The sequence below is a fragment of the Melanotaenia boesemani genome, chromosome 16 (genome assembly GCF_017639745.1).
Source record: "Melanotaenia boesemani isolate fMelBoe1 chromosome 16, fMelBoe1.pri, whole genome shotgun sequence".
NCBI lineage: Eukaryota > Metazoa > Chordata > Actinopteri > Atheriniformes > Melanotaeniidae > Melanotaenia > Melanotaenia boesemani.
In genome coordinates this window covers 30,915,751-30,987,839 of record NC_055697.1, presented here as the reverse complement: position 1 = coordinate 30,987,839, position 72,089 = coordinate 30,915,751, and the positions used below count along the sequence as shown (strand labels likewise).

Genomic DNA, 72,089 nt, shown 5'->3' with positions numbered 1-72,089 from the left:
AGCAAAAGTAACAAGGATTAAAACACTGTGTTGCAGATATGGTTACTGTGTGCATTGAAACACTCACTTCTCTTTCTAGTTTCTGGATTTCCAGGTCCAGTTTTCTGAGTGTCCGGCGTTTAATCTCTAGATCCAGCTCTATTTCTTGGAACTTTCTCTTTTTGAGTCTGATTTTAACATCTGCCAGCTCTATCTCTCTCTCCAGGTGCCCTGAATAAAGCGTTCTGACAGTTTGTGAAGTCTGTAAAGGAAATGTCAGTTAGCACAGCAGGATTTGTGCATATGTAGATTTACTTTAGCCAATACTCACAATGTTACCAGGCCGATTAGGAGACTGTGCAGCATCCGGGTCCTGCTACACATTTTCTATTAGCACCACATCACTGACTTCATATCCTTCATGGAATAAATAAGCAGGCCAATCCCATAAAACTGACATGCCTCAACCCTTCTGGACTCCACTGACACAGTCTCCTCATCTGCAGACGTGCATTCTGCAGCTGCAGATGTGCCTTCCCCCTGCCGTATACATGCAGCGAGAGGACTCGGATTAAGATTTCACAGAACATACCAAGCCTGTGATTTCGAGACACTGTACTAACCGGATCATCTTCCGGTGGCTCCAAAAGCGCAATTGTGTTCCCAGACACTGCAAGGTTATCCAAAGTCAGACACTATATTATATTTGATTGTGTTCCATGTGCAGTAGAATTGCAGCACTTTGTGTACCTTGTATGAAGCAGACAGTTTCTGTGGCTGGGACAGAGTCAGTTATTGTCCCTCCCTGGATCCCCTCCATCACTGGCCTCCCTTTATTTAAATGGAGGCCAGTTCCTCTGTTGGAGTCACATCCTGGCTTGGTGGGCCGCCCCCTGTGCCAGTTTATATGCCTTTTTTTAACTGCTACAATCATACAGACATTGAACATGTCAGCAGACACCTCATCTATTCACCTCATTTGTTCACGGTTATCTACTTTGGAGTCACTTACCAGCCTGCAAAATGTTCTTATATTTAATTTTTTCTTGCTGCCAGGTCCTTTTATGGCCAGACAGGTTTGTCCTTTATGAAGGACAGAAAGATAAAATAGATAAAAACGTTACATGAGGAAAATAGATTAAATGACACATTGTGGATAATTGTTGCACCTAATCATACTCTACATTTCCTGAGTAACATGCACCTGCTTGTCACTCTTAAAGTATACAACAGTTAGTGGATTTGAAAAGTAACTCCTTTAATTGTAGCCTAATTATGACAGTTCCAGTGGAGCACTGTTTATTAATTGTACAGTTTTTGACCACTTACGCATTGAGCCGGTCGGCTATTGTCTGCCAGGCTCTCTCGCGTTCTTTACTTATGGCATTGGTATTGCCTTTTTTCCTTATAATATCCTTAACGTCGTTAGAGAACTCTGTCAGGAGCTGTTGTTCAGCGGCCGTGACGTAGGACGCGCGACTTTTATCCATTTCCCCATCGGTGATTCTGTGAGCGATCGCGAGGTCTGCTTCAGTATGCCGTGCACACGCACTTATCCCAACTATCTTCACCTGGCTTAACCTAGCCGCACCTTCTCATCCTGGCTCAGCAAACGTGCAACCAATTAAGCCAGGATAGGCCGCGCAAGCTAGGTCAAGCTGGGCTTGCTTAATCATCCTGGATTTCTTTATTCTGGTTTCGTGCAATACCCCTCTGGTCTCTCTGTTTATGTATTCATTTACATTATTTTACTTTTTGTGGTTCTATGCAAAAGATTTAGACTCACATGATGTTCAAGTTTAAGATATCAAACAAATATCTTCTGTAGAAAGATAAATGTAAATTTCATAAGAAGGAAGGATGCTGCAGGCGATGCTGATTCTATCAGAAGATGTTATCATGGCCACACGCATGAAGCCTGACTGCTGCTATTTACTTCATTAGAAACAGTCACAGACTCAGTTTCAGACAACTTTTCACAATAACATAAGAAGCCATGTTCACATGTTCTTTCTATAGTTTCTTAGTAGCTGATGGGAAAGATTCCAGCCCCCCAACAACTCAGACATAATCAATGGATGGAAGATTCATTCGTATCAGGTAGTCATGACAACAGGGAAATTATGGGTTTAAGCAAAACTTAGTCTGGAGGTTAAAAAGAATTACAAGCCTGAAAAAACAATGACTGGATTGTCTTTTTTCTCAGATTCACTTGTTAATTACCTGCAATCCTGCAGCAGGTGGTGAAGTTAAAATACATTAAACATATAGATATATTCTAATATTACAACATGTGGCACCTTTTTACTGGTGCATGTACAACAAAACACTTCCTGGTTGGCTTTAGGCCGTCACATCATGGGTTAGAGGTAGAAATCAAAAGTAATTGGTTTGGGTGAGAAAAGGATCGTGATGAGGGTAAAATAATTATTCTTTTTTTAGAGTTGGAACTGATCCAATATCGGTATCGGGCTCCGATATTGTGGATCAGTTATCGGGCTGAATTCCCCGATCCACCTCACCGATCCACAGAGGGAGTTTTCATGGTCCCGTGTTTAGAAAGTTTAAGTATCTTGCAGGTTTAAACCAAACAAAATGTTGTGGTGATCCTACAGTGATGTTCCTTCTGATGTTTACATGTTCGAAAGTTCTGCTGAGTGTGTGTGTGTGTGTGGTTAAGACAGATATCTGGTTAGATCAGAAAGTAAATGGGGCGGGGTATAGTAGAGCAGGAAGGAAGGGTTTTGTGGTGCGTCTGTGTGTGTGTGTGTGTGTGTGTGTCTAAGAGAGAGAGAGAGCGAGGAAGAAGCGGGGTCTGGGGATGTAAGTCAAGAGGGAAGTAAACTTCCCTCTTGATGGTGAGCTGCTAGCAGCCCTAGACACCCCCGTTCCCCGTGAGGCCCCCCAGCACAAGACAGGCCAGGAGCAGCCGTCCCCCATGACCGGGCCACACAGCGACTGTGGCCAACGAGCCGCCAGCGACCCCAGAAGGCACCCACCCACCACACACCCAGGGGGGAAGGAGAACAGTGGGAGAGCTCAGATCCACGGCGCGCCACCCCCAGGCCCCCCCAGGTCCCCCACACAAGTACATGTGATCCCTCCCCACCCCACATACACACCTATGATACCTATTGTATTGGTTGGAATCAGTTCTCAACAATAAAATATATGTGTTATGTTTCCTGTTCTAAGCCGACAGGAGGGATGTCCCTGTAATGAAATGACAACCTGCCCAATTCAATCCAGCTTTATTTATAAAGCATTTTAAAAACAAGCACACCGGACAAAAGGGCTGTAAACTTAAAATAAAAGCTGCAAATAACAGTTATAAGAGCAGACACATAAAATAAGTACAAAGATAGAACACATTAAAAAAACATTATATCACAAAATAAAACATCAAATCAAGAAAAATATCAGATCAACATCTTAATGGTGTTAAGGTGTTATGGGAAGGTGTGAGAGTCCAACCAATACCACAGAAGCTGCAACACAACCAGAACTGCTCTGGAGGCGACTAGAAAGCTCATTCATGCCAAATTATTACAATGAACGCAGCAAACTTTTCAGACTTGTTAAACTACATTCAGAGCATTGCATTTTAAACTTCTTAGCGATACTCTGACTTCTGCTGTTTGTTGAAATGCACTAAAGGAGTAAAACTAGACAGTTTGGATCAGAGTTCCTGAAGCAAAACCAACAAATCTAAATACTTAAAAAAAGAGTCCTGCTGGCTGGATAAGCTGGTCAGGCGGGTTGGTTCTGTGGTTAGTGTGAAGCTGGACTCTGGACATAAATCATTCATGGCCATCATGGATGCCAGTCAGCCTTTTACACGAGGTCATCGGTGCACAGAGAAGCCTGTTCAGTAACAGATTGTTACTCCCCAGGACCAGAACAAGAAGACTAAGAAACTCTTTCTCTCCTCATGCCATCACCCTGTAGAACTCCACACAGAGGAACAGTCGACTATAAGGAGGAACAGTTAACATTATTACAGACTAAGTAGTTAATAGTAGTGGAAAACTGGACTGGCTGCACTTATCCATGACTACTTGAGTACAAGAGTTTCTCCTGGGTGAATTTTAAAGTTTATTCTTTGGGTAGATTTTTGCTGTATCATGTTTTTCTTTAACTCTTATGGTGCTGCACTGCTGCTGGATCCTAAGAAATCCTGCCCAAAGGGATCAATACATTTTAATCAAATCTGATCTAAAAACAATGAAATAGTCAATAAAACATAATTTAAACAAAAGAAAATGTGCTGAGGAAATACATTTCATCTGATCTAAAAACACACACCCGACTTGTCAGTCACCCCACTGCATATGTCAGACCACTTCCTGGTTAAATTCTCTGTCTTCCTTCGTCATGTCACTCAAGCGACTCCACAAATAGCGTCCTACTGCAGAAACTTGAGATCCCTCAGACCTACACAGTAGTCTGTCGAGGTTTACTCTACCTTCCCTTCCCACTCAGATGTCTCCTTACTTTCTGCTAATGAGGCTACAAAAACACTCTGTTCCACTTTTGCCTTCTCTCTGGACAAACTCTGTCCTCTAGTCTCAAAACCAGCTAGACAAAATCCTTCCAGTCCATGGCTCATAGAGGTTCTTAGAAATAACAAACCTGGACTCAGGGTTGCAGAAAGAAAGTGGCCCAAATCAAAAGAGCACACTGACTGGACTCTGAGTACCAGCAAAAACTTGAAATTTTCACATCCAACCTAAAGGCTGCCAAGACAGCTTTTTATCAGAACAAGATCCGCAATGCTCCCAACACACAATAACTGTTCATGGTGTTTAACTCTCTTCTATCTATTCTATCACCACCCGCTCAACCACCCAGAGTGTTGACTGCAGAAATGTTTGCTTCCTACTTTACAGAAAAGGTCGCTACCATCAGTAACCAATTCACTGAGCCTGACCAACTCAGCCTAACTAAACCAGCTACTGGCTCCTCACTCTGCACATCCTGTAGAGCATTCTGCCTACAATAAAATCTGCAGTAACCCATATCAACTCCTCTCTTAAATCTTTTTTTTTTTTTTTTTTTTTTTTTTTCACCTGTCTTGTCCAGCATCGTTGCAAACAGAATGATTGTCTGGCTGCCGTCTGGTGCCGGGCAATTTTACTCTATCAAGCAGGGATTTATACTACATGTATAAAGTCCCTCTTGATGATATGAAAAACTTTATTAAATCAAACTCTTAATGCTGGACTCGACCGGAGGGGAGAGAGAGAGAGAGAGAGAAAAGAAGGGAGAGAGAAGAGGGAGGGGAGAGAGAGGGACAGAAAGGGTGTGGGGAGTGCAGGTGGGGACTTCAGACATCATACAAAAGACATGTAATCCATACTACTTACAACATATATAGCTAGAGATCATCCTAGCCAGTAGGTCATTACACAACTAGTTGATAATAGTAACAATAATAATAATCACAACAATAATAATAATAATAATAATAGTAATAATAATAATAATAAGAGTAATAATAATAATAATAATAACAGAAGTAATAATAAAATTTTAAGAATAATTATAAGAATAGAGAGAAAAGGTATATTGAAGAAAAAAAAAACAAAACAAAAATATGATAATAGATATAAGTGAAACTGCTGTATTCAAGAACACGCGCAGAAAAACCTGTGTGGATGTGCTGGAGGACTCGGCTACACGGCGACGCAGAGACTGTGTCAACATACCGAATATACGGAGTGGAGACGTTCAGGAAGGAGTGACCATGCAGAGTGATCATGCAGATGCCACCTCACCTGAACAGAGGCCAGAGTCAGGCCAGCGGTCCCGAGACCCAGGCCACCAGCCCCCCCGTAGGCAACAGACCCCGACCGGACCACAGAGACGACCACTCGCCCGCCCAGGAAGACAGCAGCAGGAGACCCCAGCAGGAGCCCCCCCGCGGACACAGGGCACTCTCCTTCCACTCCTCCATTCATCCTCCCACGCATACACCATCCATCCCTCACATACTCTTTCCTCCCACACACACACACCATCCTTCCACCATCCATCCTCCCACACACACACACCATCCTTCCACCATACATTCTCCCACACATACATCATCCTTCCACCATTCATCCTCCCTCACATACACCATCCTCCCTCTCATTCACCATACATCCACCTTCACATACCCCATCCTCCCACACACACACACACTATCCTTCCACTACCCATCCTCCCACACATACACCATTCTCCTACACATACACCATCCTCCCTCTCATACACCATCCATCCTCCCACACACACACCATCCTTCCACCATCCATCCTCCCACACATACCCCATCCTCCCACACATACATCATCCTTCCACCATTCATCCTCCCACACATACCCCATCCTCCCACACACACACACACTATCCTTCCACTACCCATCCTCCCACACATACACCATTCTCTTACACATACACCATCCTCCCTCTCATACACCATACATCCACCTTCACATACCCCATCCTCCCACACACACACACACTATCCTTCCACTACCCATCCTCCCACACATACACCATTCTCCTACACATACACCATCCTCCCTCTCATACACCATCCATCCTCCCACACACACACCATCCTTCCACCATCCATCCTCCCACACATACCCCATCCTCCCACACATACATCATCCTTCCACCATTCATCCTCCCACACATACCCCATCCTCCCACACACACACACACTATCCTTCCACTACCCATCCTCCCACACATACACCATTCTCTTACACATACACCATCCTCCCTCTCATACACCATACATCCACCTTCACATACCCCATCCTCCCACACACACACACACTATCCTTCCACTACCCATCCTCCCACACATACACCATTCTCCTACACATACACCATCCTCCCTCTCATACACCATCCATCCTCCCACACACACACCATCCTTCCACCATCCATCCTCCCACACATACCCCATCCTCCCACACATACATCATCCTTCCACCATTCATCCTCCCACACATACCCCATCCTCCCACACACACACACACTATCCTTCCACTACCCATCCTCACACCATTCTCCTACCCATACACCATCCTCCCTCACATACACCTTCCTCCCACACAAACACCATCCTTTCACCATCATCCTCCCGCCACCTTATGTCCCGGGGGGACAGCCTCAGCCAGGAGGCGAGGAGACATGAGCCAGGCCCCCACCCCGCCCCAGCCCCCCACTCCCCACCCCCAAAACAGCACCTTCCCCCCAGGGCCAGCAGCCAGAATCCCCCGGGACAACCCGCCCACGCCCCGGGCCAATGCGACAGGCCACCCGGCCCGCCCCGCACCCGGGCCATCCATGGAGACAGGGGCGCTTAAAGACCCCATCCCCCTTCCCTCCCCCACTAGTGAGGGAATATATTATGTGCTGTTTGCAATTAAAAAAAAAAGAGTTAAAATTGGGGGGCAGTAACTGCATTGAGGAGGGGGTGGAGCCACCTGAGCAGTCCCACCCACCTGACCTCGCATGTTCCGCCCCCCAAAACGTGTTTGTATGTTGCAAATGTTATTTGTGCTCAGTGACTAAGTGGAATTAAAAGCTGGGAGGCATGCTGCCGCTTGGCGAAGCAATGGGGCCACTATGATGACCCCCCCTGCCCAGCCCAGCGCAACAAGCACACCTCCCACAGCCCTACCTGTGTATGTAGTGAAGAGTGGGGGAGGGGAGGGGTCAGGAGATGTAGGTCCAGAGGGGAGTAAACCTCCCCCCTGGAAGACGACCCGCCAGCGGCTTAGGGCGCCCCCGTCCTCCGCCGGCCCCGAAGGGCGTCACAGGCCCGGAGCAGCCACCCAACCCAGGCACGCCACGAACCCCCCCAGGGGCCAGCCACCAGCCCAAGGGGCCACTTTCCTCTTTCTGAGTGGGAAGGGGGCGAGGCGAAGGAAGGGAACCCCAGGCCCACGCCCCCGACACCCGGCCAGGGCGCCCCCCAGAGGACACGTCCTAACCCCTGCAAACACACACACCCTTTTTTTTTTTTTTCCCTCCAGCCACTCACACACCCTCTCACACACCTCTATACACAAACACCTCAATACGTGCACATACCTCCACACACACACCTCAGGCACATACCTATAAACACACACACCGGTGCCTCCATACACACACATGAAAACTTTCATACACCTCATCTTAAATCTGGTGTCTTTCCCTCTGCCTTCAAGCAAGCTCGGTTACCCCTCTGCTGCAGAAACCCACACACGACCCAGCCCAGGTTTGAAACTACCGGCCCATCTCACTGCTTCTGTTCATGTCTAAACTACTAGAGCATGCCATCTTCGGTCAGGTCTCACAGTTCCTCCAATACAACAGCCTGTTAGATCCATATCAGTCTGGCTATAGGCAAGGCCACTCTACTGAACCTGCTCTCCTGTGAGTTACTGACTCCCTACGGGTTGCCAGATCCGCTGGTCAATCCTCATCTTTATACTGCTGGACCTGTCTGCTGCCTTTGACACGGTCAATCATCAGATCCTCCTCTCCACACTCTCAGAGCTTGGCAGCTCAGGATTTGTCCTCTTGTGGTTTATGTCCTACCTCACAGGAAGATCCTTCAGAGTATCTTGGGGAGTGAGGGGGAGTGTCTAGATCACATGGGCTGACAACAGGGGTGCCTCAGGGCTCGGTGCTTGGCCCTCTTCTCTTTTCACTATACACCTCCTCACTCGGTGCAGTCATTAGCTCTCATGGCTTCTCCTACCACTGCTATGCAGATGACACCTTTTCCTTTCCTTCCCATCCAATGACACAGGCTAGGAGGCTGAGCACACTGGATCTCTGGCAGCTGCGCAGACTGGATTTCAGGAGGCTGCACAGATGGATTCTCTGGAGGGCTCAATATGCACATTATGATGAGCCCCAGAACCAGAGGCAGAAGATGAGCGATCTCCTCGGGGGGGTAGACCACAGGTGGCAGAGGAGGAGCAATGTCCTCGGCACTGGGTGAGGAACATCTCAACCTGAGACCCCCTGGGAGCCAGGCCAGGGACCAGAAGCAGGTGAGGAGTGTCTCAACCATAGCTGGTGGCCTCAGAGCCGTGAGTCGTGGAACCAGTGGCTACAGTGTGCAGTGAGATCGTCTACAGCCTCTCCTCCTTCTAGCTCATCCCATAGTCCGTGCAGACCCCTGTGGTGTTGGTCTGCCTGGAGGTGTCCAGATCGCCAATCTGGACCTCCAGAATGGGGATGTCTCAGGTGAAACCTCTGTCTGAGAAGTATGCCACTCAAGCCAGCTCACCATTTCTGCCTCATCTGAATGAGACCAGTCCATGTCAGAGAAGTCTTCCATCCAGGGATCACTCCCCTATCTCTCCAATACCGAAGAGGGAATGTAGGGAGGACCCACTGGGTCCATGCTGGACTGGTTTTGTCTGCCTGCTGGGTTCATTTATGGTCAGATCCTTCTGTCACAAGTAGTGTCAAGGCAGGAGGCAGAACAGTGCAGGTGACAAGGTTTATTTCCTTAAACTCGGGACAGGGAACTACACACGACAGGGAGTTAACCAAAAGGATCCGACAACAACAACTGAAATTGCACATCTTTTTTTTATGTTTTTATAATTTTTTTTTGTTTTGTTTTCATTAATCAGTTTGTCATCTGCTTAATTTTTTTCTTCCTCTGTTTCTCTTCTGTTTGGACACGGCCTGTAAGTCACGACCTTTTTTGGGCAATTTGGGCTTTAACTTAACTGTCCATTTGAAAGAGGTTGGTATTCACCAGTGTAAGAGTACAGATACGAACAAGTCTGCGGTCTACAAACATGTTCATGAATTAGATGGAGAGTTTTCGTAAAACAATTCTCAAATACAACTTAAGCACAAATTTAATAAGAATCAGACGATATTGGTGAATGAGGCCTAATGAAACATTTTCATTCAACATTTTATGTACTGAAGGTACAAGAATGTCCAATATGGGCCCATCAACTGAAATGCCAAAATATTCATATCCAGTAAAGATAATAAATGAATTAATTAATCTTAAATGAATGAATAAATTAATCCGTACACACTAATGTACACACAAACACTCATTGTAGCATGTGTGTGTGAACTTTTATTTGGTACTAGCTACTAACATATATCCATAGTATAGTCATGGTGAGATGAGACTATCCCCAAGACTTGAACAACTATTTTTCCATGCATGGTGCCCTCAGTTGCACTGATGGAGGAACAATTATCTAAAGTTGCTGCAACTAAAGAATTTATTTAATCATAAAGTTGATTTGTAAACTTAACATTTTGAGTAAGCTCAGCTTTTTTTTTCACAGATATTTGCTCGAGTAACTTAAAAAGAAATTTTAAAATGACAAATTTGTAGTTTGGGTTTTTACCGTGTACCAAGTCCAGATTTAGGGCCTGACTGGGATTAAAGGTCAGGTCGGGAGTCACAGGCTCAATCCCAAACTGCCCCCAACATACTACCCTTCACTACCGAGTGTCACTCAATGAAGCCACACTTGCAGCTGTGGAGGGCACTTTAATATAGGAGGTATGAATAAGACAGGCAAGATTGGAATGCCCTCTTCCTTCCACCAGAAAAAGAAAGAACTCGTTGCCATGGCAACACAAAGACACCCCTAATTTATTCTTTTTAGTTAAACCAGCTGCCTCTTTTTTCCACTGTCTCTGAAACATCATAAATTCAGCAGCATTACAATGACAGGAGCCACATTATACTTCAAATACCATTAAGTGATTCAACTAGTCTTTCAACCCCATTACCATTTGACATGTCCAATAAAACAAATGAATGAATGCTGCGAATGGTTCTTACATCAAATCACATGTCAGCATAGAGTAGAGGTTCTCAATTTTTTTCTACCATGCCCCTCCATTTTGGTGGAATCCCCAGCATAAATATATCCAGTTATTAAGATTTGTTTATGAACTTTAGACAAAACTGGTTCAAGATTACATTTCAATAGACATAAAGCTGGATTACAATCAAGAAAACAGCCAACAATTTTACCAAAAGGCTGTATCATATTTCCCCAAAGAGTTTTAATTTTACTGCATGTCCAAACCATATTATAAAAGGTTCCCTGTTCATGCTGGCAGTACCAACAAATTCTCATTTTTCTTGGGCTGAATTCAAAGATCCAAGAGTTTTTCTATGGACAAAAAAAGTCTATTTCTCTCAAATGTTCACATATCTGTCTAAAGGCCCATTGATGTTCCCTTACAAACATAAATAGCAACATATGTTTCAAACATTTTCATATGTTGTCATCCTCATATCTCCATGCGTGTTTTATGTTTCCATGGTTGTTTGGTCATTTCCTCCACTAGTGGGCAGTGCTGAGTTCAGAGTTCACTCCCATGCATCGCTATAAAGTTGTTTCCAACCGCCCAACACATCCTAAACATTCCTATATAGTCTTCAAAAGCTTGCACAATTTCTATAGTTTTGCTTGTCTTCATTCTTTTTCTGCTTTCTTGCTCCCTTCCTGATCCTCTCTCTGGTTGCATGTCAGCTATTCTGTATTACTCCGTCTTCTGCAAGGTTGTAAAGTGTCCAGACTCTGTTATATGGTGGATGGCAGACAGTTTTCTTAAAAAAAAAAAAAATCAAGACAAAACTGAAATAATCTTTGCACCAGAAAAATGGATGTATGGAATAATTTGGACCTCTTGGTTTTTGTAGCTAAATCTTCTTTTAGGAACCTTGCATAATGGTTGATTCTGGTTTCCTGACAGCCTCGTCCTCGTGGCTGTCAGGATGCTGAACTCCCTCCCTGCTCTACCCCCCTTCCACACACACACACACACACACACACACACACACACACACACACACACACACACTGGACTCTGACGATCTCTGTTTGTTCTGTATGCTGCAGAATTGACAATGAAGCAGATGTTGACTTAACTAATTGTGTCACGTCCTGAACTGGAAATAATTATTCATGCCTTTGTTTCATCATGATTGGATTATTGGAATGGACTATACACCTGTCTTAGCTAAACCTCTCTAGAAAGGTTGCAAGTGGTTCAAAATGCTGCTGCCAGGCTTCTGACAAAATCCTCCAAGTTTTCTTATGTGACTCAAATCTCCAAAGTGTTTATCTTTCTTGTTGATCTTTCTAAGAAGTCCTGTTAAAAGGCCATTACAGTAATCCAGTCCACTGGAGAGGAATGCATGGGTGAGTCTCAAAACTGATGTACTGGCTCACACATTATTTACAATCCCACTGCACAGTTAAACTATTTGGGATAGGATTAAATTAGGAAAAACAACTGCAGCCTGGGGTTCTTTATTTCAGAAAAATACTTCTAGAACAAAATCTAATAAAATGTAACATTACTGATAAAACAGCAGAGTTCTGCACCTCCAGTCACAGTTTGTCTCAGTTTGCATGTTCATGTTCATGACTGCAGGTCTATTATCTGCTTTTTCATCTTTATAGATAAAAGAAAAATACAGACACAGAGGACATTTTTAGACAAAATATGTTTTCACCCAATATATGATCTTTGCGTGTGTAAATGAAATCATATTTACCTTTTAATGCTGCAGAATCACACGTGAAAAACTCCTTTAGTCCGTTGATGTTTTGTCCTGCAGATCTAATACCCAGCACGGATGTATGAGAAAGGAAATTATTTCTGATTATTTATATCTGATTCTCAAAGGAAATTAAAGAAAAAATAATCATGGCTTCGTGAGAATGACAGAGAAAATCAGCAGAAAATATTACAAAAATCCTTTCAACAAATCCTCAAAAACTTGTATCATCCTGTCCTCCTTCTCCCAGATGTTGCCCATCATTCTTATATTCCTCTCTTAATCTATTTGTATTATCTATGTAGGCTATAACAATTACTCCCAAATCTCCCAAAGGCCTATAATAATAAAGTTATGAACAAATCTGACTGCATTGAACCAAGTAAACTTATATCGGGAAAAAATTTCCCAGAATGCCTAGCGCAGGGGTGCCCAAGTCCGGTCCTCGAGATCTACCATCCCACAACTTTTAGATGCGACCATTCTCCAACACACCTGAAGCAAATGACTGGCTCGTTACCAGGCATCTGCAGAGCTGAACAACATGCAGATGACATCTGATTCAAGCGCGTTGGAGAAGGGTTGCATCTAAAAGTTGCAGGATGGTAGACCTCGAGGACTGAACTTGGGCACCCCTGGCCTAGCGATTCACCGGCAAGATGGCGGCTACTGAGTCAAAAGACGTTCATAAATGTAAGTAGTTTCTTCATTGATAAAGTTTTTAAAATTACAACAATCGTATTATGTAGTTGTGGTAACCTTAAAATGTGCAGCCCCTTTTGTATTTGTGCTTTTGATGTTAATTCCCTTATTTTAATTACAGGTCACCTGTGCCTGAGGATAATTTACTTCTGATTACCGTGTGGAAAAAAGGTAAAAGGTAGCAGTTTTCACGTGGCCAGCATCACGCTCCTGTGAACCTCTGTGAACAGCATTAGTATTACTGTTTACAATAATAAGCATGATTTAACTGCTTGGCCCTTGAATACTTGACAATGTGTTGTGAATTATTGTTCTTTATGTTGTTAATGAGTTTGAGAGGTGTGTGAATCTGTTTTGACTCTTTGAATTAATTAATTTGGTTCTAAACTGGTATCTCCCGTCCAACCTCTTAGTGTCAGTCACTGGCAGATCTGCTCAAGAATTGCATTATTTGGGTTTCCAAAGCCATGAAGTTGTAAATAAATTGTAACTTGTAGCTCGAACCACATTGCTATTGTGGAGGAACCAGCAAAGCTGCTGAGAAAGATAACTGCACAGAGATAATTGTTTTATTTTGGATTAGACTGTGATGAAGGTTTGTGAGAAAAGAAATCTGAACTATGTGCTTCAAAGCAAAACAAGAACTTCTCATTTAGTTATGGACATTGAAATGGAGACACTCATGCAAGGGAAATAGTGGATGTTTATTCTATGTTTTTTGACACTGTAATAAATTGAGAGGAAATTCGGGACGAGAAATACGTGGTTCGTGTCTTTATTCCTGCGCACATTTGACCTGTTTTCCAGATTGAAGAGGGTGAACCAAAAATCTACTGTTGCCGTGGTTCAGCCCTTTTGGGGACCCGTAACATAGTCAAACATTGTTTTAATGTTGTTTCCATATGTAATGGTCTTTTTCTTAATAAAATGCAAACGGGAAGAAAATGGCTATATGTTGATGCTTCAGTAACGTACCAGGCTGAGCAGTGCTCTGTAGGCAGCCCTGATAATCTACCGTCATAATATTATCAACAACTTCAACAACCTTACTGCTGCTCTTCAGTTACATTGAGGGCGTCGTGGGAAACAACATGCAGGAATGTCATGAACAAACCGGATGTAACGTTAACCTGTAACGTTAATGAAGCAGTGTGTTTGTTACTTGAGTGATCGGTTGATGCATGAAATTGAAGTTGTGAACGAATTGTGTGCATCAACGCTACACATTTGTTATATGGATATTGTAACTAAAGTATTTGCAGCAACGTCACTGGTTTATTTAAGTTCTCAACAGTTATCCCTATGTGCTATCTATTCAGGGACTTCAGAGGAAACTAGACGCTCATTCGGTCCCGAGCTGAGAATCAGAAGCGTTTCTTAAAATCTAGAGCTGCTGCAAAACTACTATGGGAGTAAGAAATTTTTTTCAGATAGACTGCATCGATTTATTTATTTATTATTTTAAATCTTGCTTTTAATTGTGTTTCCATTAATAATATTTGTTATGATACAAGACGTTGGTGAAAGAGCTTGGCCTGGAGGGAAAAATAACTGCTCAACAAGCCTCCAAAAAGTGGGAGAATCTAAAGAAAAAATATAAGGTAAGTGAGAATCTCTGTAGTTCTAGATGCATAATAGTAATCTTTAAATGTTAGTAATCTGTATTCTTTTTGTTTGTACTGCAATGGTTAACTGAACATTTATAAGTTGTAACATTCTTTTTGTTTCTTGCAGGATCTGAAAACTCCCAAAACAGGATCTGGTACAGATTCCAGGGAAACAACAGCATCCAACTGGCAATTTTTTGAGGAGATGCACGAGGTGTTGGGAGCCAGGCCGTCCATCAACCCTCCTGTTGTGGTCGCATCATTTGTCACACTTCACATGGTAAAGATGCAGCCACATCATGGATTGTTATTGATCTTTTGACAATGGTAATGCAGATGTAATGACATTGTTGTTCTCAGGACAAGTTTAGGACAAGGAGGACAAGTTTAATTATATGCTGTGCTCTCCAATATGTGTGTGTGAGAGAGAAAGATGGTGTGAAAGAGGGAGGTGAGAAAGAGAGCAATAACTTGTTTGTCTGTTTTCCCACTTTTGGATCAGCTCTATATTTTTGCACTATTTAAATGTTTACCTTAGTAGCACAGCTGTTTCTTTTTTATAATTCTTTAACATTTAAGACAAAAAGAACGTTAAATTGTAATTGTTAAGCCAGTGACCTAATAAAGTGCAATATTGGTTTTTACAAGTTTGTGAGCATGAATATCACACCAGCTAAACATGAATAATATCTGAAACAGATTTCAGTGTGAAGAAAGATTTATTAGAAAAAAAAAATAACAAACTTCACACACCCCTGAGGTAAGCTGTAAGCATCATCTGTGTTTTTTCAAACAAAAAGAACGTTCCAAACATTTTCAACATCTTTTACTAACAAACTATTCACACTGTCCACTTCTGGATAACAATCAGCGTCTTTATGGGGCCTCCATGTTGCCTGAGACCAGGGCAGCCAGTCTGTTCCTTGTCACGTTCCCAGACCTCTCATTATCTGCCAGGGGCCAGAGTAAAATACTGTATAAATGTAGTGCAGAGTGTAAATGTATAACAGTGGATGTTGTTGCCATATGGAGGAGTTGTACAGTTGGATGGCCACAGGTAGGAATGATTTCCTGGTTGGTTCAGTGGAGCAATGAGGTGGTATCAGTCTCTCACTGAACGTACTCCTGTGACTGATCAGCAGGTTGTGAAGTGGGTGGGACGTATTGTGTAGTATTGTCTTTATTATGGACAACATTCTCCTCTCCAACACCACCGTCAGAGAGTCCAGTTCCATCCCCACCACGTTACTGGCTTTGCAGATCAATTTGTTCAGTTTGTTTGTGTCTGCAACCCTCAGCCTGCTGCCCCAACATGCAGCAGCATAGAGGATAGCACTGGCCACAACAGACTCATAAAACATCCTGAGCAGTGTTTGGCAGATGTTAAACCACCTTAGCCGCCTCAAAAAATATAGAGACACTCTGGCCCTTCTTGTAAAATGTAGTAGTGTCCTTAACCCAGTCCAGTTTATTGTCAATATGCAGTCCAAGGTATTTGTAATCCTTCACCACTTCCACACTGACGCCCTGTATTGAAACAGGTGTCGCTGGTGTTTTGGATCTCCTAAAATCCACAGTCAGTTTCTTATTCTTTGTCACATTAAGCTGCAGCTGATTCTGCTCACACCATGTGACAAAAGAGTCCACAGCAGCTCGATATTCCACCTCATCTCCTCCCTGATACATCCAGCTACAGCAGAGTCATCAGAAACCTTCTGAAGGTGGCAGGTCTCTGCAGTAGCTGCAGTCAGATGTGTAGAGGGTGAAAAAAAGGGGAAAAGGACAATTCCTTGTGGTGCTCTGGAGTTGCTGACCATCGTGTCCAACACACAGTGCTGCAAGCTCACATACTGTGGTCTTCCGGTCCGGTAGCCCACAATCCAGGACACAAGAGAATTCTCCACCTGCATTGCTGTCAGCTTCTCACCCAGGAAGGTCGGCCTGATGGTACTGAATGCACTGGAAAAGTAAAGAAAACACAACCCTCACAGTGCTCGCCGGCTGGTCCAGGTGGATGTAAACAAGATTGAGTAGGTAGACGACGGCGTCCTCAACTCTGAGATGAGGCTGGTATGCAAACTGAAGGGAGTCCATATGTGGTCTAACCATGGGTGGGAGCTGATCCAGTATGAGTCTCTCAAGGGTCTTCATGACATGCAAAGTCAGTGCCATGGGTCTGCAATCCTGGGGGCCACTGGGACATGGGGTCTTCAGTACAAGAACAAGGCATGACGTCTTCCCCCACACTGGGACCCTCTGTAGACTCGGACTCATTATGAAGATGTAGTGTAAGACTCCACAGAGTTGGGAGGCACAGGCTTTAAGGACACGGGAAACTCACCCCATCTGGTCCTGCTGCCTTGCCTGAGTGTAGTCTTCTCAGTTGTTTCTCACCCTGATTACATGTAAAGTTGACAGGTGAAGGAGGATTGTCAGGTCTATCACCGGAGGCAGAGGTGCAGTAAGGAGAGGGAGGGAGGATGGTGTGGCAGGGGGTTTCAGGCTTGGTCATGACGAGTTAGAAGGGGGCTGAGCAGTCGCCACAGAGTCCAGTCTGTTAAAAAACATATTCAGCTCGTTGGCCCTGTCCTCATCGCCCTCAGCTCCTTCATTGTTGGATGGCCTGAAACCAGTGATGGTCTTCATACCACTCCAAACCTCTTTTATGTTGTTTTGTTGGAGTTTCCACTCCAGTTTTCTCCTGTAATTGTCCTTAGCCTCCCTAATCTTGACTCTCAGTAAGCTTTGGATCATTCTCACCTCATCTCTGTCTCCAGCCATGAAAGCCCTCTTCTTGTCGTTGAGGGGGGTTTTGATGTCTTTAGTCACCCACGGCTTGTTACTTGGAAAAAATAGACTGTGTTGGGACAGTGGTATCAGTACAGAAATCTATGTAGTGTGAAATACACTCAGTGAGTATCGTATAAGATAGCTGTCAAAAAGACGTATGCATGATTCTAAGATTTGTAGTCGTATTTTTGTGTTAATAAAAGTTTTGTGCACAAATCAAGGCTGTCATATATGTGCGTCTGGTCAATTTTGTGGATTAGGAGTTGTTTTATGTGAGTATGAATCTTAAAGCTGTGAGTGCAAAATCTTGTGAATACAACTCCAATTTCTACGAAGACAAAGTCTCCTATTCTGTGTGGACACGAATTCACGTTTTTGGGTACGAGTAGAAAAGTATTCAGATGACGTCACAAGGGAGGAGTAATCGATCTGCCGATTGTACAAAACACAACAAGCTCCAATTTCAAAGATGGCTGAAGAAATTGCAGCGGGAGGAGCTACCGGCTCAAGTGAAGCCTCACAGGTAAGATGTTCAAGCGGTCTTTATTTATATATTAAAGAAAAACATACTATTTTCAATAATATTCTTTGATTTAAAGACGTACTGCTATAGTTTGCCATGTCGGGTAGTGCTAGCATTAGAAGCTGGCTTGTGCTATTAGCATTGATGTAGCGTGGAAACTATAAAATGTTTATTCTTAGACAATGTCGATTGAAATGCGACTTTTATGGATTTATTAATTACGCTGTTTAGTCGATCAGTCTGTCCTCGCCAATCCTCTTTTCCATTTACCCCACTCCCTTCGCCCGCCTTTTTTTTTATTCCACTCCTGCGTTGTTCAGAAGCTGAGGATAAATCAATCCATGTACCGGTGAATAACCGTATTTATTATATATGTCATGATATGCATATTTATGTAATCTTCTCTGCCATAAACACGATATTGCGGGGGTTGCGGGGGCATTTGAGTGACGTGACCTGGGACGCCGATGGAGTGAAGAGACTTAATTCCTCCCAGTAGAAAGTTGCAATGGATTTCTTTAACCATCACTATTACTCTGAAGTTGGTTAAGTACCGCGTAAAACCTCATAGGGCAAATATCTGGCATATTTCCTCCCTGAGCATCATCTTTGTCATCTGATCAACCAGCGGAGCACCGTTGCTAGGGGCATTGGCGTCCCTAGCAACGGTGCTCCGCAAGTCGTGTTATACTGTTTACAAAAATGACAAACCATAGAGTGCAGTGATTGGCAGCACTTTATAATGATAACAGGTTATTGTTTGAAAACTAATCATTGGCTAAATAAATATTAGTATGTGTCTGCACCCAGTTGTTTGAGATCTGCCACTCACAAGTGTGGACCAGATTTTCTTGCTGTTGGACCAGACTTTTTGGTATTGATGGACCCAAGTTTATACTTTGAGAAGAAGTTAGACTCTGATAAGATAGTTTTAAAAAAAACATGTCAATGACCTTTGCTATTCAATATTGGACTTTTTTGTCCCCAGGTCCAATTAAGAGACATCATAAACACAGCTCAAAACCTTGTTCTGATGTTAAATAACAGTTTACCAGCAAATGCCAGGCTAGACAGACAGGGCAGCACAGGAGAAGCTGCTGTTGGACAAGGAGTGCAGTCAGTGAGCACAAGACCTCAGCAGGCAGTGCAACAAAGAGCTCAGCTCAGTGGCCATGGACAGTCTGTGAAACAAGAAATGGCAAGGTGGGATACACAGATCTTTTGTCTTAGAATATTTTCTGGAGCTTTAAACCATCACCCTGTAACTATTGTATAAAGCAAATTTAACAAATTATAATCCTTGAGAATAGGTTTCTTCTGAGTTAGGTTGTTTTTTTTTTGTTGATAAAAGATACAAATAATTAAAGGCTATACCATCTTTTTAGGTCTTTTCCAGGATTTTTTCAAAAAGAGGCAAGGGGCAAGAGACGATTTGCGCCATATAGGCCAAAAGAATGTGGAAAGTCTTTTTTGGTGAATTTTTTTCTTCTTGAAAAACAATATGAAAAAACACCAAAAGGAGAGGATGCTGGCCACTGATGCTGGCTGGTCTTGGAAAGCGTTCCCTAACCATATCTGAAAACATGACACATTCAGAGGTACTATATGCTATTATTCATTTACTGGCATGCTATGTCCACAGAAAAAACTTCCATATTAAAAAAAAATTTCCATGCATGATTTAGTTAATACCAGCACAATTAAATAGTCAGTACTTAATAAGTATAGATCATTGAGATAAAGCTTTAATCATACTTTTGTCTTTTAAGATTTCAGATTTGCTTGTGAATGCATATCCAAGACTGGCGAATATATGTGGTGGCTGGATGCTGCACAAATCCACTGGTATGTAGGTCTACACTGGATTAATGTTGATTCAAAATACCCCCTGTAAAAGTGTTTATATGTTTAGGTTTGTTTAGTATCAAAGCTTTTCAATTTTAGGTGGAAGTGGACGGCGGAAGTTGGTTGTTATCCCTCCAGATCTACATGGATACACTGGCCAGCAGCTAAAAGCAGTGACTGGCAATGGAAAATACTTACTGTACATCTCACCTTTACAAGAAGAACTTGATACAATTCCACTTCCACCTGAAGCTAAGGAGTTTGAGAACATGCCCAAAGCCCAGTGTACGTCCTGCCAGAAAATGGTGCCACTTCAGATTCTTCCAGTGCACATCAAGGAATGTAAAAGAGAACTTGTAGATTTGTGTCATTCTGCTGAAGAGGTATGTCAAAGTTCAGTCTTTAAAGGCTTCATTTTACAGCTGTTTATCTTTTAAATTGAAATGTCTTTCTGTATTGTGCTCTGAACACTTGTGTATTGTTGTTGTTTGTCTCCCCCAGCAAAGTTGCGAGGAACATGAAGATGAATTCACAGATTCCAAATGCAACCAGTCAGATCAGGTGAAATAGTTTGTCTTTCTTGCCATTTTAAATCTCTGGAATAATTAAAGTTTTTATTAGAATGCTTCTTTAATTCTTTTTGTAGACAGCTGAATGTCCTGTGTGCAACAATGCATTTCAAGTTGGCATCATTGAAGTCCATGCAGCCACATGTGGATTGCGGTATTACAAATTACTTCAGTGTAGCGTTTTAAATGTATTGCAACATTAATTTTACAAATTACATTATGGAACATTGCTTTGCAAAATGCTATATGTATGCAAGTGTTTATGTCAAGATATTTAGGACAACGTGTTTGTGTGCAGACCTTCAGAAAATGACAGCGATGAATCAAGTGGATCAGGGGCAGTGGGTAAAATCAGTACCTTTCAAAGGTAATGTTGTACATAAAGTAGTTATGATAGAAAATTATGTTAAAAGGGTAATGAACACTTTAATGAGGTACTGCAGTATCCATTGTACTTTTCCTGTTGAAAAGCTTTGTCATTTATTCGAGTGTGATCACAGACAAATGTGTTAATCCAAAACCATATTATGTCTGTGACGCAATTTGCTCTTATCTTTACTTATGTGAGGCCTGTTCTCATCTCGTAGAATTTCACCAGTACAGCAGGTGTGGCAGTTGCTGTGCTATGCCACATGCTAACAAAGACATAGAACACTTGTAACAAAAACCTATGAACTTATACAAACAGTATAATCATATATAATTAGTTTTTATTCAAATGCTTAATGTTTAACAAGAAAAGTAAATCAGGAAATAGACAATGTCTTGTGTTAATTTTTTTTTTATGTTTTATTTATAATTCCAGTACAGAGGAAATCTTGGATTGGATTACTCATCAAGTAAATGAAACGGATACATTTTCCATCTGTGTTTCACGAACTGACCTCTTCAGCAGAGGCATGCATCAGTGGCAACGGCAGAAGAAGACATCGCCAAAGTCTAGACTTAAGGTCACGTTCTTTGGGGAGGCAGGCCTTGATACTGGTGCCCTTAGCCGGGAATTTCTCACAGGTGCAATTTTTTTTCTTAATTCAATCTCACAATAAGAGAAAAATTATGCACATAAAAATTTTACAAGGCAATGTGCAGGATAAAAGATTATCTAGAACACAAAGGAAGGGAATTATTAGCATACTGGATGTAGTTCCAAGAACTTTGTTTGGACTGATATTATCTGGTGGTGTAGTGGATTTAAATGCTAATTATTAAATAGAGAAACAGAAGAAACCTTCCAAATCTCCTGTATTTTTATTTTTTGCAGAAATGCTGGCAGAGGTTGAAAACAGACTCTTTGCTGGAGGATCAGATAAGAAAGGGAAGAATCCTGTTTATTGTCTCAACAGTTTGGACTCAAACTACTTCAGGTGTGTAGTTAAATTCCTCTTATATGTTTTATTTTAGCATATTAATAGCTATAATACTTAAAACTGTTTTATATTGTTATATTTTGTTCTGAACTGTTTTCGTGTTCTTCAGCCCTGCAAAGAAAGTAATATGTAAGCAAGAACCGGACTTAACCAAGAGTCAGCAGCTGATACATAGTGACATCACCAAGATTGTTGACATAAGCAAGAACTAGATGTAATAGAGAATTAATCAGTCTGTTATCATTTAGGTTTGTTGCATTAGATACGCCCCTCAATTCAACACTTACGCATATTGATCGGAACACCTCGATCTGCACGAGTAATAATGGCATGCTCACATTAGGAATAACTGGACAATTACTTGGTTGGGTGTCCAGCCATCCCATTGTCCAAGGTCTGTCCAGTTTAAGAAGAAAAAATGTGAACTTATCCAAGACTTGGGGCTCTGTCCGGACACCCTGTCCCCTGAGCCCAGCCCTGCATTGCTTTACCTGTTAGAATCGGTAGTAAATTTTCTATAAATGAGAATACACTCTCCTGTTTTTATTCTTAGGCTTCAAATAAAAGAACCAATATAACAATATCATCATAAATCCTCATAAATATATTCTTGTAGTTTATATGCTGTGTTGTTTTGATTTGTTTAGGAGTGTGGGAGAGATGATGGCAGCTAGCCTGGCACAAGGTGGACCTTGCCCCAACTTTTTGCGCGAGTGGTGCTTCAAATACAGTCATGGACAAAATTGTTGGTACCCTTCGGTTAATGAAAGAAAATATCACAATGGTCACAGAAATAACTTGAATCTGACAAAAGTAATAATAAATAAAAATTCTATGAAATTTAACCAATGAAAATCAGGCACTGCTTTTCAACCATGTTTCAACAGAATTATTTTAAAAAATAAACTCATGAAACAGGCCTGGACAAAAATGATGGTACCCTTAACTTAATATTTTGTTGCACAACCTTTTGAGGCAATCACTGCAATCAAACAATTCCTGTAACTGTCAGTGAGACTTCTGCACCTCTCAGCAGGTATTTTGGTCCACTCCTCATAAGCAAACTGCTCCAGTTGTCTCAGGTTTGAAGGAAGCCTTTTCCAGACGGCATGTTTCAGCTCCTCCCAAAGATGCTCAATACGATTTAGGTCAGGGCTCATAGAAGGCCACTTTAGAATAGTCCAATGTTTCGTTCTTAGCCATTCTTGGGTGATTTTAGCTGTGTTTTGGGTCATTGTCCTGTTGCAAGACCCATAACCTGCGACTGAGACCAAGCTTTCTGACACTGGCAGCACATTTCTCTCTAGAATCTCTTGATAGTCTTGAGATTTCATTGTACCGGCACAGATTCAAGACACCCTGTACCAGATGCAGCAAAGCAGCCCCAGAACATAACAGAGCCTCCTCCATGTTTCAAAGTAGGGACGGTGTTCTTTTCTTCATATGCTTCATTTTTCCATCTGTAAACATAGAGCTGATGAGCCTTGGCAAAAAGTTCCATTTTTGTCTCATCTGTCCATAGGACATTCTCCCAGAAGCTTTGTGGCTTGTCAATATGTAGTTTGGCTTTTTTATGATTTGTTTTCAACAATGGTGTCCTCCTTGGTCGTCTCCCATTAAGTCCACTTTGGCTCAAACGACGACGGATGGTGCGATCTGACACTGATGTTCCTTTAGCTTGAAGTTCACCTTTAATCTCTTTAGAAGTGTTTCTGGGCTCTTTTGTTACCGTTCGTATTATCCGTCTGTTTGATTTGTCATCAATTTTCCTCCTGCGGCCACGTCCAGGGAGGTTGGCTACAGTCCCATGGATCTTAAATTTCTGAATAATATGTGCAACTGTAGTCACAGGAACATCAAGCTGCTTGGAGATGGTCTTATAGCCTTTACCTTTAACATGCTTGTCTATAATTTTCTTTCTAATCTCCTGAGACAACTCTTTCCTTTGCTTCCTCTGGTCCATATTGAGTGTGGTACACACCATGTCACCAAACAGCACAGTGACTACCTGTAGCCTATATATAGGCCCATTGACTGGTTACAAGATCGTAGACACCTGTAATGCTAATTAGTGGACACACCTTGGATTAACACGTCCCTTTGGTCACATTACTTTCAGTCTTTTGTAGGGGTACCATCATTTTTGTCCAGGCCTGTTTCATGAGTTTATTTTTTAAAATAATTCTGTTGAAACATGGTTGAAAAGCAGTGCCTGATTTTCATTGGTTAAATTTCATAGAATTTTTATTTATTATTACTTTTGTCAGATTCAAGTTATTTCTGTGACCATTGTGATATTTTCTTTCATTAACCGAAGGGTACCAACAATTTTGTCCATGACTGTATCTCTGCACCGGTGATTCTGACAGTATACAAGTGTCTGCCAGTGATGTAACAGATTTCGAACTGTCACAGCTTATTGAGAGGGTAAACAATTTTTTGGAAGTCAGTAATGGGGGGGGGGGGGGGGGGGGGGGGGGACTATTATTGGGAACCACAGTTGTAGAGAATGGCGATACAATGCAAGTTGATTTTACTTGACACCTTCTTTGTTTCCAGATAAACAGCGCTGGACATGACAACATCAGTGACTTGGTTGATGATATTGTGACCTGTGGCTACACCGGAATCGTGTCTATGGAAAAAAGACACTCCATGATAAGGTATTATAAGGACATGGTTTTCATTAAGGCAAAGGCGTATTCTTAATTTGTGAACCAAATTTCAGTATATCCCGAAAGGATTCACAGCGCTTTGCTTTTTCCACATTTTATGTTAGTTTTCTTCCAAATATGCAAAATTAATTTATTTTCTTAAATTTCTTCATACAAATAACCAATTAGGAAAATGTGAAAACATTTTTTGTGTATTACACATGTAAAAAATACAAAGACCAAAAATCCCATTTACCGAATTATTCACGGCATTGGTTTCTGAACCATTTTGCAAAGATCCTGAAGTATAAAATGGCCAACTCAGATTCCAGCAGTGTATTTGATCAAACATCTTTGGAAAGATCTGAAAATGGCTGCACTGATTTATCCATCCAGCCTGATGAAGGTTGAGAATAACTGCAAAGAATAATGGAAGAAATAGTCTAAAGATAAGTGAGCTAAGCTGGTGGCATCAAATCTAAAATAAGGAATACAAGTAACATTGGTTTCATGCAAAGCTGTGTTGTTAAAACTTCCTTGCATTTAGTAGTTCTTTTTTCCTCCTCATGTAACAGGTTCACCACTAATTTTTAGTCTTCTGATAACACTTATTTTTCATTAGAACTGTTGTACTACACTCAACCATGAGACTCATCCCGATGCTGGACCAGCTCAGAAAAGGCCTTGAGCTGTATGATCTACCAAAAATCATGAAGACCCATCAAGACCTTTTCCTACCACTGTTTGTTCCTGGGGAAGATCATGAGGTATTTTCAGTTTTTGACTGCTTTTAATTATGAAATAATGTTTTGTGCAACAATTGGGCCAATTCAGGGTCAGACTAAATTGCACTTCTGTCTTCCTAAAGCCAGATGCAACCTTCCTCCTGGAGACGAGTCGTCCTGTCTTCAGTGAGATAGGTTCTGCCAAGCATCAAAAAGAAGTAAAGATTATGAACTTTCTCCAAGACTACCTTCAAGAAATAGAGGATTCTGGTATGTTTTGTTAAATATTGGGTAATCAAGAGGTCAACTTTGTCTGCTATCCCACAGTTCACTGTACACAACTACACTTGTCTGCGAATGTATTCATACTCTTCTAAAGTTCTTCTAAATACTCTTCCAAACTCTTCTCTATACTATACTCTTCTAAAAGGCAAAATTCTTAAAACAAATTCAAATAACTGGAGACTAAAAAATAATACATTTGCTGAATTATAATTAAGTGAAATAAGGCATCAATTTTAAAATTGATTTGGAAAATATATATTTTTAAAAATATACTAACAATCGGGTCCTGGAGCAATGAGAGCACTTTGCTGATGAGCAGGGGTCCAGGATACCTGTGGACAGGTGAAGACGTCTGATGGAGAGTTCCAGAAAACACCTGATTGCAGTGATGGACTCAAAGGATTGTTCAACAAAATATTAGCTGATAAGGGATGGAACATAGATTAACTTCTCAAATTTTTTGCTTGTATTTTTAAAATATATCTATTAAACCACAAATAATGTCATGATTTTCATCAAATTTCAATGTATTACTTTTGTGAGTTTCAGCTCATTTCAGTCGCAGCACATTTTTTCCTTCTTTATTGGAAGGGTATGAGTAATTTTGCAGGCATGTGCGTGTGTGTGTATATATATATATATATATATATATATATACATATATATATATATATATATATATATACGATGATGATGAATGACTTGCAGAGTTCTGTAGGTGTCTAAACAATTGCCTCATCATAATCCCTGTCTTCTTCAGAAAAACGTTGCTTTTGTTTTTATCTTTATGTACTTCATGTTTTAATAGACCAATTATTCTTACACTCAAATTAAGAATAATTTGTGTATATTTTGTTTATAATTTGATGACTAAAATAAAACTAAGAGTGCATTATTCTCCTAATCAAGAACAAGAGGTCTCCAGCAACGACGGTGGCATTCCAGGAGGTTGGACTGTAGGCCACATCATGCAGTGGATGACTGGACAACGACACAAGCCTGTTCTGCCAAGTGAAAAAAATGGTATGTGGATCCAGAGGACAGTCAATTTCTGGGACTTCAACTCCATGTGGTTCTTCTTGCACAGCATCAAACATCTCCCAGTCTGTTCCAAATAGCTCCATGTTCTGAAAAAAACATTTAATTTTATAAACATATAAGATCACACTCTGGCCTACACAGCTGCAGCGCCAACAGAAAACATTCAACAAGAGATGAAAAAAAGATTCAACTAACCTGCACATCATTATTTGGGTCACAAGGCTTATTCATGTGACCCAAAACCCAGAGCTGGTTTGGAGAGAGCCCACCTTCTGACCTTAAGGGATGGTTGTCCCAGCCTTCTGTGAAGCTGTGCAGGGCCTCTGCCAGACGCGGAAGGAAGACATAGTGGGCACAAAACAGATGAACAGAATCTGCCAAATCCAAAAGGCCATCCTCCTCGAGACTGTGAAGTACTTCATAGAAAAGGTGTGTCACGCAAGTCCAGACATCTCGCCACAGACGTTCAATTCTAGATCAGAAACATAACTTATTTAGCTGGAAAGTTAATTTTGATGTGTGACTAAAAATACAGTGCAGTAATAATTTTCCATTTCATATCTTGGAATTGCTTAACTGTAAACTATATGAAATATTGTAACCTTTGATTATGTACACTCCGCCCGGCTATAAAACTTCCTCTTCCAGTTCCTTTAACAGTGAACATGGTTTCAGCAATTAAGATATTCTCAACGCCTTGATCAGCCCTGACCCTGGAAAGTACATGAAAGAAATGTTCAGTCAAATTCATGAAAACAAAATATTCCATAAAACATTACTGAATTGGGTAATGAGGTCATAGAAACAAGAGGCAAACGTGATATCTCTTTACCTGGAAGGCCAGCCGTAGTTCTCTACTGCCTTCAGAAAAAATGAATGAGCAGTGCTTGAGCGGTTGTTCGTTGCTGGTTCCAGATAGAAAATCTATATAAAAAGACAAACAACATTTGAATCTGCAGAGTCTGCAACACATGAGATTAAAAATCTTCACTGAACCTTTAGAAAATTCAAAAGAATCAGAAAACCTTAAAAAAAAAGCAGTTAATGCATGTATTTTTTGGCAAAGGGTTTCTACCATCATGAACACAAATGTTTTGTAAATTTGTGAATATACATTTTAAATGGTTGATTTCCTGCTCCTGTACATCCTACTTTTCCCCCTCCCACCTGATTTTGTCCTCCATTCCTTGTCATTATTTTTTCCTCCCCTTCCTCATATTTTCTCTCCATATGGTTGTCCAAATAAACCCTTAAAATTCTGTGGATCTAGGAGTTTTTAAGTTATTATGAGTGCAAACCTTTTTCCTTTTTGGTGATCAGAAAACCACACCAGAAAACCAATGAGCAGAGGTGGCAGAGTAAAGTGATTATTGTATTGGATTATAGTATTGCTCCCCATCATTGCCATCTGTCATCTACTTCAGGTAAGGGATTAAAATATGACAAATATTCTGAAAGTTTTTCTAAATATATCTTGAATATTTGTTATATTATGTAACATTATTGTGCATTAATGAGCATGCACATCTGTACGTAGATAGCTTACATATGTGTGTAAAAAATATATATATTTCTGTGTGTGTGTGTATACTGTACATGTATATGCAATAGTGTGTATATATATCTAAACAATTGTAGATAATTCTTAGAATCCTTTACTGGCATTTTATCTTTTTTTGTGATGGAGATTATGTATAAGTAATTGGGTAAAATGAATAGTATAGTATTATAGATTATCTGAATATTTTACTGAAAAAAATGTATCACATTTGCATCATTGATTTGTGAAAAACATGATGTGACACAGGGGCAGGAACTAATAAGTTTTACTTCCTCCTGCTTCTTTTCAAACAGATCATTTCCATCCCCCTTGTTTTTATCCTTTTTTTAATCCTCTCTTTTCTTATAAAATAAACTATTCCTTCATTGATTAATTCAAATTCACTGTTAACAAGTGTGTGGACAGATGTTGGAAGACCAATGCAGTTAATTTCAGTGAATACAAACAGAGATACAGTAATTAATTGAGCACAAAAACCTTTCTCGAGTATCCATCTATTCCACCAAATATGATGATGTTGTACCTTGGATACAAAAGACAAAATGACAATGAGTAGTCATCCCAAAGAAATGGATAAATACATAATAAATGCCATACCGTATCAGCTTGTGGTTTGTGTCCACATGGACTAATGACAAAGGCCCCTGTACAAAGTAGGACCTTCTCACTATGCACCCCAGCTGTGTCATCCTTTCCAAAATTCCTGGAGCATCAACTCTGTGCATGGACTCCTTGATGCGATCCCACTGAACTCTATGGCCATCAGCTAGCAGACAACCTTTAACCATTCTGTAGCCTGCATTTGGGATCCTGCTTTTTATGGACAGTACAGCATCATCTAGTTCACTGTCCGATAAGTTGCTGTAGGTAGATCTTGTGGACAACCCACATTCACGCATACGCCGGAAGATTGTGCTTTGGCTGACACCCAACATATTGGCAATGCAAGACACTGGTAAGGGGATGTTGATGAGCCGAGAAAGAAGCTCCTCAGAAAAAATGAACTTTGGTCTTCCTCGTCCTCCAGCTCTAACAAAGGCACAGGGACTCTCTTGGAAAACAGCTGAGTCGATCTTACTTTGCAGGCATAAAAGACACTCCACAATTTCATTTGGGATGTTTAAGGTATTAGAGGCAGCTGTCATAATAAATGCCTCTTGGTTGACAACATACTGGAAGTAATCCAAATTCAAGTGTGGTTGACTTAACATGTTGAGAATTCTTGATTTTAGACGTTCCAGTAATTGAGTAGCCACAGGTCCCTGTGAAAAAACAAAATAAAGTAATATTGTTGTCAGATCTAAACTGGCATCAACAACATTACTTAGTTTTGAGACTTTGCAAAGGGGAATGTGTATAAGGTCACAGCACTTGTGGTTGTCAAAGAAATATGAGTATATACTTAAATGAAAATAGATGATAATTGAATTTCTCCAACAATTGTGATGCATTAGACATCACTGTTAACTTATAGGCGCTCAACAACATACAAACCTGTCCATTCTACATAATGCAACGCCATGCTCGGTAGAGATTCAAAATATTTTTTTTTTTTTTGCAAAACATAGTGTTTTTAGCAACGTAGCCAATGATTAGTTTTAAATATAAAACAATAACCTGTTATCATTATAAAGTGCTGCCAATCACTGCACTCTATGGTTTGTCATTTTTGTAAACAGTATAACACGACTTGCGGAGCACCGTTGCTAGGGACGCCAATGCCCCTAGCAACGGTGCTCCGCTGGTTGATCAGATGACAAAGATGATGCTCAGGGAGGAAATATGCCAGATATTTGCCCTATGAGGTTTTACGCGGTACTTAACCAACTTCAGAGTAATAGTGATGGTTAAAGAAATCCATTGCAACTTTCTACTGGGAGGAATTAAGTCTCTTCACTCCATCGGCGTCCCAGGTCACGTCACTCAAACGCCCCCGCAACCCCCGCAATATCGTGTTTATGGCAGAGAAGATTACATAAATATGCATATCATGACATATATAATAAATACGGTTATTCACCGGTACATGGATTGATTTATCCTCAGCTTCTGAACAACGCAGGAGTGGAATAAAAAAAAAAGGCGGGCGAAGGGAGTGGGGTAAATGGAAAAGAGGATTGGCGAGGACAGACTGATCGACTAAACAGCGTAATTAATAAATCCATAAAAGTTGCATTTCAATCGACATTGTCTAAGAATAAACATTTTATAGTTTCCACGCTACATCAATGCTAATAGCACAAGCCAGCTTCTAATGCTAGCACTACCCGACATGGCAAACTATAGCAGTACGTCTTTAAATCAAAGAATATTATTGAAAATAGTATGTTTTTCTTTAATATATAAATAAAGACCGCTTGAACATCTTACCTGTGAGGCTTCACTTGAGCCGGTAGCTCCTCCCGCTGCAATTTCTTCAGCCATCTTTGAAATTGGAGCTTGTTGTGTTTTGTACAATCGGCAGATCGATTACTCCTCCCTTGTGACGTCATCTGAATACTTTTCTACTCGTACCCAAAAACGTGAATTCGTGTCCACACAGAATAGGAGACTTTGTCTTCGTAGAAATTGGAGTTGTATTCACAAGATTTTGCACTCACAGCTTTAAGATTCATACTCACATAAAACAACTCCTAATCCACAAAATTGACCAGACGCACATATATGACAGCCTTGATTTGTGCACAAAACTTTTATTAACACAAAAATACGACTACAAATCTTAGAATCATGCATACGTCTTTTTGACAGCTATCTTATACGATAAGTGAGCCCATCGATGTCCTCGCTGTGGGGCTCACTGAGTGCTCGCCAGTCTGTTGCTTTAAAGCATCCCTGTAATTTCTCCAACGCCTCCTCCGACCTTCTCCTAACAGCCCTTGTGGTCACTGGCTGCCTCTTCACAACAGGCACATAGCATGAAGAAAGATGAATTGGGTTGTGGTCTTAATCTACCCAGTGAGGGGAAGAACTGTAGGTATCCTTAGTATTTGCATGTTTTTGATGTTTATGTGGGTGGGGTTACACCACCGGTTGTTGTAGCGTGTGTTAAATCCTAGGATATGAATGGAATTTTTTACTTGTATTATTTCCTTTTGGAGTTGGAGCTGATCAGAGTAGAAGTTTGTGATCAGTTGGCTCAAACTGATCAATGTGTTGCAGGCTTCAATGTTTTTTATTTACAACCCGTCAGGTTAAATGACCAAATTCTTTGAAATGGTAAAAACATACAAGTCCTCTTTATTTATTTATATAGCACATTTAAATTAAACAGTTCTACACAGAATATAATAACTATAAAACAATGAAAAAATCATAACAAAATAAAATCTGAGGAACATACATTTGTTAAGCTTGAAAGAAAAGCCAAGAAAAAGCAAAGATTTGAATAGCTGGGAGCAGATTTGATAATGATAATGTCTGCTGTGAACAGTCTGGAATTTCCATGTTAAAAGATAAATCTACATAGTCTGACTACATGAAGCTGATATGTCATTACTCCTGCTGATCATCTGCTGATCGGTTGACATTTTACAACAAGGCAAAGTGGCCAAAAGCTTGTCTGTGGTACCTTTCCTGATGAAAATATACAAGAACAAGTCTGCAAGAGGACTGATCTTAACTAACATGAAACATATGATGTTGAAAGTTTGGTTATTTCTGGCTTCTTCTGCCAACAGCAAAATGATGTTGGGCAGGAACAGCAGTGTGTAAATCAGCAGCACCACAACCAGAATGGCCACAATTCTTTGTTTTTCATCAGCAGGGACACTGCGAGCTGCAGACAGGGCTTTAATGGTCCCAACCAGGCAGAAGATGAACAGGGGGAAGGGGAGGAGGAAGCAGACTACGTAAATGATTTCTCTGAGCAGAAAACCAACTTTGAAATAGACAGGAAGGACATAAAGAAGAGAAAGGATCCAGACCAGGACACAAACAGCCACAAAGGTCTTGATGTTTCGTCTGTACCACAGCGGCTGAGTGATCATCAAACACCTGCAATGAAACATGGACACAGATACACAGCTGAGCATCAGAAATGTATGAATTTAATGGTCAGACACATAAATAGTCCTGTACATAAACAGTTATTTAATTTTCCAGGGAAATGCTCGCCATGAATCCAACACTGGCCATCACACCAAAGTAGAAGATCGGACCGACTGTAACGTTGCTGCTTCTGTTATAGATGTTATCAGTGATGTTGTTTTAATCACCAATGATGAAGCTCATGTTGCTGTAATTGTAGTTTTTGTCTCTGGAAGAGTTGTTGACGTAGAAATCTTCCATTGCTCAGCTGGAGAGATGAGTTTGTTACAAATAGAGCTAATGAAGCTGTTTATCATCCTTCTAGCATTGTTCAGTAATATACTCACAACTTTGATGTGTTAACTCACACTGCAAACAAATATTTAGGTTTAAACAGAGGAAGAAAGAACCAGTTGAAACAAAATTTTGGGAGGGCAAAAAAGAAAAGTTTGAGTTTTGTGCACCTCCAGTCGGAATTTTGCATGTTCATGTTTATGACTCTCAGCTGATCTGTGATCTGCTTTATAAACTTACATAAGAGAAGAAAAACTTGAGCTATTAGGGAACCCCTTGGAAACCACTTGGTTTACATAATTTATATTTACACAGGAAAAAGTCTTCTGTTACTATTCTGTCCCTCATATCTAAACGTCCAGTAAACAGTTTCTGGTCATATCTATCTTATTTTCTAGGGAAGTTAAAAAAAGATGTACACAGATGATGATGCAACATTGATGATAATGACAGAGGAAATCAGCCGACAAGAGGTTTCTTCGTCAAACCATCCTTCAAGAAATAGAAAAACTAGATTAATGTGAAACATCAAAGAATTTAAACAGCGTTTACATTTCCTGTAATATTTTTAAATATTCTGCCTTCATGCACTTCATTTTGTTAAGGATACGTCAAGCAGAGATGGTCTGGACCCCTGAACGCAGACACAAGACGACCCAGGAGGCAGAGATAAAACTGAGAAAAGACAGTTTGAGTCTGTGTAGGAGCGGTGTCCGGATGCTGAAGAGCCCCTTAGGCTGAGTCCAGAAACTGATGGCTGGAGGAATCAGGGAGTTGAGGTGGAGCAGACAGGACCGGTGAGGAGGGAGCAGAGCCAAGAGTTGAGTGAGGTACGCCAGGCCGGAAGATCAGCTTCACCAGGAGTGTCAACACAACAGGTATTGTTAGAATTAGCAACAATCAGCAAACAGAAGATACCAGGCAAGATAACTGGATGATCTGGAAGAGGATAACAGAATGAGCCAGTGGTTAAATACTGCTGGGAATGAGGGTGGCTTCATTGCAGGATGAGACTCTGGTGTGATGATCAGCCCAGGTGTAGTAATGGCTGCCCTGGAGTAACCCTGGAGATCTTCTGGCCAGATACAGGCATGACACACAAAAACAGACAGAGGGAGACAAACGCACACACTACGGCAATCTGAGAACCACACACACAGAGGAGACAGACAGGAACCCTAACACATTTAGCTTTGTTTTTTTACTTTGAGCTTTCTCACATGTGCTCAGGTAACTAACTCCTCTACATCTGTGATTAATTCAGTTATCACCATTCGCCATTTTTCTAACCTGTCATGAGAGCAGATTGATGGTCTGGCTGCCGTGTTGTGCTCAACAAATTTGCTTTGCTAAGAGGAGCCTTTTGGATCTGAGGCTCCACTTTAATGTTAAATATTATTTTATTCATTTATGTTTTATTTGTTTATGGCCTAATTCACATATAGCTGCTGGACTGGTTTGTGTGTGTGTGTGTGTGTGTGTGTGTGTGTGTGTGTGTGTTCGCGTGTGTACATGAATGACAATACATGTCTGACAGCATGATTCAGGTGGAAGAAGACAGGCAGACACTAAGGGTATTTTGAAAATCACGGTGGTAACAGACTCAGAAGTTTTCCTCAACTCATGGTTTATATACTCAGAGTTTCAACTTAACCCACTTTCTGGAACTGCCCCATGTCAGAAAGAGAGCTAGCATACACACAGGTCTGATCATGGTTGTGGCTAAAGGTTCACTGCTGCCAAACTATGAGCACTTCTGCCCAAAAAGAGTAAAAGTCTCTCAGACTTTAAAAAGAAGAAAAAAACTGAGAAAAACTGTTGTAAAAAACAAAACTGAAACAAAACATAAAACAGAAATATAACTATGATCAGTTGTTTAACACAAACGTTCATTCTTAATAAAATTAAAAAAATATCAGCACCGTTAGCGAACATTAGCTTAGCCTGCTAACTGAAAGTAGCCTAGCAACAGTAGCAGTTAGTAAATACTTAGAAAAGAACAAACAGTTTTGAACATATTTTAACTGCTGACAAACTTCTCAGGAAAAAAAATTGTCTGTGATGATTTTATAGCGACACAAGTACAAACGTTGAGACAAGAGGTGAAACTTGAAGTGGCTGGAAGAGTCTGGACATTTTGAAAGATTTACAACCGCTTACACAAAGAAAATGTCTCTTTTAAAAAGAAGTGAGGAGCTACAACATACTGGACCAACCCCAGAGTTCTCTTGTACAGATTAGGTTTGTGTCTGTTCACTTTTCATGTGAAGTCTGTTAGTTTAACTTACATGTTGTTTTTAGCGTGCTAGCATTGACTAGCTTAGTGTTAGCTTTGCTTTTAATGAGCTACACGGACTGCTCTGTCATTGGTGTAGCTTAACTTGCTAAATAATAAGAGATTGACATGTTTGTAAGCTAGTAACTGAAAATTGCTGATTGTGTGGCAGATCTTTATGGTTCTACAGTCAAATAACTCAAATGCTAAACTTAAAATGAGAAATTTATCAGACAGTAACAGGCTTAGTTTCCCGAAAGAATTTGAGGATAAACAATAAGAACCCCGTGAGAGAGAGAGAGAGAGATATAAAAGTTCTTATACAAAGTATAGTCAGTTAATATATAATATGTTTATTATATTTTTTTTCAAACTAATTTCAATATTATTTTAATAGACACTGATTTAAGGGGGGCTCTAATGACTCCTTGGATGGATATTAGTCAGGTTTTTTTTGTTGTTTTTTTTTTCGGTATAAAATGCTCATTTTTAGACTGAATGAAGAATAAATTAGTTTTCAGTTTGTCTGTATGCTGTCTTTAGTATTTGATTCATGGTTCATACACATTTTTTTTACATGTTTGTATGTAATGTACACATTTTATTTACACACAATATTTAGTACTACAGTAGTTACACACATGTATTTCTGTGTTTCCTACAGATGGCCATCACCTGTCTGGGATTAAGGAAGAAGTTCTGCATGAATGGAACTCCAGTCTTGACCAAAAGGAACCAGAAGTCCTCCACATTAAAGAGGAAGAAGAACTCTGGACCATTGAAAAGACAGAGCAGGCTGATGGACTGGAGGAGGACATCACCACATACCACCAGACCACATCTGATGTCAAGAATGAAGACGATGAAGAGAGACATCAGTCCCCACAACTTCAGAGGCAAACTGAAGAAAACAGAGTGGTAGAAGGCAGTGACAGCGGTTGTAAGATGAGCAGGGCACCGTTGTCGGGTGAAAATAGTGATAAAATGTGTAACACTGTCAAAACAGTCTGTAGCTGCTTTGAGTGTGGGGAAGAATTTCTCTCTGAGCGGTCTCTCCTGAGACACATGAGAAGCCATCCAGTAAACAAGTGTTTGGTTAAAGATACGTTTTTTAAAGTGAATCAAAATTTAGATTCACAGATGAAAATCCACACAACACAGAAACCGAGACATTGTGATGTTTGTGGTAAAAAGTTTACACAGCATGGTAGTCTAAAAAAACACATGAGACTTCACACAGGAGAGAAATAATGTAGTTGTGAAGTTTGTTGTTTTTGTGATTTAAAACTTTATGTATGATTATTCAATACATCTGTTAAAGGATATTAGACGTATTTCTGTTTTTTTTTTTACCCTGTCCTGTCCAGCATCCTAACATATAGAACGGTGGTCTGTGTGCCATATTTTGCTTGACAGATTTGCTCTACCAAGGGAGACATGTTATATACATGGCTGCCCTTGATATTTTTATTATTTTTATTGTAATCTTATTTTCTTTAGTCTTTATATGTTAGTGCCGAACCTGCAGATAAACATATTTATGTTAAATCCAAGAAGGAATTGAAATGAAACGGGTACTATATGTGTGCACTTGAAGCAGAAAACGTTAGATCAGAGATCTGCTATCTAGTGATGTCAGCTTTTCAGTCATCACAAATTTAATATTATTACAAATACACCACTTGTACACTGTTTAAGAAACAACTCCAGTGTAACTCTGCTGTTGTTCTAAAGTTGTTCATCTCAGTATGTTAAAAATGGCTGTTCTTATACACTTTTATGATACACTTGCTGCTCATTATTTAGTGTAGATTTCTCTTAAATAGAACAGTTTAGTGGTTAAGCTGAGTTTTATCTGTTGTCTGTTAATTGAAACGGTGATGGTTAAATAAATAAGTTCATGATAAAACCTTGTTGATGTGTCATCCTTATAAACTAATCACATCCTCATCACGATTCTTTAAGAAAGAAATGAAAATAGAAAGTTTTAAGAGAAAATGTTTCAGAAAATTGTCAAGTTTTCTATCTGTCACAGGTGAGGTTGAGTTTTCTCAGCTGCCTCTCAATGCATCTTTCCTCAAGCCCTGATTGCTGATGCTCTCCAGCTGCGTTGTTCCCTGTTTAAGCAGCATCTTCCCACTTCTCACTGCCACATCGTCAGCTGTCTCTTTTGTTAATCCAGTCCTACTCATTTTTTAAAAACTAAAAACACCCTCTTAGAAGCTCTCAAGGAAACAAAGAGGTGTAGTTATATCTAGTTCTGAAGCTAGCAGCGGTGCTAATGCTAACTATGACTCTGATTTTATACTTATTGATTATACACTGCGCACAGTCATGTGGTGATTTAGTGGCTTAATGCACGAGCCAAATCATGAATTGTATGCACAGTATTTTGTAGTCATCTTCCCTTCCAAGAAGTAAAATACCTATGTGGCAACGTTTGGGTATCAAAGTTTATTAGACAGCAACAACATAATAAATGAGGAATAGAAGACTGAGTGGCGCCACTTTCTTCCAGTTTTCAGACAAAGCCCACAAACCACAACAAGCTGATATCCCAAACAACTATTGCTATCTAGCAGGTGCAAAAACCAGCCTCAACTCTGCCATATCAGAGCTCTGGGAAGAAAGTGGTCAGTCCGACCTCACACACGCATACACAATGAAAATTACAAGCTCGCTGGTTCGAGCCTCGGCTGGGGGGAGGATGGAACAGCGGCCTTTCTGTGTGGAGTTTGCATGTTCTCCCCGTGTATGCGTGGATTCTCTCCCGGTACTCTGGCTTCCTCCCACCGTCCAAAGACATGATGTTAGGTTAACTGGTCGCTCTAAATTCTTCCTAGGAGTGAGTGTGAGTGGTTGTTTCTCTTTGTTGCCCTGCGATGGACCTTCTACCTGTCCAGGTGTACCTGCCTCTCACCTGCTCATTGCTGGGATAGACTCCAGCTTCCCTGCGACCCTGAACTGGACTGAACGGTACAGAAAATGAAGGAATGAATTTTTCATTTCCTGGTCCAACAGTTCACAGATACACAACAATCTAACATCTCTGTTTTCATGTCACCTTGCAGCACCTGATGAGTAAAGCTGCATTCACACGGCAAGATTTTCATCCAGACTTTCACATTACAGCTAGGCAAGGCAGCTAGCACAGGCTTAAACTTGGAGGCTTTACAGCTTTTCTCTTTTGGGTACCAAGTTTCTCCAGCACTGTTACACCGTATGAAATTTCATTTTAAGAAACTTGCAAAATTAACAGTCTTCCCCGGATTTTAACCTCCCTCATTTTGATACGTTGCGTCAAAGAGACAGAGCTCCAGAGTGGGAGCTTTATAGCTCCATCATGAGTGGAGGAGGGTCGAGGCGTCAGAATGCCGCCCGGTATCCCTTTTTTTTTTTTTATCTTAGTCAAGTTAAGTAAATGAACCGGAATCTGTATCTGGGGTGATGGTTTGTGGCTTACTCTCTCATCAAATCTCTCATTTAATCATTCATATTCAAGTGTAAAAGAAATCAAAGTTTGAAAATAAGAAGGCCATAAGAAAACAGCCACGTGTTTTATTTGAAAACTCCAAGTGTGTCAGCTGACGTTTTACTGAGGTAAGAGTGAAGCAGTTACTTTTGTCTCTTTTCTTCGTTGTTTTTTGACATATGTGTCTTTCAGATGCAGGATGCGTTTTGCAGGATTAACACACCAGGAACTAAAATTGATGTCCAAGCTGGATGAGTGTTCTCCCAAGCCGTTGGCTGTCTTTAATTCCAGGGGTGGAGCCATGGGGTTGAATCCGCAAGTCATCTTACAGAAGGTATTTTTCAGTGACTTTTCATTTGGATATTTCCTTTTGCTGTCAAATGATTAGGATATCAGTTGCTACACAGTCATCCCCTTGGCTAAACGACAGCACTCGCTGTCTAAGTCGCTGTTGTAGAAAAGCTGAGTGTTTATGGAAGAAAACTGGTTTGCATGTCCACCGGCTTTACCTGAAGGATCTCCTGGCTTCCTTTAACGATGCTGTTAGAGATACAAGGGCCGCCTATTTCTCAAATTTAATCTCAAAAGCTCATGGTAATCCTAAAGTCTTATTTAACTCCATTACTACAGTAATTACTCCTACTGCTCCTGCTGTCCCCATTGCTTCAAATGAGGAATGTGAAAAATTCCTGGCCTTTATTTCTGAAAAAGTCAAAACGGTGAGAAGTTCTATGTCTCCATCAGCTGTGCTACTGTCTGTTCCCTGTCCATAGATAAATTTTTACCTGCTTCTTTATCCGAGTCGGTGACATTAGTTGGCTCAATGAAGGCATCTTCTTGCTCTCTTGATGTACTACCTACAACCCTATTTAAAGAAGCCTTTCAGGCTACTGGTCCCTGTGTGCTCACAATAATAAACTCCTCCCTGCTGCTTGGTCAAGTTCCTGAATATTTCAAGAATGCTGTCATTCATCCTCTCTTAAAAACCTAAGCTCGATCCCTCTCTTTTTAGCAGCTATAGACCTATTTCACATTTGCCATTTATCTCTAAGATTTTAGAAAAAATTGTTGCTAAGCAGCTTACAGCTGCTTTAGAGACACAACAATCCTGGATCATTTCCAGTCTGGCTTTCGCAGGGCTCACTCCACTGAAACAGCCCTGCTCAGAGTCTCCGATGACATCCTGATGCAGAGCGATGCAGGTCATTGCTCTGTGTTATTATTACTGAACCTGACCTCAGCTCTTGACACTGTAGATCATCGTGTCCTGCTGGACGAGCTGAAACACTGGGTTGGGGTTACAGGATATGTTCTTAAATGGTTCTCCTCTTGTCTCTCTGGGAGATTAGTTTCTGTGGCTGCTGCAAAGTTCAAATCCTCTTCTTCATCTCTTGATTTTTGTTCCACAGGGATCTGTTCTGGGTCCTTTATTGTTTGTTTTATATTTTCTGCCTCTGTAGCACATTATGGGATATTTTAAAGATATTTCTTATCATTGTTATGCTGATGACATTCAGCTATTTATTTATTTTAAACCTCAGGATGTTTTTAAGATTCAGATCTTGATTGAGTGTTTGGATGCTGTCAGGAGTTGGATGAATGATAACTTTCTTAAACTTAATGATGCAAAAACTGAGGTCCTTGTTTGTGCCCCTGATAGACTTTTCCCTAAGATCGCTGAGAGTCTTTATCCACTTGCAGCATTTATTAAGCCCTCGGTTAGGAACCTTGGTGTAACTCTTGACCCTGCACTGTCTTTAGGTGCTCATATAAAATCACTTGTTCGCTCTTGTTTTTATCTTCTCAAAAACGTTGCCAAGCTGAGTCCAATTGTTTCACCATGTGAGATGGAGATGACTGTCCATACCTCCATTTCATCCAGACTTGATTATTGTAATTCCATCTTCACTTGTTTAAGCAAAAGATGTCTTGACTGTCTCCAAGTTGTTCAGAACGCTGCTGCAAGGCTGATAACAAAACCCTCCACATTTACTCATGTCACTCCATTACTAATCCAGCTGCATTGGCTTCCCATTCATCACTGAGTGCATTTTAAAATGCTGGTTTTAACTTATCAAGCACTACATGACCAAGCACCTGAATATATCAGAGCCCTTCGTTCCCAGCAGGTCCCTGAGATCAAGTGATAAAGGTCTGGTGGTCGATAAACCAACACGGCTGAAAACTAAAGGTGACAGAGCCTTTGCAGCAGTGGCTTCTTCCCTCTGGACCTCCTTCCTCTCAGCCTGAGATCTGTGATCTCTTTTAAAAAGCAGCTAAAATGCATCTTTTTAAACTTGCTTTAACTTAGTTTTATTTTTTTTTCATTTTCTCTGTGTTATTGTTATTTTGTGTTCTGTTTCATTGTTATACACTTTGTCATTTTTATCTTGAAAGGTGCTTTATGAATAAACATTACTTACTTACTTTAGGATTCTCTTTATTTCATTTTCAGCAAAATGACAAAATTAAAAAACATTTACACAAAAGAAGACCACCAGAAAGTCAACAAGCTGAAGAAGCATAGTACACGAGCAGGTATGTGAACAATTCAAAATGCAGGCGGTTGCAAACGTAAATGTTAAATAGCAAGTTTATTCTCAGCCTAAGACCACCCCATGACTCACTGTTTCTGTTACAGGTTGAGGTTTGTGGGCTTTAAAAATAACATTTTATGAAGGAAATGGCAAAACATGTTCTCACTTTTAGATTTAGATACCCAAACCGAGAGGCAGAGATGGCTCAGGCAGGTTTACACCCACAAACTTTTAATTAAAATTACTGCAGCTTTGCTGTGTTTGGGATCGTTGTCTTGTTGCATGAAGCAGTTTCAGCCAAACTTTAGCTGTTAAATAGATTACTTCACATTTAGCTTAAGAATACTTGTCAAACTAAAAAGGTCTCAATTTCTGTTTCATATCATGGAATAATTTTCTCTCTCAAGGACTAAATAACTCAAAACTTAACAGATTCTCTTTCATTAGTTTCTTCGGCCCTTTTTATCTTAGCTGTTAACTGTTTTTAGTTCCCACCATTCACACTGATGGTGTGCTGCCATCTCCAGCTGCAGCATCCTGCATCCTGCAGCAGCACAGACGCATCAGCAGCTTGTCAATGGGCCCTTTGTACAGAAATACAAACAGAATCAGGTCCAGAAAAGGACTGAGCAGGTACAAGATAACAACTGCCTCTATGATTTCATGATAAAAATAATAATAATAACGTGACGTAGCTCTTATTATAATCATGATGGCAGCTGGGAGAATCGTCAGAATGTAATTAAGCAACAGCAGGACCAGAATTCCTAGAATTCTTCGTTTTTCCTCAGCAGGCACTGAGGCGGCTGCAGGTGGAGTCTGCAGCACAGATTTGAGGGTCCCAGCTAGACAGATGATGAAGACGGGGGCAGGGAGGAAGACTAAAGTAAGGACAAATGAAGGCTGACCAAAGAATAAAGGAAGAGGGAATGTGACAAGAAAAATCCCCCAGACTGCGACACACACCCACACAGAACCTTTTATTTGTCTGATGCAGGGTAACTGTGGGCAGACGATAACAAAATACCTGCAACACAAGAGAAAATCACATTAATATGAGTGTTTGTCCCTGACTGATATGAAACATGATGAAAGATGGAGTGTTACCTCTCCAGAGCAATGCACATCCTGAAACCAAGACTGGTCATCACACTAAAGATGTAGACAACAACAGCTGAATGTGGGGCCATATTTAGATTTTCCTTTGTCACCCAAACCCTCATAGAGTAGAGCTGGATTAGATTGGAGATGATGAGGTTTATGTAGTAGACAGGAACGTGATCCCTTCGTGCCTGCAGACAGGATTCAACATTAACACCATTATAAACACATCATGTTGCCTTAAAGTCTTGTTTCCATGTGAGGATGAAGTGATCTGCTACTGTATAATGTGCAGCACAAGGTTGAAAGAGGCTGAACATTGAACACTTGTTTCTCTAGACCAGGGCTACTTAATTCAGTTCTACAATGGCTGCAATCCAGCAGGTTTTCCATGTTTCTCTGCTCCAACACACCTGGCTCCAATTAATGAGTCATTGTGCAGAACCTGACAGGCTGTTAGATCCAGTTAATTTGGCTCAGGTGTGTTCAAGCAGGAAAACACTGAAAACCTGCTGGACTGGGGCCCTCGTAGGACTGTCAAGGGGCAAGACCAGCTGGCCGGCTCTATGGACGGATTTGAGGGCTTCACACTCGTGAAGGATGAGGATGTTTTACCACCTGCACTTTTCACCCATTTTATTTTTAAACTTCACATAGTTTTACACAGACGCCACTGTTCTGGTCGTCTCTGTGTCGGTCCAGCGCAGCGCAGCAGCCTCCTCCTCACCCCTCCCTCTCCTGTTCTGAGTCATGACTCTGTCGGTGATCAGCTGATCAGCTTTTCTCTCTCGCTGTGTTTGTTTATCATTTAGCTTAGAAGGAGGAAACCAGCGGCTCATGGTTCACACAGTCACATATTTATCTAAAAGTGTGGTTTTTGGACGTGCTAGCTAAAGTAAGCTACATCTATCAGCCTCATGTCACCATGTAAAGCTGAAGAATGAAACATGTTGATAACAGCAGCCTGTTTCACTTACATGTTGTTTCCTTTATTTCCTACAACTTTTCAGTATTAATGAGGTTTTAGTGACTCAGCTGTAAAATCTACTAGTCATCAGACAGTCATGAACACATCTATGAATTCAGGTCAGGTTCAGAAATCCAGTGAGAGTGAAACAGCAACAGGAAGCACGGAGACGTCTTCTCTGAATCGATGGCGCTGTGCAGATGTTGGAGACACAGGTCTGATCATTGAGGGTCATGAATGTGGTGAGAAATTATGAACAGGCTCTGAGATATAAATCAGAGCAGGATCCTTCTCTAACACAGTAGCTGACAGGTGGTAGAAAGGGTTTATACTTCAGCTCTGCAGGGGCGGGTCTAGGAACGTTTTGATGGGGGGCCAGGCGCTGATTCTTTGGTTCTCTCAGGGTGTAGATTTAGAACGACATGAATGTGAGTTAATATTTACGTACCTTATAACACAAACAGCAGATAACCACTAGGGCCAAAGGAAAGTAGGTGCTGATGCTGATCCAAGCCATCAAATAATGTTCCTTGCGTAGGTACATCTCTACGAAGAGCGTAGTCTGTGTCCATCTCTGTTTGGTTTTCTAAAGTCTTAAAGTTCTGGAAATATTTACACACAGATTAGTTTTTTCTAAACACAAAAAAAGTTGAATGGAAAACTGATTTATTTTACAAAGCAGGAAACAAATCAATCTGAAGCTGAACAAACAGTCCAACAGCAACATTATTTTCTCTGTTTTCCATCTCGGTTTCAGTGCGTCTAAATTAACATTAAAGCACCAACATTAATGTTCCAGATTACAAACATAGTTCTATCTATTTATCAAGCTAACGTCAGCTTGTAGCCTACCATCACTTTCATCTGGATGTGTTGCATCCACTTTTCCTTCAAACCAACTCCATTAATGTAGCTGGGAAGGTTTAGATCTGTTAATACTCGATTCAACAGAATGAAACACTAATCAATCATCGAGAAGAAAGAAATCTTTTTAACAAAGAAGCAATGAAAGAAATCTTTTCATTAACTGATCGTTATGTTAGTTGCAATTAGAGAACCACACGAATAAAACGACACTGGAGCATTCACTAAGTAAAGAACTAATAAGAGGTCATCTCTTCCTTATTACATCGTTCCACCTTCAGCTGATCAGGAGACATTTTCCCCAAAACTGTTACAATAAGAGAAAACTTGTAAAAGTAGAACGTCACACTCACTCGTGTCAGGATGGCTTCCAGTAGAAGTTTAGCTTTTTCAGAGCAAATGAAGAAGCAGGAAATGATTCTGCTTCATAAGACGTCTCCAAGTCTGAACTCACACATGCATAGCTACCAGCACACACACACACACACACACACACACACACACACACATCAGTTTGTGGGTTCAGCTTTGCATTTTCTCTTCCGATCCTTCAGCTTTCAGAGAGCTTCTTCCACCACGATGCCTCTTCAGTTTGGAGAAAATGTTTCCTAAAACCAGCCGCTGCAGAGCGTTAACACAACCCAGTTTCATTTGCTTTAGCTGCTCTGATGAAAATAAAAACTCAAGCAGAGAAAACTGCTGCTGAACTTGTACATTTTTATTATTTATCTTATTCAAGGTCTCTTTGAACTTCCACCACAGCAGATTTATCTCTTTTCACCGAACGCCTCAGACCTCATAATAAGATACAAACAGTGTAGATTTCAATCAGGGGAAACTCATTTTATCAAGGAAATAATAATAATAAGGAACAATGTGGATCAGAATCATTTAAACTTACACATTTACTCTCGTGGTGGGAATGATCCTGAAATATTGGTCAGTTTCATTTAGTTTTTTAATTTCCATAACAACCGTTCCATAAGGTGGCTCCATATCTTATTTCTTTAATAGTGAGATCACTATTTTAGATTTTTCTCAGCAAAGAACTTTGTGCCACAACAGAACCCAAGATACAGTAAATTTCCATGTAAAACAACTTTACTCCACAATTTTACCCACAAAAACATTTTAGTGATGCAAAAAACTCACAATAAACTAGAATAACAAACAATAAAAAATAGGTACCTTTATAAAATCTTATATACGATTTTTTAAATACACAAAAATACAGAAACACAGGAAAAATAAAAGTGAAATGAATTTGAGTGACATCAGTGCAAACTTTAGAGTCACATGAAGGCAACGTGGGAAATTTATAGATCAAAAACAACAGCTGACCCCCTCTCTTGGGGGTGGAGGGGTCAGTTAGTGCCAGGGGTTTCTGGGCCTGCCGGGTGTGCTGCCATGGGTGGGCTGGTGCATGCCCTGGTGTCTGGTTGCCCCCTCAGGACTCAGGGTACGGACCTGAGACAGGAGGGGTCTAGAGGTATGAAGGGAGGCTGAGTGGGGCTCGGGTGATCGTTGGGGGAGATACTGGGGTATGGTTAAAGGTGAGACTGAGAGGTTTGTGTGTGGGTATGTCTGCATGTGTGTGTCTGTGTGTGTGTGTATATGTGTCAGGATGAGCGGGACATAGGTGTGTATGTGGGGAGGGATCACAAGTACCTGTGGGGGAAGGCCTGGGTGGGCCTGGGGATTGTAGGTTCAGGATCATTCCCACCAAGAGAGTCCACATCGTTCCTTATTATTATTATTTCCTTGATAAAATGAGTTTCCCCTGATTGAATTCTACACTAAATAAAAATAAGAATGAGACAGTCTTTTAAATGGCTATTAGAAAGGAACATCTGGTTCCCATCAAAGAGCCATAAATCTCATCTCTGATGGTCTTTTGGTATGAAAAAGTATCTTGAGTATAAATTTATAGTTTAACGACTTTCTGCAGCTTTCATGTAAAAAGATAAAGAAACAGGCAGGTTGTAAAACTAACGTGATAAAATCACCTTATTTTCTTAGAAATTTACCAAAGTGAGACGAACTTTCTGCCTTATTTGAAGGATCCGTGTTCTCTTTTTTCATGTTTGTATCTTATTATGAGGTCTGAGGCGTTCGGTGAAAAGAGATAAATCTGCGGTGGTGGAAGTTCAAAGAGACCTTGAATAAGATAAATAATAAAAATGTACAAGTTCAGCAGCAGTTTTCTCTGCTTGAGTTTTTATTTTCATCAGAGCAGCTAAAGCAAATGAAACTGGGTTGTGTTAACGCTCTGCAGCGGCTGGTTTTAGGAAACATTTTCTCCAAACTGAAGAGGCATCGTGGTGGAAGAAGCTCTCTGAAAGCTGAAGGATCGGAAGAGAAAATGCAAAGCTGAACCCACAAACTGATGTGTGTGTGTGTGTGTATTGGTAGCTATGCATGTGTGAGTTCTTATGAAGCAGAATCATTTCCTGCTTCTTCATTTGCTCTGAAAAAGCTAAACTTCTACTGGAAGCCATCCTGACACGAGTGAGTGTGACGTTCTACTTTTACAAGTTTTCTCTTATTGTAACAGTTTTGGGGAAAATGTCTCCTGATCAGCTGAAGGTGGAACGATGTAATAAGGAAGAGATAACCTCTTATTAGTTCTTTACTTAGTGGATGCTCCAGTGTCGTTTTATTCGTGTGGTTCTCTAATTGCAACTAACATAACGATCAGTTAATGAAAAGATTTCTTTCATTGCTTCTTTGTTAAAAAGATTTCTTTCTTCTCGATGATTGATTAGTGTTTCATTCTGTTGAATCGAGTATTAACAGATTTAAACCTTCCCAGCTACATTAATGGAGTTGGTTTGAAGGAAAAGTGGATGCAACACATCCAGATGAAAGTGATGGTAGGCTACAAGCTGACGTTAGCTTGATAAATAGACAGAACTATGTTTGTAATCTGGAACATTAATGTTGGTGCTTTAATGTTAATTTAGACGCACTGAAACCGAGATGGAAAACAGAGAAAATAATGTTGCTGTTGGACTGTTTGTTCAGCTTCAGACTGATTTGTTTCCTGCTTTGTAAAATGAATCAGTTTTCCATTCAACTTTTTTTGTGTTTAGAAAAAACTAATCTGTGTGTAAATATTTCCAGAACTTTAAGACTTTAGAAAACCAAACAGAGATGGACACAGACTACGCTCTTCGTGTGATGGCTTGGATCAAGATCAGCATCTGCTTTCCTTTGACCCTAGTGGTTATCTGCTGTTTGTGTTATAAGGTACGTATATATTAACTCACATTCATGTCGTTCTAAATCTACACCCTGAGAGAACCAAAGAATCAGCGCCTGGCCCCCCATCAAAACGTTCCTAGACCCGCCCCTGCAGAGCTGAAGTATAAACCCTTTCTACCACCTGTCAGCTACTGTGTTAGAGAAGGATCCTGCTCTGATTTGTATCTCAGAGCCTGTTCATAATTTCTCACCACATTCATGAAACTCAATGATCAGACCTGTGTCTCCAACATCTGCACAGCGCCATCGATTCAGAGAAGACGTCTCCGTGCTTCCTGTTGCTGTTTCACTCTCACTGGATTTCTGAACCTGACCTGAATTCATAGATGTGTTCATGACTGTCTGATGACTAGTAGATTTTACAGCTCAGTCACTGAAACCTCATTAATACTGAAAAGTTGTAGGAAATAAAGGAAACAACATGTAAGTGAAACAGGCTGCTGTTATCAACATGTTTCATTCTTCAGCTTTACATGGTGACATGAGGCTGATAGATGTAGCTTACTTTAGCTAGCACGTCCAAAAACCACACTTTTAGATAAATATGTGACTGTGTGAACCATGAGCCGCTGGTTTCCTCCTTCTCAGCTAAATGATAAACAAACGCAAGAAGAGAGAAAAGCTGATCAGCTGATCACCGACAGCGTCATGACTCAGAACAGGAGAGGGAGGGGTGAGGAGGAGGCTGCTGCGCTGCGCTGGACCGACACAGAGACGACCAGAACAGTGGCGTCTGTGTAAAACTATGTGAAGTTTAAAAATAAAATGGGTGAAAAGTGCAGGTGGTAAAACATCCTCATCCTTCACGAGTGTGAAGCCCTCAAATCCGTCCATAGAGCCGGCCAGCTGGTCTTGCCTCTTGACAGTCCTACGAGGGCCCCAGTCCAGCAGGTTTTCAGTGTTTTCCTGCTTGAACACACCTGAGTCAAATTAACTGGATCTAACAGCCTGTCAGGTTCTGCACAATGACTCATTAATTGGAGCCAGATGTGTTGGAGCAGAGAAACATGAAAAACCTGCTGGACTGCAGCCCTTGTAGAACTGAATTAAGTAGCCCTGGTCTAGAGAAACAAGTGTTCAATGTTCAGCCTCTTTCAACCTTGTGCTGCACATTATACAGTAGCAGATCACTTCATCCTCACATGGAAACAAGACTTTAAGGCAACATGATGTGTTTATAATGGTGTTAATGTTGAATCCTGTCTGCAGGCAGGAAGGGATCATGTTCCTGTCTACTACATAAACCTCATCATCTCCAATCTAATCCAGCTCTACTCTATGAGGGTTTGGGTGACAAAGGAAAATTATGATATGGTCCAATATTCATGTGTTGTTGTCTACATCTTTAGTGTGATGACCAGTCTTGGTTTCAGGATGTGCATTGCTCTGGAGAGGTAACACTCCATCTTTCATCATGTTTCATATCAGTCAGGGACACACACTCATATTAATGTGATTTTCTCTTGTGTTGCAGGTATTTTGTTATCGTCTGCCCACAGTTACCCTGCATCAGACAAATAAAAGGTTCTGTGTGGGTGTGTGTCGCAGTCTGGGGGATTTTTCTTGTCACAGTCCCTCTTCCTGTATACTTTCATCAGGATTTATTTGTGTATACTTTGTCCATCCTCCCTGCCCCCGTCTTCATCATCTGTCTAGCTGGGACCCTCAAATCTGTGCTGCAGACTCCACCTGCAGCCGCCTCAGTGCCTGCTGAGGAAAAACGAAGAATTCTAGGAATTCTGGTCCTGCTGTTGCTTAATTACATTCTGACGATTCTCCCAGCTGCCACAATGATTATAATAAAAATTACATTACATTATTTTTATCATGATGAAATCATAGTGATGATTATTTTTATCTTGATTCTGCTCAGTCCTTTTCTGGACCTGATTCTGTTTGTATTTCTGTACAAAGGGCCCATTGACAAGCTGCTGATGCGTCTGTGCTGCTGCAGGATGCAGGATGCTGCAGCTGGAGATGGCAGCACACCATCAGTGTGAATGGTGGGAACTAAAAACAGTTAACAGCTAAGATAAAGAGGGCTGAAGAAACTAATGAAAGAGAATCTGTTAAGTTTTGAGTTATTTAGTCCTTGAGAGAGAAAATTATTCCATGATATGAAACAGAAATTGAGACCTTTTTAGTTTGACAAGTATTCTTAAGCTAAATGTGAGGTAATCTATTTAACAGCTAAAGTTTGGCTGAAACTGCTTCATGCAACAAGACAACGATCCCAAACACAGCAAAGCTGCAGTAATTTTAATTAAAAGTTTGTGGGTGTAAACCTGCCTGAGCCATCTCTGCCTCTCAGTTTGAGTATCTAAATCTAAAAGTGAGAACATGTTTTGCCATTTCCTTCATAAAATGTTATTTTTAAAGCCCACAAACCTCAACCTGTAAAAGACACAGTGAGTCATGGGGTGGTCTTAGGCTGAGAATAAACTTGCTGTTTAACGTCTACGTTTGCAACCGCCTGCATTTTGAATGGAATTGTTCACATACCTGCTCGTGTACTATGCTTCTTCAGCTTGTTGACTTTCTGTTGGTCTTCTTTTGTGTAAATGTTTTTTAATTTTGTCATTTTTGCTGAAAATGAAATAAAGAGAAACCCAAAGGCCTGGTTCAAGGGTTTGGTGGAAAACCGTCTGTAAAAAAACATCTTCATTTCAGCCAGCAGATCCCAGCAGGAAGCAGGAACACCAGTATTTGTGTCGACTGGTTGGTTTTCAGAGTTTACTGTGTAAAACATGTTTAAATATCATCTTATAACAATGATTATTTTATCAAGATAATAGTTTAATTATTATATTAAACACTACGATAAAACAAAGACATCTTTGTTCAAGTTCTAGAGAGTCCGTTTGTAAAAAGGGCTTTTATTTTGAAGGATGAGAACAGGAACTCCTAGTTTGTATGAGGAAGATGGCCATTTGAGGCAGTGGTGCGGAACCCTTGTCCTCGAGGGCAGGAAAACATCTAAAACTTGCAGGACTGCAGCCCTCGAGGACCAGGGTTCCTCACTGCTGCTTTAAGTCAAGTTAAGCCAAACCTGGTCCTCAAGACCCACTATCCTGCAGTTAGATGTTTACCTGCTGCAACACACCTGAATTAAATTAAATAAATCAGTAACAAACTCTGCACATGTCTGCTAATGACCCGTTAATTTAAGTGTGCTGATTGTTACTACTATGTGTGTACTTTTACAGAGCAAATCTCATTGTACTCTGTATAATGACAATAAATGCTTTCTTTTCTACTCGTATTCATTTCTATTCTATTCTATTCTATTCTATTCCATTCTATTCTATTCTATTGAAACAGGAAAACATACACTCTAAGAAATGAAACATAGGGTTTTTTAAATTTAATTCATAGTTTTATTTTCAATATGCTTAAAATTGTTCATTTTAGGGGTGTAATTAATAATGTTTTATTTGATTTAATTAATATCAAACCGTTTTAATGCTAAAGGATAGTATTATCTAGAATGTATCGAACGCCTTTAATTAAATCTAAAGAGCCCTTTCCAAACCATTTCTGAGCATGCGCAGTAAATGACGCAACTTTTCGAGCATGCGCACCTTTCTTCATCACCTGCCGCCTTGAACTCTGTCCATGCTGTCTGTAAAGATCGACTAATCTCCATTCATCCGTCAGAGTGAAGGTAATTTCTTCGTATTTTTCATTATAATATAATTTATCTAGTACTTTGTGATAATATATGGGGTAAATTTTTCTCTCCTCCTCTCTCTCTCAGGTTGCTAGCTGCCGTTTTGAGCTGTGCTGCTAAAGTGCATGTTGAAGGTACCAAATGCTTTCATATCACTTGCTTTTTGCTGATTACACAATTTTTTTATCGGTGTAACGGTACACGTAGTTGTAATATACTGTTTCGGTACGGGTCTGTGGTTTCGGCGAAAAAGATTATGCTAATTAGCCGCATGCTTTTAGGCGAACGTAAACAAAGATGGCAGATTTATATTTGGACACAATTAGGGCTGTTGCAAAGTGAAATTCCAAAGTGAAATGTTTTAAAGGCACAGTTGTATTATTCAGGGATATGTTGAGTGTCCAAAAATGTCAGTTTTATTTTTGACATGTTTAATCTGACAATAGTGTATTGTTTACAAGAAAGTTAGATCATTTACTGATCAGATGACATACACAGGTCATTTTTATATTAAGCCTAAAAACATGTCAAGTAATTGTTTACTTGGTATCTTTTTTTATTGGTATATTTTGTTTTTGTGTACTGAAATTGTACCAAAAATGTACTGAACCGTACCAAATCAAAATTTTTGTGTACTGTTACACCCCTAAATTTTACATTTCTAATTTTTTTTATTTGGTCTCTTAGGTTATGAATGTGGTGTTGTAAGCTTTGCTCTACAAGTGTATCTAAAAGGTTCCAAATCCTAAAACACTTGAGACTTAAACACTCAATTCTTGGCCTGAGACACTCATATCCATGCATTTACAGTCATTGTCCTTGTACCTTCAAAACATGGGGTGGTCTTAGGACTCATCTAAGTCGTGCACATAATGCTAAGCCCTCTCGCACTGTAGAACATGGTATTTTGACTTGTCCTTCTTGTCCTGAAAGCCACATATCAACAAGCAGAGAATACTTCCTCCATAGTAATAAACATCTCAAGAGGTTGGAGACAGTAGATTGTGTTTATAAAAATTGTTCTTTTAAAACCAATGTATATGGTACTTTTCAGACACACAAGAATAGAAAACATTCTACATGTACGTTAAGAGATTTCAAAAATGAAATAGTGAAAAGAACTGAATTTACAAGTGACCATGATCTTTCAGAGGAGTCTGCAGACGAAGGGCCTTCTGACTTGCATAGTGAAGCTGGTTTAGTTAGTGAAAATTTAGAGGAAGCTGTAGTTAAAAACCTTGCCTTGGTTTTATTAAAGTTGGAGGTCTTTTCACATGTTCCAACATCTGCAATTGATCATTTACTCGAGGGGCTACATTTTTTATTGACTACGTCTTCTTTACCCTTAACAAATAGTTTAACTTTGGCTGTTCTCAAGGAACATAATATCGAGGTTACTGCATCGCTAGTGAGTGAGTTGTGCACTGCATTATACAGTGAAAATCCACTACTGAAAAGTATTGCGAAAGGAGGATCACTTGAAACATCATTTAAGCGCAAGAAGTTTTACTATGACAAGTTTAATGTTGTTGTGCCAGAGGAATATGTTCTAGAGGAAAAAACTAACAAAACCTTTCAATATATTCCACTGCTGAAGTTATTGGAGCAGTTACTTCAACGTAAAGACATTATTGGAAAGCTGGTTGACAACTATAAAAGCGGTCTTTCAAATTCACAATTGCTTACATGTTTTCAGGACGGTGAGAATCATAAGAATAATATATTTTTTTCAAGTGGGGAGCTCAGAATTTCATTATGCCTATATATTGATGATTTCGAAGTGTGCAACCCGCTAGGAACATCTCGCAAAAAACATAAACTTTGTGCGGTTTATTGGATTCTGGGGAACTTGCCGTCTAGTTGCAGCTCAGCCCTTTCCTCAATCTACTTAGCATTGTTGTGTAAAAGTGAATTAATTAAATCTTTCGGTTATGAAAAAGTATTTGAACCTCTGCTGCGTGATTTAGTCAGACTCGAGAAGCAAGGTTTATTCGTGCCCCTCCTTGGTTCGGTTATCAAGGGTACAGTTCAGTGTGTCATCGCTGATAATCTGGGGGCCCATGGGCTTGGAGGATTTGTGGAGAATTTTTCAGCTAATTATTTTTGTCGTTTCTGTACAGCCCACCTTTCTGATATCAATACGCATGAGGTAAAGACAGGAGCATTTGAACGAAGAACAAAGGAAAATCATCTGCTTCATATCAAGACTGCTCAAGAACAAGGTGTGAACTGTTTAGGTGTTAGAAAATCCTGTGTGTTATCGGATAACCTCTCATATTTTAATGTTGTTACTGGTTACCCTCCCGACATTGTCCACGATTTCTTTGAAGGAATAGTTCCTGTTGAGTTGGCGCAGTGTATTGACATCCTCGTGTCCAAAAAGTATTTCACTCTCGAACAACTGAACGATCGTATTCGTTCTTTTCCTTACAAGGAAGGAGATAAAACAAACCGTCCCACTGTGTTATCAAAAGCTGTAAGTAAGAAGAAGAGGCGTTCTCTTGGTGGTAATGCACACGAGAACTGGTGTCTCATTCGCTTGCTTCCTTTTATCATTGGACCAAAAGTCCCTGCTGATGAACCAGCTTGGCTGGTTATTTTAGACTTAAAAGATCTTGTCGAGCTTGTAGTAGCTCCTGTTCATAGTCTACAATCTGTTGCATATTTGGAGTGTAAGGTCTCAGAGCACCGAAAGCGTTACCAACAACTATTTCCTAATCAAAAACTGATGCCTAAACACCACTTTATTGAGCACTATGCAGAAATGATCAAATGTTTTGGTCCTCTTGTCTCATTATGGACGATGAGATTCGAGGCCAAGCATAGTTTCTTTAAACAGGCTGTTCGGAACATCAAAAACTTCAGAAACATAGCTGGCTCTTTAGCTCGTAAACATCAGTTAATGATTGCATATAAAATGCTTTGTCCTGATGGTGAAAATTCTACTGATGTTACTCACGTGACAGAAGTGCCGTTGGATGTCCTTAAAGACAATGTTGTGAAAAGTATCTCTGACAAATATCCAGACGTGACTGCTGTTAACTTAGCTACTAGTGGTTTTGTGAACAACATTTATTACAAAAAGGGGATGATTGTTGTGCATGGATCGTGTGGTGGTCCACCTGATTTCTGTGAAATTCAACATTTGTGCATTATTAAAAACGAGACTCTCCTCATTCTGAAAAGACTAAATTCATGGTACAGAGAGCACTATAGAGCTTTTCAACTACAAACAACAACAGAAGTTGTTGTTGTATCCATGACAGACCTGGGCGACCTATACCCTCTATGCGACTATGAAGTTGGACACTTGCGGATGGTCACCTTGAAAAGGCATATTCACATTGGTAATTGTTTTATTTGATTTCACTCAATGTTAGATAAACATAATGTTCTTCAGACTGTATTGTTTGAGTGGTGTTTGATCATCCAGGAATTATCCATAGTATATAGTAGAAATATAGTAGAAATTTAGGAATATTGTCCACTGGACAGTATTTCTTAAAACAAAATCCCTATGATTAATTTACGCAATGCTCTTGTTTTTCAGCATGAAGAATGGCTGCTACTTTGAGGGTGATACTTGGAGTGGACAATTCATCCAAGTTGATTCTTCCTTCCGGAATCCCTGGTTCAGTGGACAGGTTAAAAGAAGAAATACAAAGACAGTTTGGATTGACCGAAGATTTCAGGTTGCAATATAGAGATGCTGAGTTTGACAATGAATACATGAACCTTACCACAACTGGGGACATTAAAGACAAGAGCACAATCAAAGTAATTTACACACAAAACCCGGCGCCCTCCACTGTGCCCACCACAGCTTCCACAGCTGCCTCCACAGGAACATCTTCACTGATTGATTCACCATCCTTGCCAGACACTGACATCCTTTCCTCTCCAGACTCCAGTGCCTCATGTTCATCTCTTCGCTTGCGGAAATGGCCCTTAAACTTTCCAATACCAGAGTTTAGTTTTGGTGTGCAGTTTCAGTTAGAGAGAGCCCAACAAGAATATGTAAACAATGGGACTCTCTTAGACCCGAGCCCAAAACTCAAATCTGACATATTAGATATGTTGGCCTCAGAAATTGCAAAATACAAAGTTTATCCCTCAAGTGCAGATATTGATGATGTTGCTGAAGCATTAATACAAAAATATCCCTTTCTCAAAGAGACTGGATCTGTGACAGGCTGTGAAGGCTGGAAAGTAAGCATCAGATACAAAATGGCCAATTATCGTACCACGCTGAGAAACATAGGGTGCCCAGAGGTGGCAATAAACACTCTACAACACAAGAGAGAACGAGAGGAGAGTCCATGTCGAAACAAAGTAAAAAAAGCACGGAAAGCGGAAGTGAACTTCTTACCGCAATACCCTGCAGGAGAAACAAAGGAAAGTCTGGAGGAAGAACGGCAAGCACTACTGATGGAGGTGAAGAAAACAAACAATGATCAAATAATCAAAACAAAGATGGATAAGACGTTTGCACACCGAAGAAGAGAGGTGATTGAAGAGATGCCGTTCATTGCGGAGTTCAAGAGCAGATGGCCCGCCCTCTTCAAAGTACATGAGGTATGAGTTTGAGTCTTGTTTTAAAACTGTGGCCATGAACAGAAAATTACGGTTTACATTTCAGGACATTTTAAAACTCCAGATTTCATCTTTGTGCAGACATGATTTAGCCCTGGTTCCATCCTGATTTTGTCCTGTTTAAGACTTTGTTTGGTTTGGTTAGTCCTCCTGATCTAAACCTGGGCAGCACCAGAAGTAGTTGTCTGGGTTTAGATCAGATTTGGTCTGGATTTGGTACTGGTTTGAATTGAAGTATTTAAAAATTTTACTTTTTGAACTTTGTAGATCAATGCGGAGTTCACCCGAATCACCACCGTTCCACTGCTGTCCACATTCATGAGCAGTCTCGACCACTACTCTGACCAGCTGATGAAGATTTTACGGAAAAAAGGAGGGGAACCAGCACGGTGGATTGCTGCAGTGATGTCTCCAATTGGACAGGTATTCTCCTGTTGTGTTAGAATGTACTGTGACTACTAGATTGGTTGCAGGTTGATCTCAGTCCTGGTTATGAACCTGTCTTTATAACTGCCTTGGGTAATTTTATGCTTGTTCTGTCCTGGGCTCTACTTCTGTTCTCAGTTTTGGCTTCAGTTCTGGACTTGGTGCTGACTTAAAGCAGAACTAACTCATGCCCCTAGAGGCGCCATAAGTACCACTGTTGGCGTAGTAACGTGTTTTTTTTTTTTTTTTTTTAACTCATTAATTGTCCATGAGAGTAAATACTACGCTGAGAAAAGACAAAGAGAGAGAGGACTATTGTACATTTTGCCACAACTCAGTGACAGAATGGAGATAATTTTTTTTACTCAAACTTGGCTGTAAATACTGCTAATGTGGCGCTTGGCCGCATAACTGATATTAAGTAGTGGGATAAAATTGGTTTTGCCCTTCAGTATATTGCAAAAGCAGACATTTATGAAAGTAGATCTTTGTCTGCTGTGCATCCAATTAAAACCATACATATTGATCCCCAACTAGCAGGCTTCGTTACTGTGACAGTGTTTCTCCATGCAAATTTTGAAATGTGGATTATAAACTCATCCCTTATGAACATTCTTTATTTCTGTGAAATAAAGAATGTTTTTAAATTAGTTGGGAACAATTATGAATTGGTTAACAAAACAATTTAAAATTTATGTATTTTGTAAGTTCAGCGGTGGTCTCTCAAAACAATGAAAAAGTAATTGTCATACATGTTTTGTTTAGAGTTCCCGCATCGAAGTGAAGCGTGAATGCATCCTTAAAGCGCTCATGATATACCTGAATGAGAAGCCTCAAAACCTCATCAAAGAGTATCTGGTAAGTTTATTTTTAAGCCACAGTTGCAATCTCAACTATCAACTCAAAGTTAGCCTGAAACTTTACCGCAACTATTCCAATAATCCGTAATTTCCTTTGCAACAATTCCTTAATTCCACAGATTTGCTAAATGAAAGTGAGTTTCTGATCAATTTAATCCATTTTACATGTTATATTTATGTTTAGGTTATTCAGACTGAAGCGGGGCTCATTGAAGGCTTTTGCCTCTGCTCCCCCTCTCGCTTGCCTGGGTCAGACTAACAGTGTGTGCCGCTGTGCGCTCCATCCGCAATTTGTCCATGTTTCATTTCTCTACTACGTGATCATTATATGTCTTAAACAGACACTTGTCCTTTGGTTTGTTCTCCTGAGTCTCATTCAGGGATCTGTGTAATCAGGGTTGTGTAGGATATTTAACTAAAATGGAGTGAATTTTGTGGTAGACAGATGATGGAATGCCTTCAATACAATGAATTTGAAATACATTTCTATGTCCTTTTCAGGATGTCAGCGTGATGGAAGCTGAAGAGCTCGAGGGGATTGATTTGGGCATTTATAAAATAATCCACGAAGGAGCACAGCTAGATGACTCCCTTGAAGATGTTGGCATCATCATCGAAAAGTGCACCGTCTTGCAGGATCTTAGTGATGTGGCGAGCGGGTGTGCACTTTTGTTTGGGCTAATTTACTGCCTCAATCTGAGCTACCCAAAGCCATTTCGTTACTTATTTGAGTTCTTTCAGAAAGTGCTCATGGGACTGGATGATAAGAAACTGTCTACCAAAATACAAGTCCTGAAGAACAAACTCTGCCAAAAGGAGATGCAATGACTGTTCAAGAGGGGAATGTCCAAAACATAAAACACAATTCTCTATTTTCTTGCTAAGGAAAAATTTGACTGTTTGAAAGTTGCAGTTTTTTAAATAATGGAAAAGGGAGGTCAAATGTCAAGTTGCTCATTTTATTTAAGCATTTTTGGTCTTTGCATTTAAGAAAATTTGCGAAATTTGCTGTATGCTGTTTTGTTTTGAATGAGAAAAAGAAAACTTACAATTCTGAATCAGATTTTTTGGACTGGGGACAAAATTGCCCAGATTGACTTTAATTTTTTATTTCACTTCTTACATATTTTCTGTAATTGCAGTATGCAGTGATTTTAGTTTGAGTTAAACGTTATAATGCCTTAAAAGATTTGGAATAGGTCAGATCTGCTGTCTTGGAGATAATCACCACGAAAAGTGACGTCTATGCCTGCCTGCCTTTATTAACCCAAATGTACCCACTGATGAACCAGCTTGGCAGGCTAGTTTAGACTTAAAAGGTCTTGTCGAGCTTAGTAGCTCCTGTCCATAATCTATCTCTGTTGCATATTTGTCTCTGGAAAGATTATTTTCAAATATTTCCTAATCAAAAACGGATGCCTAAATGCTTATTCATTAAGCACTAATTAGAAATTCTCAAAATTTTTGGTCCTTTAATAGTTGGGAAAGTATCTTACAAGTAGCAGTACTGTGGTAAATTTGCAGACTGTAGCCATTGCAGATCTTCGACAGGAGTTCCACAAAATACAGTATTGTATCGGATTTGACATCCTACTGCACACTACAGTGTCACTTTGTTGAAACTGGAAAGTTGTTTCCAATGTTTACATTTTGGTCTATGCCTTTTATTTAATATTGCAGTATGCAGTGTTGTTCACTGTTGAAGCTTTGCCTCGTTAAAGGCTTTTGTAAATAAAGTTGTTAATGCAACACAATTTTTTTTGTATTTAGACTTTTTATGTAAGCCCTGGTGTACAAGAGTTTTCCATTGTAGGTTAAAGTTATTGAGTGTTACATAAATGTTAATGAGTATGTGTAAACAAGTGTAAAAAGGTTCCTGAGTTGTCACCTGTACTCTATAGTTAAGTGCTGGACCTTTCCTGAAGATCTTTGAAAGGTCCAGCACCTAACTACAGAGTACAGATGACAACTCAGGAACCTTTTTGCACTAGTTTTAATTACACCTAAACATTTAGCATATAAATATTATTAATTAAATCATAATTAATCAAATTAATTAAGGCCAAAGCACAGGGTAAATGGTACACTTAAATCAAAATTAATATTGTCAATTAAAACCAAAGTAATACTGTCAATAAAATGAACAAAGTGTGATTACATTCTAATTAATGATAAGTAATGACAATTGTGCAAAGCTGTAGCCTTTATATAACAATTTCACTTCAGATATACGTGACCATTGAGATTGCAGATAACAACCATATTGTTTTATGCTTAATTGACAGAGTTTTGTGGAAAAGATTGCCTTAACTTTATCAATTAAATTCAACGTTTTACTTCTTAGAGTGTAGAAAGTATGCAGGATAGTGGCCTTCAGGACTGGAATTGGAGATCCCTGCTTTAAGGTTCTCATCTGCAGACAGAGAAAAAGTCTGTATTTATTCCTAAACTTGTTGTAATGTTTATGCAAGTGGCATACCAAACCCCTCGACATGGCAAAAAAATAGTAAATTACAAATATTCTTAGTACAATGCAATAAACACGTCACTGTTTGAAGTCCTGATGGAGGCTGAAACACAAGAAAATTTAAAATGGTTTGTTCTTCATTGGGGAACTGAGTATCTACTGGCAGATGAGACCCAGTCGCTACTGGGGAGAGAAGTTTGTACTCTGCTGGTTTCCTTTCAGCATTGTATAAAATACCTATGAAATGTATGAAACGTGACCGTGTTTCACACTCGCATGTCACATTTTCAGCAGATATCAAACATTGATGGTAACAAATACAAAATAAATACAAAACAAAAATAAATAAGGTGAAGATAAAAATGTATTTCTGAAGTTTGTAGATCGAATAACTTTAATTTCCTTTTAGTCTCACAAAATACAAACAGACGTGCCTTTTCTTGCTGGATTACAGACCCTCCGTTCTTTTACAACTCGTGGATGTCTGTCAGTGCACATGTGGATATAAGAGCGTCCCCATGCGAACCAGGACACTCCAGGCCGCAGTTCGATGATCGACTTTGTAGTCGTATCATCGGACTTGCGACCGCATGTCTTGGACACTCGGGTGAAGTGTGTTATCTTCAGTGTGTTACCGATACAGTGGGACTAATTAAAGAGAAATGTAATGTAAATGGTCAAATGTAAAATTTCTGTACTTATATAACGTTTTTATCCAAAGCGCTTTACATGTACGTCACATTTACCCATTCACACACACGTTCACACACAGATGGCGGAAGCTGCCATGCAAGGCGCTCAACCACGAAACATCAGGAGCAATTAGGGGTTCGGTGTCTTGCTCAGGGACACCTCGACATGACCCGGATCGAACCGGCAACCCTTGTGCTACAGGACGACCACTCTACCCACTGAGCCATGTCGCCCCATAATGTATCAGGAAAGAGTGTGTTACATCTTTTATTAATTGTGGGATTAAAAAAAATGCTGCTTTAATATTAACTCTTAGAACTCCACTAGCTCACCGGTGTCATCACTTCTATGGTCAACAATGTTTCAGGAACGGTGATGTGTAACTCTGTGGGGTAAATTGTGATGATAGCTTATCCTTTAGGTGAAGTTTTCCAGGAAATAGTAACCTGTCCAGGAGTTTTACAGTCCAGCAGCTAAAGGTGCATTCGGACAGAGAAGTTCTAAGAACTGTCCTAGTTCTATGAACTGCCTCCCTCAGGGGAACTGTTTCATGTTGCATTAGCACATGAGTTGGGGGTTGGTTGATGTGATGCAACTCTGTGCGACAGACGTGCGACTTTAGTGCCACACAAGAACAAAACAAAACCCACGAAAAATAAGAGTTAAAAAACACCACCAAGCTAATATGGAGAACGAAGAGATCGCTGTGTTTATGCTCTGCTTGACGGGGATTTTACTGATGGACGATGAAACCAGGCCTTGATGTTTTACCTCATGCCTTCCAACAAATCACAACACACACTTTCATAATAAGCATCATGTTGTGGAAGTTCAATAGACAGTATGATGTACACATTTAAAGAGAAAATGTTCCATAGAAAATGCAGCATTTGTTCATTTTTTATGTGCAAACTAAAGATCTCATCAGCTGCTTTTAAGCTTTGTGTGCTTTATGGAATCATCAGTAGCAAAGGTGAAGGAGTCATCTGTTACTGAAGGGTTGGTTGTGACTGACTTATGGTTTAGAAGAATTATGAGAAGATGCAATCACACAAAATCAACAGTATGTGAAGGTTAAAATGTAGAAAGGGTGGTGAGATGTTTACAGGTGTGTACTTTTATAAGTGTCCACAAGTATTTGATGCCAGACCTTCGTTAAACATGATAAACTTCATCCTGAGATATGGTGCATTTTAAAAAGTTAATAAACTGTAATGTAATGCACACCCCAGGATAAGACCTAAAACGTAGCGAAGAAGGACGCTTTATTTAATATTTCATAGCTATTATTGGTTAATAACTACTTAATATTTTTATTAGCTAATATTTCATAGATGTGGCTGAACCACATCTAACTTACAAAAACCAAAATCTTCTGACTCTTTACAAAGTCATTTATTTTACAGCAGTGTGAAGATAACTACGCTGCTCAAAAAAATAAAGGGAGCACTTAAACAACACAATGTAACTCCAAGTCAATCACACTTCTGTGAAATCAAACTGTCCAACTGATTGACAATCAATTTCATATGCTGTTATGTAAATGGAATAGACAACAGGTGGGAATTATAGGTAATTAGCAATAAAGGAGGTTCTGCAGGTGGTGACCACAGACCACTTCTCAGTTCCTGCTTTCTGGCTGATGTTTTGGTCAGTTTTAAATGCTAGCGGTGCTTTCTCTCTAGTGGTAGCATGAGACGGAGTCTACAACCCACACAAGTGGCTCAGGTAGTGCAGCTCATCCAGGAGGCACATCAATGCGAGCTGAGGTAAGAAGGTTTGCTGTGTTTATCAGCGTAGTGTCCAGAGCATGGACGCGCTACCAGGAGACAGGCCGGTACATCAGGAGACCTGCAGCATGTTGAAGCTGCATCATTTTGCCTCTGGTGTTCAGCCTCTAACAGCTTGTCCTGCACAGCAGCCAGAAGAGTGTCGGCCCTTTTTCTATTTCATGAAAAAAACAGGGAGGGTGGAGACAGATACTTACACACCGCAACTATATTAAAGTGTTTTGAATTGTAATACAGTGACACCCAACAAGATGCATGTACAATGCAATGGGATGTGTTTTTTACCAGGTCTAGGGTGGCAGAGGGTGCTGGCAGCTGGTTGCTGCTTGCTGATGGTGGTTGACGCTGGCTGTGGTAGTTGCTGAATGGATAAACATTTTAGAATAAAAAACAAGTTAAACATGAAGGATGGCTAATAAAGCTAACTTTTCTTTATAATATATCGTGTAAACATATCAGTCGTCCAGGAGTGCACAAGTTGTAATAGCAGATATTTCAACTGTAATTAAACATAAAAAAAGTTTAAGTCCAGCTGAAATGACTGAGCCTGCTGTTACAATCAGTTCTGTGTGGCTCTATCAGCTCCCCTTCTTCCATTTAAACAAGTGCACATGGTCTGTTTACATTTAAATGTTTGTTTTACCATTAAACTAAAAGCAGAGATTTTTATATGAAGTAAAGCTGTTTTATTTACCTGAACCCCGAAAAGACCCTGCCTCGGAGTAGGAGATAAAATGGTTATAGGAACTGAGGGCCTTTACCCCAAGTTCCTATATGTTCGAATGTGCAAAAAAACGTCTTCGTTCCTGGAAAGATTATAGGAACTATAAGAGGCTTAAATGTGTTTATTCAGAGACTATCTGGTAAATCCACAACGATCCATGATAACACCAGTATTTATCACATTTGTCAATAAAAAAAAAAAAAAAAAAAAAATTCTTAATCATTACTATATTGCTAAGCAACCTCTAATTTGACCTGGAACTTATGACGTCACTTCCTGTTATACTTTAGACCAATCAGAGAGCTTAGATTAACGGCAATGTCCAATCAGGAGCAGCCAAAGATCAACAAGTGAGCAGAAAGTTCTGTATGTGTCTGAAAAGAAGAAAAATAATGCTCCTCTATGGCTGGAATAAAGTCAAGAAGATGTTTCTGATGCAAAAACCAGCCGAGTTGGAGTTGGTTTTGTGAGGATAGCAGGTAAATAGTAGCAGAAACTAAGAGGGGCTGAGCTTCTGTATGTTTTTTACACTAAACCAACAAAAAAGAAAAAAGGCCAACCAAAAATATTGAAAATTAGTCTGGAGTTGTAATAGTTGTTCCTGTGGAAATGCATGGAAAATGACTGTTTCGGTGTTTCTTTAATCCACTGGTAAAGCCAGAGGGGAGGGGCCCAGTTTAATTGCTGTGTTCGTAAACAGTTGTATAAAATGCTGCTTTCAAACCTGGGAAAAGTGTTTAAAATATATCTTACTTGAGATATGGAAAGTTACATTTCACAAGATAAGAAAAGCTCATGTGGTCGAGATGAGCCCTGAAGAGCCCCAGCCCGAGTTAACCGCTGCTCACCACCGCCGCCATTCTCAGGTCCACTTCCTGTTTCTGCTCCCTGAACTCTGAGCTGCGGTTCTTCAGCTCTCAGCTCCACATCTCACAGTTTTCTATTAACCTTTTAAGCTATTCACACGATCTATGTGCTGCATTTGGGTCCCTGCTCCAGACTGATGCTGTAGGTCTGTGATCCACTGATTAGCAGTGGGTCCATGTTTGCTGTTTCATATTAAAGAAACAAGACATTTGGCCTGCAAGAGACAGAAATTTCCTAAACTGGGGGTATTCCAGAAAGGAAGTTTAACAAATCCTGTGATAAAGCCTGTGCTTGAGGTTGCTAAATCCTCTGACGTCTTAGGGCCCCTCCAACCTGAACCGCCACCTTACCGCGGTGGAGGAGTTTGCATCTCCTGAAGATCCTAGGAGCTATGTTGTTGGGGCTTTATGTCCCTGGTGGGGTCAAACAGGTCTCTAGGGGAGGGACCTAACAAAGCGAGGCTCAACAGACCCCTATGATGAATAAAATCAATGGATCCAGGTTTCCCTTGGCTGGACGTGGGTCAGGCTTTGTCCATGAGGCTCAGTCAGGCTCAGCCGAGAAGACTGACATGCAAGAAATATCTTCTGGCGATGGCGTGAAATCCTGGTTTAATTTCAGCTTCTTGGTGAGGTTTGTAAGGGACCTGGATGTAAGTTGAGGCCAGAGAAATGATTGCATTCAACACTGCCAGCATGATCCTCGTTAGCATTGGTAGCAAAATGCTGCATACGTCTCCAGTATCCCGTTAAAATGTTCCGGAGGCCAAGAACCTCAGGGTAGAGAGGAGCTGGACGTGCAGTGGGATGGCTTCAGTGTGTTTTGTCTCTTATTCCAACGTGGGTTGCAAATGGCAGCATAAATTCAACAGGATATTTCTGGGGAAGCGGTACCTGCTGAGAAGCTACTCTGTGCTCTCCCTGAATAGATCATCATGCGCTTGGCAGGTGAGGTTTGAGATTGCTGAACACTGTGACTCTCAGTGTGTTTTACTTAAATTTATACATTTTCCTACACACAGGTACATGTGGATAAATCCTATACTTTCTGTGGGAATGTTTGTACACACACATTTAGCAGGGTTGATAAATGAGGTGTGCACTGAACAGGAAGTAAAGAGACCAGGGGCCTCATGCATAAAACTGTGTGTAGCAAAGCAAACTACAGGTGCACACACACTTCCCACACCTGTTTCCATTTATAAATCAGAATCAACTCTAAAGCAGGCGCATGTGAGGGAGCGCCTTCCCACGCCCACATGGTGGCTGTAAATGCTCAGGTGAACGCCTGTAATGAATATTCATCACATCATTTCCATGATGCTCAGGAGGGAAAAAGGCAGATTTATTAGTTTAGCACATTTCATGTACAAGACAATTCAAAGTGCTTTACATAAAACGTTACAGCAGGATGCAGAAAGAAATACAAGTACATAAAAAAGTTCAAATAAATCAAATTAAATAAAAACAGAAATAAAAAACTAAAATAAAATACATAAAATGCAAGAAATAAAGTTCCAGTGTGGGGAAAGAGTATTAAAACATGATCAAGTTTAAAAATTCAAGCGTGCTGCAGCTGTGGGTGGAGAGGGTGAGGCCAGAGACTCCACCCAGCACCACAGCAGCCGTGTCCTCAGAGGAAGTCCTGCAGGTGCAGAGAGACACCATCACCGCTATTAACCATGTGGACAAGGAGCTGCAGGAAATGGAGACAGTCTTGTTGGAAATTAGAACAACAATTAAAAAGCTTTGTGTAAGAATAAATAAATAAAGGAAATCCACCTCTTGTGTGTTTCATAATCGTTGCATCACTTCTAGACCTCCAGTCTGTCCCACTCTGCTGGAGATCAGAATAAATGACCAAAGCTTACGTTTCACATCTTCTTCTACTGACTGGTAAACGTTGGCAGCAGACTCTCCACCTCATCATCTCCTTGATTTTATTCTGGACCGTTGGTGTCGTAGTTTTCCTGTTTTCCCAGTTTTTCTGCGTAGGTCTGGGTCAGAGTTTCCGTGGAGGTAGGAACATTCTCCCACCAAGTTTTCATAAATCCCAACGTTGACTATATTTGGTGTTTATTTCTAGTGGTGGTTGTACTAAGGTACTGGTAAGTCCTGATCTATCAGTCCATCTATGTGTTCTCTTTAAAGCGTCTGTAAGTAAAGACTAAACTTGTGGTTTTGGTAAAGTGTGTAAACCACGTCCTGCCTGCAGCTCTGTATGTTCACTGAATGATATTGATCTTAGAAAGTCATATACTCATGTTATCATTTAGTTCTGTCCCCAGTTTTTACCTCAGTCTGTATTTTCCCAGCAGTAACTATTTAAAACTTTGTTTTCTCTTTGCAGTTTGCTGAACCTTCTCCACGAATAAACTACACAGATATAAATTTACTGCTTCATCTACTTAATAAAATCAAGGCAACTTTTTGCATAATATTATTATGTAGGTCAAACGAGGGTACTTGGGGGTTAATGCCAACATGAAACCAGATCTATGAGCAAAACTTAACATGAACTTAAACAACAGATAAAAGTAATTTGATAACATCACTTAAATTTAACTTCTAAGAATAATCAAAGGGCTCTTCCTGCTAAGACATGCCTACCCATGAGCCTTTGCGGCTGTGTTGTCTGCTGCCTGCTTAAAGGCGACTGGAACTTGTAACTCCTCCCACTTCATGATCAAATTAAAACAGAGTAGCTACAACAAGTTAAATGTTTTTGTGTGTGTGAACATAAGACGACTGCCTGGGATTATGAAGAGACATCTTGTTAGAGAAAAAACTATAATTTTGTCTATTTTTAACAAAACTTTTTAATCTTTAAACAAGATAATAATGTAAAGATAAAAATTTGGCTTTGTATTGTCAACATCACAGATTTAATTAAGTTACATTTCCATGTGCGTGGGTTTATTTTTTTCAGTGTACTAGTGAGCCGTGCAGGCTGATCCAGATTCATTCTGCTTTTGTTAGTGAAGTCAATTCACCATCATGTGGTCTCATCTGGAAACACCATGTCAGAGGAAATAAAACATATAAAAGATTAAAATGTTCACAGCACATGTTAAAAATGGGCTGAAAATAAATAAATAAATGTGAAGCTGAACAGACAGTTTTATGTTTGACCACATGATGGCGACATCACCTCCACATGGTGGTTTTCCAGCTGGTGAGAGGACATTTGTACCATTAAGGACTCATGAAGTTGAATGTTTGCAGTATAATATTTATTGTTACAGAATCCCTAAATGTGCTCTATTTTTCATGTTTTATGTTGGTATTTAAATTCACTTCCCATTCCCGTCATATCCCAGAAACACAATTTAATTCCGGCAAATCCAAACGTCCCCACTAAACAGCTGACAGGAAGGATGTGAGAACATCTTAAAGAAGTAAAATCTTTCTAAAGCAGAGGTAACTAAACTTTTCACAGTAACAAAAACAGGAAAATGATAACAAAAAGCACATAAGTAGAATAAACAAACCAAAGAAAACTATTTACAACACAAACAAATGTAGGATTTCTGGTTTGTTCTGAGTTACCAGATAAGGTGAGGTAATTAACAGCTGGGGCGCCCACGTCAGAAAAGTAAGAAAAACACGCCTATCGTAGTTTTTACCCTCATTTAGCAGGTTCTTCTGTTTACATTCCTTCATCTTGCAAAACATATGAAACAAAGTAGATTATGTTTATTTTACCTGCTTACTGATTCTTTGACTTCACTAACTCGTGTCTCCTCGCCTCCTGGCTGGGGCTGTCCCCCCGCGGCGTGGGGTGGCGGGAGGATGGTGGTGGGGGGATGGTGTTTGTGTGTGTGTTTGTTGGAGGGGGGGGGTGTGTGGGTGGAAGAGGGGTGTGGGTGTGGGGGGATGGGTGGTGGAGGGATGGTGTGTGGGAGGGTGGGGTGTGTGGAGGTAGATGCGTGGTGTGTGGGAGGGGGGGTGGTGTGGGTGTGGGAGGATGAATGGTGGAGGGATGATGTATGTGTGGGAGGATGGGGTATGTATGGGAGAATGTATGGTGCAGGGATGGGGGAGTGTGTGGGAGGATGGATGGTGGAAGGATGGTGTGTGTGCGGGAGGATGGATGGTGTATGGGAGGGAGGATGGTGTGTGTGTGGGGGAGTGGTGTATGTTTGGGAGAGTGGGTGATGGAGGGGTGGTGTGTGTGTGTGGGAGGATGGGGTACGTGAAGGTGGATGTTTGGTGTAGGAGAGGGAGGACGGTGTATGTGTAGGAAAATGATGTATGTGTGGGAGGATGGGTAGTGGAAGGATGGTGTGTGTGTGTGTGTGTGGGAGGTGTGAAGGTGGATGAATGGTGTATGAGAGGGAGGATGGTGTATGTGTGGGAGGATGAGTGGTGGAGGGATGATGTGTGTGTGGGAGGATAGGGTAGGTGTGGGAGAGTGTATGGTGGAAGGATGGTGAGTGTGTGGGAGGAAGGATGGTGTGTGTGTGGAAGGATGGATGGTGGAAGGATGGTGTGTGTGTGTGGGAGGACAGAGTATGTGAGGGTTGAATGGTGTATGCGTGGGAGGATGAATGGAGGAGTGGAAGGAGAGTGTGTGTGTTTGTGTGTGTGTGTGTCGGTATGGGGGGGGGCAGGACTGGTTCTCGGGGTGTGCGGCTGGGCGCTGGGGTGTGGGGCTGGCCTCTGGTGGTGGCCGTCTGGGCGGGCCGGGGCCCCCCGGGTGGCGTGCTGGCCCTCGACCTGTGGGGGAGGGGGGTGTCCCTGCGCTCCTGGGCCCGGGCCCTCTGCCCCGTCTGTCCCGGGCGGCCGGTGCCCGGGGGGGTCGGGGACTGCTGGCCTCGGCCTGCCGGGGCCGGTGCCCTGTGTCCGCGGGGCGGCTCCTGCTGGGGTCTCCTGCTGCTGCCTTCCTGGGCAGGCGAGTGGTCGTCTCTGTGGACCAGTCGGGATCTGTAGCCTACGGGGGGGCTGGTGGCCTGGGTCTCGGGACCGCTGGCCTGACTCTGGCCTCTGTTCAAGTGAGGTGGCATCTGCATGATCACTCTGCATGGTCACTCCTTCCTGAACGTCTCCACACAGTCTTTGCGTCGCCGTGTGGCCGAGTTCTCCAACACATCCACACAGGTTTCTCTGCACGTGTTCTTGAATACAGCAGTTTCACTTATATCTATTATCATATTTTTTTTTCTTTTTTTTATTATTTCTGTTCTTATTATTATTATTACTCTTACTCTTATTATTATTATTGTTACTATTATCAACTAGTTGTGTAATGACCTACTGGCTAGGATGATCTTAGCTATATATGTTGTAAGTAGTATGGATTACATGGTCTTCTGTATGATGTTTCAAGTCCCCACCCGCACTCCCCACACCCTTTCTGTCCCTCTCTCTCCCCTCCCTCTTCTCTCTACTTTTTTTTCTCTCTCTCTCTCTCTGTCCCCTCCGGTCGAGTCCAGCATTAAGAGTCTGATTTAATAAAGTTTCTCATGTCATCAAGAGGGACTTTATACATGTAGTATAAATCCCTGCTTGATAGAGTAAAATTGCCCAGCACCAGACGGCAGCCAGACAATCATTCTGTTTGCAACGATGCTGGACAAGACAGGTTAAAAAAAAAAAAAAAATAAATAAATAAATAAAAAAAATAAATAACTTGTGCTTCTTCTCTTGGTTACTAGCAGGTCGCAAACCAACGTAAACAGGTGCATACTGCCCCCTACTGCACCAGAGTGTTACATCAGGTCCTACAGCGTTACCACGGCTCGCCAGCTTTAGCTGAAGGTCAAAGTGGTGACATTTGATGGAATGACTGGTGGCAGGTTCTTTATTTTAAATTACTAATAATTACTAATAATTACTAATAATTGTTCTATTTAAAGGCCACAAGAACCCTGCTCACATACATACATACATACATACATATGTAGCGGCTCTTGAATGGTTGCTGACAAATGATGCCACAGCAAGGATCAGGATCTTCACATTTATTACAACATGCACCTGCGGACAGCAGGAGGGGCAGTCAGACACAGACAGCAACACGGTCAGACAGCAACACGGTCAGACAGCAACACGGTCTCTCCCCGTTTCACGCACAATGGCTTTTTTTTTTTTTTTGAAAAAATAAAACTACAATAAAAAAGAGTGACTTTCAAGTTGTCAGTACACTTTAAACAATATTAAATAATCCATCGTAAACAAATATCAATATGGAAATAAATCAAAATGTTATACGAAAAGAAATGTAGTCTGTGTACTTATTTCCCTCTTAACATACAATGATAATTAGTATTTTTGGATCAGTTGAAGATCCCTATTAACCTTTTAATTATCCACGCAAATATTTAGTTCCAGTTAAAGTGCAGTCCACAATACAACAAGTAGGCTAACATTTCAAAAATAACAGTTCTATAACACACACACCTGCGGATAGCAGGAGGGGCAGTCAGACACAGACAGCAACACGGTCAGACAGCAACACGGTCTCTCCCCGTTTCCTACAGCAGGCCAGAAAGCAGCGAGGGAAAATCCCCGACAGATTTAATAACATTAATGTAACTTAATGCCAAAAAAAGAACTCAAAACACAGATTGGCAGCTATTTAATAACTTTTTTTAAGGAGTTTAAACCAAAACAAGCTGCTTTTCAAGTAATTAGCTTAACAAAGGGAGAGACAGCTCTTCAACACGTCTTACCCGCACAACGGTTTTCCAGCTTTTGCCGCGAAGCTGAAAAACGTCACACATGCTGCTGCGGTGCGTCGTTAATTAAGTCCCCCTCACTACAACAGCTAACTAGGAACCTTGGCAACAGTACCAAACAAGCAAATGTTTTCTACATGACAATAATAGAACAATAAAGAATATCAACAGGTTTTGAGAACGTTCATAAAATAAATTAGTAAATTTATGTAGAAAATTTACTCAGCTACACATACATACATACATACAGTACATACATACATACATACATACATACATACATACATAAGCCCTTGAGAAGAATCCACTTTGGGGTCGAGGACTAAAGGGACATGTGCTGCAGCTGCTTTAGCCTCCTTTGAACAAACCATAATGCTGACTGCAGTTCTGTTACAGAGTAAACGTTACAGTTCCAGGACCAAGAACAGAATCACAAAAAATAAATATGGAGCAAAAAATAAAAAAAAAATCTTTGTTTGATGATCCTACAAACAGGACTGTACTAGTGGTGAATGTTTAAAAAGCTCCACAGGTTTACCTGCATCAGTGAAAGCGTCGCTAACGCTGCGCTGTGATATAAACATGACTACCGGATACAAATGATGCTTCCATCCACTGATTATGTCTAAGAAACTATAGAAAGAACATGTGAACATGGCTTCTTATGTTATTGTGAAAAGTTGTCTGAAACTGAGTCTGTGACTGTTTCTAATGAAGTAAATAGCAGCAGTCAGGCTTCATGCGTGTGGCCATGATAACATGTTCTGATAGAATCAGCATCGCCTGCAGCATCCTTCCTTCTTATGAAAATTACATTTATCTTTCTACAGAAGATATTTGTTTGATCTCTTGATACTGAACATCATGTGAGTCTAAATCTTTTATATAGAACCAAAAAAAAGTAAATAATACAAATAAAGACATAAACAGAGAGACCAGAACAGATACCAGTCTCATTTATTTATTTATTTTTCTCATGTCTGTGAGCACAGATGACGGACACAAAATTCAGGTATAAAACTGATAAAAAGCTTCAGTAAGGTACAGAAATGTGATGTTTAGAGAATATTTTAAATTTAAAAAGTACATATAATTATAATATACAAATAACCTGAAATAAAGTGGTAAAAAAATAAAGGTCCAATTAGGTTATTCAGGGCAGAAGAGGTAGAACAAGGATGGATAAAAATCTAAACATCATGTGAGTCTAAATCTTTTGCATAGAACCACAAAAAGTAAATAACGCAAATAAAGACATAAACAGAGAGAAGAGAACAGCAGACGGTTGTTTAATCAGATATCCATCTCGTTCTTTTTATCCTCATGTTCCATAAACAAAGTTGGCAGGTTAGAAATGCAGGATAATAATAATAATAATCCTTTTATTAGTCCCACTGTGGGGAAATTCTTTCTTTGCATTTAACCCGTCCTGGTTGTTGGGAGCAGAGTGCTGCCTGACTCTGGTGTCCAGGAAGCAGTCAGGGGTTGTATGCCTTGCTCAAGGAGCCACAGTGTTTTTATTTAATTTTTTTATACCTTAGTTAACAGCCCAGGGATGTGATCCCAAGTTCTCCAGACCCAATCTGACCTGTGTAACCACTAGGCTACCCCTCCCCATAGAAGATGCCAACAGAAACAAAAAGTTAGCTTAATTAAGAAGAACCTATAATGACACAACATAGGATGTAATTAGAAGCACTCAGACCTCTGCCAAGCCATACGGTAGCTCACGTAGGGGCGGCGTGGCTCAGTGGGTAGAGTGGTCGTCTTGTAGCATGAGTTTTGCCGGTTTGATCCTCGGCCTGTTAAGGTCATGACGAGGTGATGTAAAGTTGTAATGTAAAGTTATCCCTATCTCCCAAAATTAAAGAATCCTTAACCCTCCTGTTATATTTGTTAGTGAGACACAGCAATGATGTTCATGGGTCAATTTGACCCGATGCATGTTTAATTATCCAAAAGATGTCCAAAACCCAAAAATCCTAACAAGCATTGTTAATATTTCATTACTTCCTCCCTTACCAAATATCCTGTCAATATTTAGAGCAATGGTGTTCCTCACCTCTCACAGGTAATGGTTCCATTAGGGTAATTTACTCGTCTCTCATAAAAAAAATACATGTTCAAGCTAAATGTGTTTTGTCCAGCTCCTTTCACTTCTCCCCAACAACACGCCTCCCTTCTAGATTAGTCATTTCCAGAATGATTTTCTGTATTGAATTAGGCATGACCAGCTCAAAAGCTGACTTGATGTCGGTCACACGAGTCACTTCCATCCTAGTGGGTCCTGGCACTGTGTCTGTT

The 72,089-nt window shown here is 40.5% G+C and overlaps 2 protein-coding genes and 3 long non-coding RNA genes across 5 annotated transcripts; 3 read left to right on the top strand and 2 right to left on the bottom strand.

Moving 5' to 3' along the window:
• Positions 1 to 27,183: 27,183 nt before the first annotated feature.
• On the bottom strand, positions 27,184 to 29,467 carry LOC121655962. Its single transcript, XM_042010911.1, has 4 exons — positions 28,811 to 29,467; positions 28,691 to 28,736; positions 27,485 to 27,576; positions 27,184 to 27,365 (listed from the first exon to the last, which is right to left on the bottom strand). The coding sequence occupies exons 1-4, from the start codon at positions 29,422 to 29,424 to the stop codon at positions 27,236 to 27,238; spliced, it is 882 nt and encodes a 293-aa protein (XP_041866845.1). The 5' UTR covers positions 29,425 to 29,467; the 3' UTR covers positions 27,184 to 27,235.
• A 12,318-nt stretch (positions 29,468 to 41,785) lies between these two features.
• Positions 41,786 to 42,055, bottom strand: LOC121655991. The gene is made up of 2 exons (XR_006013351.1): positions 41,928 to 42,055; positions 41,786 to 41,847 (listed from the first exon to the last, which is right to left on the bottom strand). It is a non-coding gene; the product is annotated as an uncharacterized LOC121655991 (long non-coding RNA).
• A 6,202-nt stretch (positions 42,056 to 48,257) lies between these two features.
• LOC121655983 lies at positions 48,258 to 48,552 on the top strand. Its single transcript, XR_006013344.1, has 2 exons — positions 48,258 to 48,410; positions 48,491 to 48,552. It is a non-coding gene; the product is annotated as an uncharacterized LOC121655983 (long non-coding RNA).
• Positions 48,553 to 50,603: 2,051 nt separating this feature from the next.
• On the top strand, positions 50,604 to 51,618 carry LOC121655988. Its single transcript, XR_006013348.1, has 3 exons — positions 50,604 to 50,680; positions 50,774 to 50,820; positions 51,374 to 51,618. It is a non-coding gene; the product is annotated as an uncharacterized LOC121655988 (long non-coding RNA).
• An 814-nt stretch (positions 51,619 to 52,432) lies between these two features.
• LOC121655395 (sterile alpha motif domain-containing protein 3-like) lies at positions 52,433 to 55,873 on the top strand. The gene is made up of 4 exons (XM_042010009.1): positions 52,433 to 52,908; positions 54,237 to 55,261; positions 55,547 to 55,702; positions 55,844 to 55,873. Exons 2-4 carry the CDS (start codon positions 54,245 to 54,247, stop codon positions 55,871 to 55,873), a joined length of 1,203 nt encoding a protein of 400 aa, XP_041865943.1. The 5' UTR covers positions 52,433 to 52,908; positions 54,237 to 54,244.
• The last annotated feature ends 16,216 nt before the right edge of the window (positions 55,874 to 72,089 follow it).

What these genes read in the sequence shown, in the direction of transcription:
- LOC121655962 (XM_042010911.1), bottom strand. Translation starts at nt 29,424, where the DNA reads ATGTTAAGTCAACCACACTTGAATTTGGATTACTTCCAGTATGTTGTC. An exon ending in ACAAACCACAAGCTGATACG is followed by an intron (nt 28,737 to 28,810) that starts GTATGGCATTTA and finishes TTTGTATCCAAG; the next exon opens with GTACAACATCATCATATTTG. An exon ending in AACTACGGCTGGCCTTCCAG is followed by an intron (nt 27,366 to 27,484) that starts GTAAAGAGATAT and finishes TGTACTTTCCAG; the next exon opens with GGTCAGGGCTGATCAAGGCG.
- LOC121655395 (XM_042010009.1), top strand. Translation starts at nt 54,245, where the DNA reads ATGGCTGCTACTTTGAGGGTGATACTTGGAGTGGACAATTCATCCAAG. An exon ending in CCCTCTTCAAAGTACATGAG is followed by an intron (nt 55,262 to 55,546) that starts GTATGAGTTTGA and finishes TGAACTTTGTAG; the next exon opens with ATCAATGCGGAGTTCACCCG. An exon ending in TGATGTCTCCAATTGGACAG is followed by an intron (nt 55,703 to 55,843) that starts GTATTCTCCTGT and finishes TTCTGTTCTCAG; the next exon opens with TTTTGGCTTCAGTTCTGGAC.